The sequence below is a fragment of the Gorilla gorilla genome, chromosome 5 (genome assembly GCF_029281585.2).
Source record: "Gorilla gorilla gorilla isolate KB3781 chromosome 5, NHGRI_mGorGor1-v2.1_pri, whole genome shotgun sequence".
Taxonomy (NCBI): domain Eukaryota; kingdom Metazoa; phylum Chordata; class Mammalia; order Primates; family Hominidae; genus Gorilla; species Gorilla gorilla.
In genome coordinates, this window is record NC_073229.2 from 65,556,210 (window position 1) to 65,617,157 (window position 60,948).

The window sequence follows — 60,948 nt, forward strand, 5'->3', positions numbered from 1 at the left end:
CTACTTTTTCTGATTTTAATATAGTCACTCTAGCTTTCTTTTGATCAGTGTTAGCATGATATATCTCTTTTTTAGCCTTTATTTTTAATACTTTTTATGTCTTTATATTTAAAGTGCAATTCTTGTAGGCAGCATGTAGTTAGCTCTTTTTTTTTCACAATATACTCTGAGCATTTATTACCAATTTATTATTATTGGAGTCACAGGAATATCTCCAAAGGGTAAGAACTTTTTTTTTTTATTATTATACTTTAAGTTCTAGGGTACATGTGCACAACGTGCAGGTATGTTACATATGTATACATGCGCCACGTTGGTGTGCTGCACCCATTAACTCGTCATTTACATTAGGTATTTTTTAATCTAATCTGTCAGTATCTGCCTTTTAGTTTTGGTGTTTGGACCATTTACATTTAATGTAATTATTTGAATGGTTAAATTTAAGTATCTCATCTTGCTATTTGTTTTCTACTTATCCCATCCATGGTGGTTAATTTTATGTGTCAAATTCACTGGGCTATGGTATATCCAGATATTTGGCCAAACATTATTCTGGGTGTATGAAGGTGTTTCTGGATGAAATTAACATTTGTACCAGTAGACTGAGTAAAGCAAATTGCTCTCCTTAATGTGAATGGATTCCACCCAATCAGGTGAATGTCTGAATAGAACAAAAAAGCCCTCCTGTGAGTAGAGGAAGATTCTTTGTCTGATTGTCTTTGAGCTTGGACATCAGTCTTCTCCTGCCTTTAGATTTGCTCTTGGACTGGAACTTAAACCATTGGCTTTTCTGGGTGTCCAGCTTGCTGACTACAGATTTTGGAACTACTAAGTCTTTGTAAATGCATTAGCCATTTCCTTGTAATAAACTGATCTCTCTGTCTTTCTTGCTCACTGTATAAGTAACACACACATTATAACACATTATATAAAAAATATATAAAATATATAAAATATATATATCAGGGTTCTCCAGAGAACCCTGACCAATACAGCATTTATTCTTTGTTCTTCATTTCTTCTTTTATGATGTCATCTTATTTCCTTTGTTGGCTTATTAGCTACAACTCTTTGTTTTGTTAATTTGGTTGTTGCTTTAGGGATTAATATATATCTTTAACTGATCACAGTCTACATAGATACTACACATATGGCATAAGAACCTTACAATATTACACTTGCATTTCTTCATTTCACTCCTTTGTGTTCTTTATGTTCACTTTAGTGAACACATATATATATGCACACACACACACTATTAATCTCATACTATATTTTTATTATTTTTGCCTGAACAATTATACTTCTGGGAGATTTAAATAATAGTTACCTATATAATTACATTTCTGTTGCTCTTCATTTGTTTGTGATTTATGTTTCCAGGTTTCTTTCCCTTTATCTTTACTTTCTTAAAAATAAATTTATTAAAAGTTTTTTAATTGACAAAACTTTGTATATTTATTGTGTACATGATGTCATTTTGAAATATGCACACATTGTGGGCTGGCTAAATCTAGCTAATCAACATATGTACTACCCTCATTTTTTTTTTTTGTCGTGAGAACACTTAAAATCTATTCATTAGCAATTTTCAAGAACACAAAGCATTGTTATTAAATATAGTTTCCATGATATTCAATATGTATCTTGAACTTATTCCTCCTAATTGAAAGTTTAAATTTTTTGACTAACATCTGCCCAACTCCCCTGCTCCTAACCTCTGAAAACCAACATTCTACCCTCTACTTCTATGAGATCAACTGTTTTAGATTCCACATATAAGTGAGATCATTCTGTATTTTTCTTTCTACGTCTGTCTTATTTCACTTAATATAATGTCCTCTAGGTTTATCCATGTTGTCTCAAATGACAGAATTTACCTGTTTTTTAAGCCTGAGGAGTATTCCCTTGTGTATATGGACTACATTTTCTTTTCCCATTTATTCACTGATATATGTTCCCCTTTCTATGTTCCCACATAATCTTGAATTCTCCCTTGTAAAACTTGCAACTGCTTTTTTAAAATGTGTCTCTTCTGCCTGACAGAAAAATTAATTAGGATGTAGGCCATATCTTTTGCTCAACAATTGTGTTCTCCGGGCCAAGCATAGTATTGGAAGCATACTCAGAAGGTACTCAGTAAATATTTGTTGAATGAAGGAAGGAGAAGAGTTCCATGCTAACGTTGTAACCAGTAGGCAAAGTCTTGATGAAGGCTGACATTGCTGAGGTACAGTGAGACTTGATAGCGTGTCACTCCCTCATGGAAAAAAAGAAAAGAGTAGGAATTAGTTACTTTTATCTCTTTTCTCTTGCTTCTAAATTCTTCAGATCGTTAGTCATGGTACTTTTTGTCTGATCTTTCAATATAACTTTTTGATATAAGATCTTTCTTAATCCTTGGGCTCCCGATTTGATAAAGAAAGATTTTCTTGTCCATTCATTTTTTCTTAATCTTCTCTGTTACTCTGATTTACCACCAGGGACACCTGGGCAGATGATTGTAAGTCAACGCTACTTCCCCGGGCCTTCGCATATAAACGTGAGTATCAGAAAAGATAAAGAATTGCCCGTTCTTTTAGATAAGGAAAGAATCATTGCAAAAAGTCATTTCAATGAATTTCTTTCCACACAGGAAGCAAACATACTGTGCATCAACTAAACTGAAATATTGGACATGTCACTTGAGCTGCAACTAATAATATATCTAGTTGTTTTTTAACCCCCAGGATGTTAGCCTGTATCTATACTCCCTCAGTCCACAGTTTCAAAGGACTGCTCTGTGTTAGCTAGGCACAAACTTGAACTTATCTAAATCATTTTAAGCTCTATATAAGAATTACGCTGAACCTTACTGCCCCATAACAAATTATTTGATAAATAAATTAGTGCAAACTTTAAGTTTTATTATAGCTAACTATTTTGAAATTTTTACTATTTTTGCTCCTTTCTCTGCCTGGAAATTTTATATCCCAAATGTCTTTCAGGCTTGCCCTCTCACTTTCTTCATATTCTGCTCCAATGTCACTTTTATAGTGAGTCTTCCCTGGCCACTTTTAATAAAACAATGACTCTCTACCATCACCCCAGCCCCTGGCATTTTCTATTCTCTTCTTTGTGCTCTATTTTTCTCCATTATACTATGACCATTTGACTTTCTATATATTTATTTGTCCATTTGTTCATTTTCTGAGTGCCAGGTACATTGCAGGTACTACTATGGTTTGAATGTTGAACTCCATCCTCATGTTGAAATGGAATTGCCATTGTGACGGTATTAACAGGTGGGGCCTTAAAGAGGTGATTAGGCCATGAGAGCTCCACTCTCATGAATGGATTAATGCTATCATCATGGAAGTGGGTTAGTTATCATGAAAGTTCGGTTCTCTCTTTTTCTCTGTCTTGCATGCTCTTGCCCTCTTTTGCCCTTCCTTACTGTGTGATACCTTCTGCCATGTAATGACACAACAAGAAGGTCCTTTCCAGATGTGACTTTTTGATCTTTGACTTACTCGCTTCCAGAACTGTGAGCCAAATATGCTGCTATTGTTCAAAAATCACTCAGTCTGTGGTATTCTGTCATAGCAGCAGAAAGGGACTAAGAAAAGTGCTTGATAAGTATTGTTGAATGAATGTGTGCAGTAATAAATGGTTAACTTGATATACATTTACTAACATGACTCAGTAATCATTAACATCTTGCATTGTATTTGGACATAAATGATAAGTAGTTGCAAAAAAGTACAACAATTAGTATTACTTCTAAGTAGATGAACAAAACATCATGGGAGAGAGGTTAATGGAGGAGAGGGAGGCTGAATTTAGTGAAGCAACAACTGGCTTTGAAGCCTTTATAAAGATACTTGATCCTTAACAAAGAGGTTTCCTCATTCCCTGGGTTTGGGCAGTCAGAGTAAGCACCCAGGACTAGAGTCTGGGGCTGGTGTGACTCAGTGCAGGCAGTTTTGCACAGTTGGGTGACATGTATTTCTCTTTTACTAACGATGAAAAATGGAACACCTAGCTCAGCCTCTGCAAGGAAAGCTGATGTGCAAAATAAATTAGGAGAATGATAAATCCTTTCCTCTTGCAGAAGAGATAACTGAGGGCCTTGGCCTGTTTGTCCATCTTTAAAATAGGGATTTGCTGACACTACATTTGGAGACAGTTTTATCTTCTGTGAGTGGCTTATTGGTAGGTACTTTCCTTAATTGTAGTTAAATAAATTTTATGTTTGTCTTTTTACTGTTGTATCTTCAGCACCCAGCAGATTTTCTGGCTCATAGTGGATACACTGATTTCTTTCCTTTTTTTCTTTTTTTTTTTTTTGAGACAGAATCTTGGTCTGTCACCCAGGCTGGAATACAGTGGCAGGTGAACAGGGCTCACTGCAGACTTGACCTCCCAGGCTCAAGCAATCCTCCCCTCAGCTTCCCAAGTAGCCAAGATTATAGGTGTGTGCCACCACACCAAGCTAATTTATATATATATATAATTTGGTAGAGATGAGGTTTTGCCATGTTGCCCAGGCTAGTCTTGAATTCCTGGGCTCAAGCCATCCACCTGTCTTGGCCTTCCAAAGTGCTGGGATTACAGGCATGAGCCACCATGCCCGGCCTACTGATTTCTTTTAGGTAGACAATATAACCCTCTCAGTCATATGGCCACTACTAAATTGCATTGAAGATGCCATATCTTCCAAACTGTTAGAGTCTCCCTTCTCAGAATCCCAGTGCTTGGGCCCCTGCTTGGATGCAACCCTGACTTTCTATGGTCATTAGTTTTCTTTTCATATAGATTACAAGTGCCATGAAAGCAAAAATTTCCAGCACTTAAGATAATGTCCAGTTCAAGCTGAGGGCTCAAAAATGTTTGTTGAGAAAGGGCCGTATTAATTTGAATTGACAATTGGTAACATCTATAAACTCTCTTTTCCCTTCCCACATCAAAGCTACCTTAGAGATCTTGTTTCAGAACTGGATATTTCAGAAAAATATGTTTGGGATAGCCTGACAGTATTGTTGTCTAAATTTATGACAAACCTATTTTGTAGAGACTCTGCTCCATACAGTGTACTCTGAAATGTTGTAGGAGAGACATTGAATGGCTGAATTCTTGATATGGCTTGGATTTGTGTCCCTGCCCAAATCTTATGTTGAATTATAATCCCCAGTGTTTTAAGAGGGTCCTGGTGGGAGGCGATTGAATCATGCGGCAGACTTCCCCCTTGCTGTTCTCATGATAGTGAGTGAGTTCTCATGAGATCTGGTTGTTTAAAAGTGTGTAACACTTCCGCCTTTGCTCTCTCTCTCATGCTCTGCCATATGAAGATGTGCCTGCTTCCCCTTTGCCTTCTGCCATGTGTGTAAATTTCCTGAGGCCTTCCCAGCCATGCTTCCTGCACAACTTTCAGAACTGTGAGTCAATTAAACTTCTTTTCTTTATAAATTACTCAGTCTCAGGTAGTTCTTTATAGCAATGTGAGAACAGACTAATACAATTCTCAAGCTGGGTTTTGTAGGGCAGATCTAGCAAGAAATTAAGGATATCAGAAATTTGTGAAGCTTATTGAGTGACTAATGCAATAGACCTTGAGGTTCTAAGATATTAATATATAAAGAGGGAAAGCAAATTGAAGACAAAAGGAGGTGATCAATTAAGATACAACAGAGATTCAGGCATGAGAGCACTTGGGTGTCATGGAAGAATAGGACATTGTGGCCAGTGGGTGTGATAATTAGAATTTATTGTTTCATAGGTGGAGCAGTACAAGGTTATGTACAAGACTAGGGCATGACCATAGAAGTGAATTGTTGAAATAAAGTTCACTGGAGTTGAAAAGGTCAATGACCTCGGGATAAAATTATTTACTTAGTAAGTAGTATAATTAATCCCGGCGCTTGGGTCTGCTAAATCCACAGTCAGAGACAAAATTTTATGGCAAGCACACATTCATACACAGGCCTGGCTGGACATTAGTAGAGAATCCACATGCAAATTAAGGAAGGCAATGTTCTTTGCTCTATTTCCTCCTGACTCCATTCACTACCCCAATTATTTAAGCATCTTTTACTTTTCTTATTTAAGTATCTTTTTTTGGAGAACAATAATTTTTGATCTTTTTTAAAAAAAGAAATCACATAACTTTCAAGAAAGATAAATCTGTTCTCCAGATTGAGGCTTTTGAAAGCACATTATCTTATTTCTATTATAGTTGGAGGGTAAGTGAATGAATGGGAGAAGAGCTGAGGTATGACTTATAGGGAGATTTTAAAAAACTGTGGGATCACGTGATTTGAAAACACAATTCTACCATTGGTGGGATAAGATATTTAAAACTGAGATCATAATGGAAAAGCTAGGAATGTTTCTTGTGAGGGCTGTTCTGAAATAATCTTATCTTTTAGGAGGCTTTCCTAAAGTGATTGTGTTTATTGACACATTACATTTTTTCTCTAACATAAATATAATGTCTCCTCTTTTCTCCATGAAAAACATTATTTGAAGAAATGCTATGTGTTGGTTAAAGTCTTGTTCATTGATACAGTCAACAAATATATAATGAAATAGTACTAGGAGCTAAGTAGCATGACCTTGTGCAAGCTAACTTAACCTCTCTAAATCTAATAAAAGTGTATATGCATTTCTGCTTGACAGTCAACTTCACCTGATCACTAGTTTTCTTTATGGCTGCAAACATTCATAACACAAAGAAATAATACATGTTTGAGATGATGGATATGCTAATTACCCTGATCTGATCTCTCCACATTATATGTATTGAAACATCACTAAGCACCCCATGAAATGTACAATTATTAGGCGTCAGTTAAAAAACTGGCAATAATAACAGTAACTTTCTTCACAGCATTATTTTTGTGAAGCTAAAATGAAACAATGCATGTAAAACGCTAAGCACAGTGCCAGTGACGAGGATTCGGTGTCATTCACTGCTAGACATGACAGCGTGTGGCTTTGACTTAATGCCAAAGAACAAAAACTGCATTTTCAATCCTGACAAACCTTTAGGGTCGTAAACCAGGCTAGGACAAGTGTTAACTTTTATGTTTAAAAAATGATGTGTGAGTTTTCCTTTTTGTATTTTAGTTGTATTTCTTAAGCAGTTATATATCAAGGTAAGTAAAGATAGTATGTCTTGATTAAAAAATAGCCTAAGACCAGAAATAAATAATAAAGGCTTTAGGATTTAATTATAAATTATTTAATGATTAATCTGAGACTTTTAAATCTGAAAAGAAAAAAAATCAAGCATATGGTATCTTAAAGTACAGTCAGCAGACAACATTATTCTTGTTTCTGATCAATATAAGGGCCAAATAGCTGCTGGTGGTTTTTTAATCACCGATAAGTGAAGCTTCCAAAAATTGCATCTCTCCTCATAATTCAATAAGATGAGATTGCTTTTTCCAAAGATATGATTGGTCCTTTTGCCAAAGGGGTGGAGAGAGCAGGGAAGTCTAGAAAATGAATACCTTTCACTTATAATGTTCAAAATCAGCTGAAGCACAAAGTAACTAGAGTATTGCTCTGGAAGGAACCAATAGGAAGAAGTCGCAAGACCTGAGCAAACCCAGCCAGAAGCCCAGGGAAAGAAACTTCCCCTGGCAGCCTCTTAAATCGGTGAGTTTTAACAAGGGGCTAAACCAGCTAAGAAACAAGAATTTCTAAGATTTCCTGTCTGGAAAATAGGACTTTGAATTGAATGGTCAATTACAAGGAATTATGAGGATAGCCTATGCATGATACACGAGGCAAAGAAACAATGACTCTTAATTCATTTTCAGGGAATTTTTTTCCTTTCTTTTTCTTTGCAGCTGTGAGAACTAGGAGCATGTTAAAGCTGTTCTGTCTGAGCCTTTATTCTGAAAACCACTGTAATTAATGAAGTTAATTGGATTTTTTTCCTACTGTTGGGTTTAGGCCCAATCTGTCAACTAACGCATATAAAAGACATCTCAGAAGCAGAGTTTCACATCAGGAATAAAATAAAGAATGCACCCAGCAGTAAAATAGTGAGAATCTGTAAAATTGCAATTTCTGATCTTTTCTGAAGCAATCTGAGTTTCTTTGCCCAGGTGTTTAGCCACTTTGTTCCTCACAGTTTTTTTTGTAAACTTGTATATTTCCTTTTGATGAGGAATAAACAGATCCTATTGTTGAAAATTCTGCATGTTTCATGTTGATTATTATTATTACTGAGGGCAACTTAATAATTATAAATCATCGCTAACATGATCTGTATGGATATAGGAGCTCAGAGCTGGAGTATTTGAATTTGAGATGTAAATTAGGGGATTTATTGCCCTTTTCTCAAACATTATTATTATTATTGTCCAAGTTTCTTTTTATATTCTTGAGGGCTGAGGAGGAAATAAATTGCCTACAATAAATACAATGTCCAAAGATGCTTCCAACTTGAGAAGGATTTGCAGGTCTGTTATTCCTGGGTGATGCTGTGGGGAATTCTGTGGTTCCGGTTTCATTTCTGGGGTTTATGGTTTCCCGCATGTTCCTAGGCCAGTGTTTAGATCAGGTGGCCCCTTTCATGATCAGCAGAGGGTTGGGTTACTTGATTGCTTTGCTAAGAAGGTCTTTTGGATGTAGGCAAGGTCCCCTGGGAGATAAATAGAAGAATGGACACCATACCAGGAGGTGGGCAACCTTGTCTAGTACTTGAGTAGGAAGCGCCTCTTATTCTGAGAAAGAGAAATATTGAGGCCCGGAAATTACAATAGTAATTGTTATATAAAAATTTACACCTCATCCCTTTTGCTTGAGAGACTTGGGTTGGAGAGAGTGTGGGCATAAACTAATTTGAAACTTACTATTCAGAAGCTGGATAAAATAGTAGTCATTACATGACAGTTGACACTTTAAATATTATCAATCTAAGAAAATATTAGAGCAGGTCTGTCTATTTCTCATAATTCTCCTATTACCTTAGATTTGTCAATTGGTTTCAAGCTGAACCGGTTAGGAATAAATTGGCATGGAGGTTGTTATTTTCAACAGACAACTCTGCCCGCTCTTTACAAGGCTTACAAAATATTGAATTGAATTGATTGCTCTTTTGCTGGCTTGGTTCTGTGGAGAAAAAGATTCTTGGCTTCCTACTTCCCTTCCTTTCTCCTGCCCTTCTTTTCCATGTTTTCTGCCATATTTTTAGTTAAGTGTGTTGAAAAAAATACTACTCTTTTATTTTCTTCTCTAGCATCGTATTGAACCATGGCAGAAAAAGCCCGAAAAGTGTATGTGCATTTCTGTTTGACAGAAAACCTTAGCTAATTACTAGTTTTCTTTGTGGCTGTGAACATTTCCCCTGTAGAGAAGGCAAGGATCTCATTAGCACTAGCTAATAGGTAAAGGTTACCCCTCTGGACACCTGGATTGGGGTATTTGAGACTCCAATCTATTGATTTTATTTCTTGATTGCTACTTTGCATGTCAAGGTGCTTTCAGGTTTTTCTTTTCATGTATAAAAGAAAAACACTATATTCTTATATAATAGGTACAAAAATAATCCAAATCTTTTCACTGGAATACAGAATTGATCTATGACATATCACTATTGGTATCATTATGGCTTATTGAATGTTAAGCACATATAGATGCTGACACAGAAAAAAATAATTATGAAGAGCACAACTTAAATTTATTGAATTTATAGAACACTTCATGAGCAAGAAGAGACACAATTACTAGGAAGAAAATCCTTAAGGTGTGACCTCTGGCTGACACACATCCAAGGCAGTGCTGGCACATGCTTAGAGCACAGATGTGAGCTGCTTACCTATGTGGGGAGACTTCAGGGCTGTGAGTAGGTCTTTCGCAGAAAAACCTTCAATTTCAGCTTCTGTAAGGCATCTCATTAATGGCAAATTTCCAAGGGAAGTAATTTATAGACTGAGTAGGCGCCTGCACATAATCCGTGGTAAATAAATATATGAATGAATAAATGGATGGGTGTAGCAATTTCACTAATGTTATAATTTGTAACAAATTCTTTATTAAAAATATAGACAATATTGCAAAATTAATATGCCATTTTTAAACAATTAAAAAAGTGCCTATATTACCAAGTATCCTCACTCTCCAAATAAAAAGTAAAGAAAGAATTACTCCTAACATCATTATACATCATAACCATGCTAACACTATACATAATAAAAACATATTTTAACACTTTGGCATATATATTTCTAGGTATCTTTCTCTATAGTTTTCTCTCGCTTAAAAATGCTTCATAACTCTTTGATAATTAGTGTTTTTCCATAAAATGTATTATAAATGTCATACCATGTCAACAAGATTTATCAATTCCATTTTTTTAGAGAAGATTTTGATAGGAAAGGAAAGGGGAGATGCTTGAAACCACTGTGGTGCTCATATGGGGAGGTCAAATCCGAAGGTCAATAGAGACAGGAGAGAGGCTAGCATGCAGAAGGAGTAACAGAGGAAAACTGACTGGTCTCCAGTGTGGTCGTCCCTGGACGACTGGGAAAACTTGCTGGTCTTCATTGTGGTCATCCCTGCACACAATCATGGCCCATGCCAGCTGGCTTGCTGGGGTTGAGTGAAAGAAGCTTAGTCCTGAATTGTTGGTCCCTTATCATAAGACACCAGCCTAGGGGCTGGCACAAATTTCTGAAGTTGGTATAAAAATGAATCTGACCACAAATCCTTTTTCCTGTAGGCTTATTGTGGGTAATCCTTTTGAACAGTAGTGGAAATGGGCAATCACCCACTTGTTAAAGACCCGTGTAAACCAGCTAAAGGATTTCTGAATTTTTAATAAACTATGTTTCCTTACTTACATTTTATCAGGCTTAACACTGAGCACATTTTACCTCGAGATATTGAATATTATCTGCTTACCTTTCTTGGACATCTTCTCTCTAGTTAGTGGGTGTTTCTTTGTTAACTTCCTGGACATTTCCTGGCCTTCGATGTTTGTTTCCAGCTTACTCCTCTGCACCATCTTACACCTATTTTGAGGTCTGCTGGCTTCTACTAGGTTTCAAGTAACTAATGTCAGAAACTACTTTATGTTGAAGTTTTCATGGATTCCGGTAGATTCAAATTTCATGTTCTCAGATAGTATATCCCTAGAAAGAAATTTCGTGGTGATGATGCTTCAGGCAAAAAATGGCAAAAGTTTCAGAAGCCAGAGCAGGCCAGTGGGGAAGACCATTTTGGGCAGGTCACTTTCACTTTGCATAAGTGGCTCTCCACACTGCCCATGCTTTTTGGTATTTCCTGCATTAAACCAGGGAAAATTTAGCAGGTCAAGGGGAAATTTATTGCCAAATATTTTTTGAAGATAATTTTAAGACTAGATAGAGTCTAACAGAGTTGGACTCTGTTCCTTGATACGAACTTGTATTTATTTCCTGTTAGGAGGGGAACCTGTGCCAGTCTCTTTTCCGTATTTGCTTATACCTATTTGTAAGTCCATTCAACTTGGACATGAGGACTTCTGGCTACATCTAAAGATATTCTTTAATTTTTCATTGTGGAATAATACAGGATTTTAAATGGCTAATTCTAGTAACTCAAAAGATATTTAAAACTTTTATGGGTGATGAAGAGTGGAGATGTTTTCAGCTTTTTCCGTAATAAGCTGTTATGAGAACAGTCTTAGGAAGATTTATTCATGGTCCAAAAGACCATTGATTAGCAGATGTGAGAGCAGTGGAGTATATTTTATGGCTTAAAGGATTATGCTAACATGAATAATCACATACAACTTACTCCAAGAAGTTTCATTTATATCTTTCACTGAATCATAAATTCAGCAGAAATTTTGACAAGTCATTTAGTTTCTCCTCCACTTTTAAACAGGATACTTTCCTCCAACCCCCATATGTTGTTTCCCAAGCAATAGTGCCATGAAATATTGTGCAAGAAAGGCAAGCTTCCATGGTTACAAAATTCGACAAACTGATCCTCTTGGAAATAATATCATAGACCCTGGAAGTTGTACCCAGACTACAGTACCTAAAGAATAGGTACAATACAAAATACAACAATAACAATATACAAAAAATAAAAAATAAGTACATAAGAGATTCAGATATGCAGCTGATTGGGAACCATTGGTTTGATCATAGGATGCCATCCCAGGGAACTGGGGGATGTGGTGTTGAGGGCCCTGACCACCTGGGAAGGTAGATAGGACAGCATCTATCTACTATGGGCGGTAGGCAATCTTCAAATACAGGAGGTAAAAGAGGGAAGGAATCGACAAATGACTATTTTATTTACACAATGAGGTAATTCAGGCACATTCAATACTGAAAAAGAAACTCTCTAAAACATATCTCTGAACAAATACAGTCATGACTGTGTGTTGCATTTATTATTTTAAGTAGTACAGTTAGTGTTCTGCAAAAATATTTATGATGGTTGCATTGCTATAGCCTGTTTTCAGCAAAAAGTATAATTCTGTATCAATGATGAAATTGCACCTCAACAAAATAATGATAATGATCCCATACTATGCACTGGTACCTCTAATTTCTTTATGAACTGAAAGTTATTTTACTCATGTGTAGGTAAACCAGAGGAAGAATTAAGTAAATTAAATGGATTAATTTCTCCTAGCAGTATTTTAGTAGTGACTGAAGGAGCCAGTTTTATATTCTGAAGGATGTAGACTTTGGATAAAAGCTTGAAGGTCAAGTGGAATTTGGATAGACTGAGAAGAAATGGAACACAAATTACATATGGGGAAAATATGTGTAAAGTGTGAAGTTTAAAAATGAGTTTGTAATGTATAAAGAAGAGTGGAAAAAAAAAAAGAATTCCCAAATAACCATGTATTTAGGATTCTCTGCCTCTTTCTCACAGTGTTCCTCAGGAAGAGTTGTGTCTAAGTTGTGTCTTTGAAAAGAACTAGAAACACTCTCAAACACTGTATTTCCAAACTTAAACAATAGCATTAATTTAGATCAGTGTCAGAAAAAAAATAAGTCCACATATGATATGTCAAAAGCAACTCTTCTGCCAGGCAGGCAAGGCTCTACAGGACAAGATCCCATTTTACCAAGCCAAGAAGGCTACCACTTCTCTCCATGATGAACTCTGTTCCCATGGAACAACTCTTTTTTCATCCCTTATACACTTTATGTTCATTTTTTCCTCCAAATCTTAGCTCATGTCATTTTCTTACTGAAAATATTCTCTACTGTTTTCGTTGCTTATTAAAGCCCCTTGAGGGCTCAAGTGAAGTTTTATGTTATCATTTTCATTATTAACATATCGAGTCTTAGGCTGTGCAAGGCCGGGGTACTTCTCGATATAGGAAGGACAATTCTTGATATTACACACAGAATCTAGTTAATTCCTCAGAAAATAGTATTATTTCCTTGCTTTAAAAATTATTGTCTAGGCCAGGTTCAGTGGTTCACACTTGTAATCCCAGGACTTTGGGAGGCTAAAGTGGGAGGAGCCCTTGAGCCCAGGACGGGAGTTTGAGATCAGCCTGGGCACCATAGAGAGATACTGTCTCTACAAATAATAATAATAAAAAAAATTAGCTAGGTGTTGTGGCGTGCGCCATGGTCCCAGCTAGTCGGGAGGCTAAGTTGGGAGGATCACCTGAGCCTAGGAGGTCGAGGATGTAGTGAGCACTGATCACATCGCTGCACTCCAGCCTGGGCAACAGAGTGAGACCCTATCTCAAAAAAAATTGTCTAAAACCAAGTAAAGCAGCATTTTATTGTTTTATATTCTTGTATTATTATTATATTTTCTGACCATTAGTTGCATCTTTTCTCTGTCCAGAAAATGATAGATACCCTCCCTAAGTCTAGATAACATGGTAAACCTCTGTTGTCCTACCTCATAATGCTGGGTTTATAGTAGATGTTCAGTGAATACTCGAGTTAACACACAAGCATCCATTGATTCAGCATGGGACCCTGAGGAAATCTCTTACACAATAGCTATATCTTGATGGATAGGCAAGTTAGGGAAAAGTAAGCATCTCAGCATATAATAAATAAACAGGACCCCCCATTCATAATATGCTTTCGAGTCCAATATCCTATTGCTCCTACAACAAGCATGAGTGACGGGTAAGAAGGAGACGGCCCATTTTACAGATGAAGTGGTTGCAGTTCAGAAAGTTTAAATGATTTGCTCAAGATCAGAGGGTGGGTATCACAGCTGGACTCCAACCCTCATCTTATGATTCTGAAGCTAAGGTGGAGGACAGGACTGGACAGCCAGTTGGGCGGGGGCAATCTTTGGGGAGGAGAGAGTTTACCAGAACAAGAGGCAGTCAAAGGGGAATCAGGAGTTTGAAAGGTAAAGATAAACTTTCACTTGGGGTAGGTCTTGGGATGTGGTGCATCTGGCAGCCAAAGATTTCTCCTACAGCTTTCTAACCATCTCAGGGAGAAGGATTTGGAATGAACATTAGCGCATGACTGTCCTCAAACTGTGTGTAGGAGACTGTAGTTTCAGCCAACTGGCCACTGAAAGGGTCACTAGCCTTCCTCTGTAAGCTGTAAGTTGGCAGTTAGAAAGGGGTTAAATTCATCTCTTTTGCGAAGGTGAATTACATGGTTAGATATGTGCCGATCACCCTGTCACCGCCTGTGGGGCACACAACTCTGTGTTCCGCTTGCTGTCTCATATAATGCCCGAAATTGTTGCCTAGAGAGCTGAACAGTGACATCTATTGGTTCGATTTGAAATAGGCAAGTTCAAAAGAGAAACAGCCACATTAGTATTTCTTCCCCTTTCAAAACAAATAGGAACAATCATGCCAAAGGAATGACCCTTCCAAAGGAAGTTTTAACATCAGCAGCATACTTTATCTGAAGAACAACACACGACTCCAAGTTTCAGGATGAGGGATATCATGTGACTTTTATTTTTGCAGAAAGCCCATCAAAGACTTTGTGTAAACCTTTTAAAACTCCAATTCAAAAGAAACAGTACTAAGACCTGTGTATTTGAGCAATTCCTTAATGCTCAAGATTTCATCCAGAAGCATAAAGGAGCAAATAGAAAGTATGGATTTGGGGCAGTGGTGAGAAATGATGAAATTGCTTTCTGCTCTAGGAAACTTGAGAAACAAACCTTCCTGTGGATGTGCCTGTGAGTTACAACCCAGCTTGAATCCTTTCTAAATAGCTCCAAATTTCAAGATCACTTTGACAATCACCTAGCTCTTAGCTTCAATTAATTAAGTGTCCATGTTCCTTTGTACTGAATGCTCTATTTCTTTCCTTACAAAACTCTAAACCTCATTGAATGTACAATGGAAATGATTTTCTGGGAAATCTGGATAATCAAAAAATACTATATTCTGACAAATTATATATACACATATGTAAATTTTTTATATATTATATATAATTTATACATGCATATATAAATTATATATATGCATATATATTATATATGCATATATATTATATATATAAACTATATATATATATTGTGTGTGTGTGTATGTGTGCACACTCCATACAATATCATTTCCTGCTCAGACCTTTACAAAAATTGCTAAGAAACAGTAAATTGCACAGTTTGGCCTTCAACCTTTTAACCACCCCAGGGAGAAAGGAAGTGGCTCAAAGAGGGTAGCATGAGAAAACAGAGGAGAAAATGAAGGCTTGGATAATCTGCCAACCGAATAACTGAGTAATGACATAATTGGATCATTGAAAAAAATGTTAAAATTTTTACCAGTTATTAATTAGAGAATCATGCATGACCCTGGGAACTTGCTTTTTATTTTAAAACAGGAGCCACGATTATGAAATGGTTCAAGCTGGCTTATTCAGGTGTGCTGAGATCTCTACTGGTTTGCTTTTCAGATCCCTCGTGGTTCGAGAACAGAATGGCGTTAAATCACACTGCCCTGCCTCAGGACGAGCGCCTGCCCCATTACCTTCGAGATGGGGATCCTTTTGCTTCCAAACTTTCTTGGGAAGCGGATTTAGTGGCTGGCTTTTACCTAACAATAATTGGTAAGCTTCCTTAATTCTTCTGTGCAAAGGCTGCATTTAGACAATTCATGGGCTGATATGTTAATTTTGTGAAAGGATTCTGATACTTAAGTGGATAGTTTAGTGGAGGCGAAGAGTGGGGAAAGGCAGAAGATGGAATGGCATTATGGCATTCAATAAATGTTTCCTAGAAATGACTCTTTATTATCATTATTATTAGGAATAAAATTCAATTGATAATCCAAGAACTCACAGCAAAATTATTTATCCATTTCATTTTGGTTACTTTGGGAGTAGATTTACTTTCTGAATACCAAAATTAATGATAATGATATTTTATTTAAACAGAGTGCTTTTTAAATAATGTTTTTGACATAATCATAAGATTTTAGGTTGAGAATGGGCCTTAAAAATAATCTAGGTCAGTCTCCTGTTCTCACAACTGTGCAAAACTCAATTGTGCTATTGTGATATAGTGCTATAGTAATGGCAGAAACACTGAGTTTACTTCACCTAAAAGTAAAGTTGCATCAAAATAGCTAAGCCATTTTGGTGAGAGTTGAAAAATGTGTTGGTGATAAACAGAAGAAAGTCCGGGGTCAAAAGATTTTTGTGCATAATTGACGAAAGGGTGCACCTGCTTCTAGACTGCATGATCTCATTCATTCAGTAGCCACATGTGGCTTTTTCAAATTGAAAGTTGCTGTAGTGTAAATACTCACCAGATACTGAAGGCTCAGTACAAGAAAAAGTGGTATAAAATATCTCATTAATAATTTTAAAAAATTAAATATATGTTGAACATACAACATTTTAGGTATGTTAAGCTAAATAAAATATATTATTAAAATTAATTTACTGTAAATTTTAAATTTATAAAGTAAATTTTTACTTTGTAAATTTTTACTTTGTTTAATGTGGCTACCAGAGAATTTTAGAATCCATATGTGGCTCGCATTTCTGGCTTACATTACATTTATATTGGATAGCACTAATCTAGACAGTTAGGATTTAATTTAACCACCTATTTAAATTTAAGAAAAGAAACCATACTTTTCTTAAATTTAAAATTGTTGTTTTAAATTTGGGTGACCAGTGTGAAGGTGGGTTATGTCTTTAGGTTTGTTTGCCTTTAATTTTTTCAGATGTTGGGTCAAACTTGCTCTCTCTCTCTTTTCTCTTTGTTTCTATCTTTCTCTTCCACCCTTCTTCCCTCCCTCCCTTTCTCTCTTTTTCTCCCTCTCTCATCTATTTATTACTGGCTAAGAATTTCATTTAACCTCCTGAAAGTAGCAAAACTCATTAGAAAATACTTGATATCCCTCTATGGTCAGTACTTGAGGCAAAAGGAACTCATGTGATTCAACCAAATTCTGCTGTAAAGTGATTCCCTGGGTCTTTGTCTTTATTGTTGTTAGTGTTTTACTAGTTTAAATTCTGTTTCTTATAAATGAGTCCCTATCTCTTTTCAACATAAATATATATTGAGCGCCCACTCTTTGCCACTGTTTTAAGTTGCTGGGAATAGAGCAGAGAATAAAATGGGCAAACATTCTGCTGGAACAGAGACTATCTTATCTCTGTAAAATCCACATTGCATTTTTATTAAACTTAAGTACTTTCAATTAACAGAAAAGGCAGAAAAATAAGCAACTTGATCAATTGAATTTAGCATAGCTCCATCACTTTCAAGGAATGAATTAAAAAGTAACATCAACAACCTGACAAATCTCTCCAGACAACACAAAATAGAGAGGCCTATCAGTCCATTCCCAATCTTAAGCAGGGAGGATTGCAACCAGGGTGAGGAAATCAGGAGAATTTCCCACCTGATACACATGGAGTTGGAAGGAAAGTCCACAATCATATTCCAGTGGGTTTGCTGAGATGGAGCCAGAAAAACAGGTTCAAAAAGAGTCCCTGGACAGGGGGAGCTTCAGGAGGATCAGGGCACTGGGAGGTGGAGCCAATGGTATGTTAGAGAACAGTCACGCAGGGTGAGGAGAGGGGTCGACTGGAGGGGTTTGGACTCACCCTAGATGCACTTCTTGGACTTGGCCGTGTGTCTGGTTTTCACTCTCCTAGAATAGGCTAGTGTAGATGTTGCAAGATTCCTTTTTTTTTTGGACATAGAGTCTCACTCTGTCACCCAGGTTGGAGTGCAGTGGTGCGATCTCGGCTCACTGCAACCTCCACCTCCCAAGTTCAAGTGATTCTCGTGCCTCAACCTCCTGAGTAGCGGGGGCTACAGGTGTGCACCACCATGCTTGGCTAATTTTTGTGTTTTTTAGTAGAGACGGGGTTTCGCCCTGTTGGCCAGGCTGGTATTGAACTCCTGGCCTCAATTGATTTGCCCACCTCAGCCTCCCAAAGTGTTGGGATTACAGGCATGAGCCACCGCGCCTGGCCAAGATGTGTGTGTCCAGATTGCTTTTAAGGAGCCAGAGTGGAATAAACATTCTTGGTGGGCTTTGTTAAATACTAGAAGTCTTAAGAGACAATGGAAAGATAACAATTTAAATCTGAGTTTGAAATACAGGAGACATAAATTACAAACCCATTTTCTACCTTCCACACTTTTACTATCATTGTAAATACTAAGTTTATTAACAGTTAATATATATGATATTTTTGTATCCATAAATGATATAGGATTTGAGAATCTAAAAGTGTCCCCACTTTGGTCTTTATCTTCTTAATCTGGTTGTCTTTTCACTAATATTAAGAATAAATTTGCTTTTTCCTGACACTCATCTATAACATATATATATTGCTTATTAGAATAATTTACATGCAATGAATAGAGAGGTGACTATTTTTTGATAATGCTTTGGGCACTGGGTGAAACCTCATGAAGCAGGGTCAGTAAAGAAAATTTAAGGAAGGAAAAGTAAGAAAACAAATATTTTCAAAAGAGATGTAGACAGATGAAAGGTGTTTCAATGAGCCTTGTGTATCAAATGAAAATGGATACTTGTTTTTACTCTTTTTGGATACAAAGTAGGTGGCATTAAGTTTATACTTTTTCAAGCCACGTTTTCACATTTTGCTTTCCTAGCTGGTTTCCTTGAGTGAGACCTGTTTCATTTTAGTTGGTTTGCTCTGGAACTCCGTAATCTCTTTTATTTTTCTCTTCTTCTGCTTTATGAAAGCTAAAGAGGTTTTAATGGACCATTAAGCAGCACTGACTCCAGGGAGTCAGAATTTCCTAAGAGCACAATGCAGTTAGTTCCTGGTGGTTTCATACCATCAGCTGAATCACACATTTCTTTCTTTGCCCCCAAAATGAATTGTGGTGGAGAAGTAGAAATTAAAATAGAAAACTCTGGGTTTCTCCTGTTAATACTCTCCTTATTCCTTACTACTAAAGGCAGCTGTACCAGATTCTCATTTATACACAGCTACACTATGAAGCAAGAATTCCTGAAGAAATCTACTCTACATGTTAAGCTATGGAAGTAGGTGTATTCTTTTCTTAAATAAAGTCAGTAGGGATTGGGTCTTTTTGGATTTAAACTGGGTTTGTAAGAACTTTCGAACAGTTTCATTGTAATGCCAAAGGCAACTAGTCATTAATAAAAGGATATGAAAAAGTGGGAACACACTTATGGCATTGTTGGTAGGTTCGGTGGGTTGAGGGTCACTTTCTCTCCCCTTGGTGGGAGGGACAGTGCCCAGGTTCTCGATTGTCACCCACTTACCCTTGATATCTAGTCCAGTAGCAGCTGAAGGCTGTCCTATCTGCCAGACACTCAGTGTCCATGTCTCCCAAAGAGGCAAAAGTCCTGGGGCGTCTCTGGGAGATGTCCATTTTCTTGAAGGGAGTTATGCCAGTCATACCTGGCCTCTGCCTCTCCTGAACACTGGTGCTCCCTTAGGAGTTGACAGTGATACTGAAGGCACCTTCTTTGGTTGGCTTCATCTTCAGAATTTATCAAGAGCTAAGGGTTTAACCCTACTGATCAGAGGGAGGGAGTTCTATAAAGCCAATAATCTATAAAAATGGCTGAGGAAAGTACTCCACCCTGGGGGCCAGGACAAGAACTGACCATTGGGATTCCCACACTTTCCTGAGCCTCGCGGGGAAGTTAGCGATGCCTTTTTCTGGGTAAGTTCAGTCTTATAATCCCTGACTCCTGCCCCATTGGCCTGTCACTCACAACTCATGCTTTTTATTTCATCTTCTTAATTTAGATTTTTTTATTTAGAGTCCTCTCACTACCCTCTAAATCTATGGTGACCATTTTTGAAGTTGAGAAGTGTTTCATATCTGAGTGAACTCGAAATCTTAGTTTTAACGATGGGAATTTTTATTTTTCCTTGTAGGGATTCTGTCCACATTTGGAAATGGATATGTCCTTTACATGTCTTCTAGACGAAAGAAGAAGCTGAGACCCGCTGAAATAATGACTATCAATTTAGCAGTCTGTGATCTGGGGATTTCAGGTAACACAACCATGCTGTGTTTTCTTTGTGGGTTTAAACTACTCCCCATTCTAAAGTACTCACTGTCTCAAATGTCACCCCCTGACATCTCTTCCCTTCACATCTCCTTCCACTCTTTGCTTCACAAATCACCTTTCAGAGTTTTGTGGTAAGTCAATGGGGTGCTGTCCGGCTGACAAGATTATTCATTTAATATTTATTGAGTCTTTTCTGTGTGTCAGGCATGTTAGATGCTGAAGGCACAATTTGAAATAATATGTGATATCTCAGATGTCTCAAAGTGTAGTGGGCTAAATGATTCAGAAATCAGAAATCAGGAGGCAAATCCCAGGTCAATATTTTAAGCTTCTTTACACCTCTTCAACCCTTATGGAAGTCTGATTAAAATAAACATCAACAAAGGAATCTTGAAGGGTAAAGGACAGTTGAAGACAGTTGAAGGCAGTTGAGAGGTGAATGTAGGAAGAGGAAAGAGGTGCCCTGCTGATGATATATGTAATCATGACTTAGTGACATATCACAAGCATAGGAAGCTTCTGGTTCAGTGGTCCTCAAATGCAACTCACAAAATATCATCTGGGGAAGTTCTGTCAATTAAGTGGTTGAGAGTGTTACCTGGGCATCAGGATATTTAAAATGAGAATCTACAGGTATGTTAATGTGTGGCCAAAATTGAGAACCGCTGGCTTCTTTTTCACTTCTCTAATAACATGGCAAGGAGTTGGAAAAAAATTTCTCCTTCACTATAATTCAATTTAAAAAATATGAACCATTTTAAGTAAATCATTCTTCACTTTCTTCTATACAACTTCAGAGTTGCTTAGATGGACTCTAATCTGTCTTTGAATCCCAACATCTGCTATTTAGCTTATGGTTTTAGGCCATTAGAGTAGGGTAATTTGTTTGAACAGTACACAGCAGCTCCTCTTACCATTAGAAACTTGTTAGTAGTTTCCCGTCAAAAGCCTCCTTTAAAAAATGTTTTGTGTCTGGGCACAGTGGCTTGCACCTGTAATCCCAAAGCTTTGGGAGGCTGAGATGGGTATAAAGTTTGAGGCCAGGAGTTCAAGATCAGCCTGGGCAATGTAATGGGACTTCATCTCTACAAAACAAATTTATCCTTGAAGTCTGGGTATTGGGTAAAACTAAGCAAAACAAATAAAAAATAGCTGGGCACTTGATCAAGTTCAGGAGTTCAAGGCTGCAGTGAGCTATGGTACTAGCACTGCACTCCAGCCTGGGTGAAAAAGCAAGACCTTAATTTAAAAAAAAAGAGTTTTCCGATATTTGTTTCTCTCTTCATAAGTGGATTTTTCTGCCGATCTCTGAAAATAAGGCTCAATAATAATCCTCCGCATTCTGAGTCACTCTTGAGCACACAGCAGATGTGTGCTTACTCCGAGTTTGGATGGTCTTGGTTATCTGGGAAGGCTTTATTCAGTATGGACCTGCATAAACATTATGAACGCTTATGGTGAATTCACATGCACATTAAGAAGAGCATGACATGCCTGGTTTTGTGAAAATAAACAGGACGAACCCCAGGGGATTTGTGAGGCTGCAAAATGGCTGCCATTTTTACCTGTTGCCACGCGATGGCGGTGTCGCAACAGGAACGGTAGCTTTCCCGGCCAGCTCGCCTCGCGGGCCCCTAAGGTGCTCTACCTGGTATTGAGCGTAACATGCCTGAATGAAACATGTCATTCCAGCTACATCCTTCATCGGTGAATAATAGCAGGCTCATTGCTGAACTAGACTAGGCTTGAATAAAAATGTCTTTAATTGGCCTGGTGCGTTGAAATATGCTCTCAGCCAAGCAAGTCGGCTCTAGAATGGTGCAAACCACCTCATCACTCTGCTTATGTCTTCAGAGTAATTCACCAGAAACCACTTTCTTTCATACAACAGCTTTCACTAACCCAGATCGTTTTTTTCAACTTTGGAGCATCTATAATACATTTTCCCTTCCAATAAACGTTAAAACTTTGCCTGCTTTATTTTTTTCTTGCTCAGCTATATTCCATTATAAGCACCTCCTGGAGGCCAGATGTATGGCATCTATGCAACCAATACTTGTTGACTAAATATGAAGGGCTCCCAGTCGTGTGTATTATATACACGTGTTATATTAGGATAACCTCTTAGGATAAAGTCGTGTTATATTAGGATAACCTGGGGGGGGGTGGTGTTAAAAATATGTATAATGCCTGAACTCACTCCAGATAAATAACAATATTGGGAGGTTTGTGGGGAGGGATGGAACCCTGGATGTTGATATTTCAAAGCAAAGCAAAACGATCCGTCCAGCGATTCTAACGTGCAGCCGGGTTCTGGAAACATTCTACAAAGTGGAAGAGAGAGAGACATTCTAGATGACACCCCAAAGTTTAATCCAAAGCTCTACTGAAGAAGGAAGCCTGAAATCGCTTTTGCTTATCAGGATCCCAGGCACAACAGATGTAATCTTACTCCATCCTGTCACTTTCACTTGTCTTTTTGCTGCCTTTAGCACCCACCTGGCTGACACCTACCTCAAGCCTTTTAGTTTGCTGTTTCCTCTGCCTCTAATCCTTTCCCTCCAGAAGTTTATTTGACTTCTTTCCCACTGATTTAGGTATCTACCTAAATGTCACATCTCAGAGAAGTCTTCCTTAATGTCTTTATGTAAAACAACAGTTTCCGTCTACCTGCTTTCTCTGCTTTATTTTCCTTCATTGTACTAATCACTACCTTTCTGTCATACCACATCTTATATTACAAATTTAGGTGTTTTTTTTTTGTCTGCTTTACCTGTTAGAAAATAAACTTGTCAGTCTTGATCTCCACTTTGTCCTCTAGCACCTAGCTCTGTGTTTCTTACATACCAGGCATTGAAAAATTTGTTGTTGAATGGAAAAAACCCCCACAAACCTAAATAGCTATTTTACACTCCATTTCCTTGTGGACTCATTGGAATTACGAGGCTGTCATATGAGGGCACCTAGTCCAGCAAGCTGAAAGATGGCACTAACCATCTAGACAACTAGAGGAGATGTGTGTCTAGATTGCAGAAGGCATTCAGTAAATATGTGTTGATTCACCGAACTAACAGGAACTCCTGAATACTTTTGTATACCATAGAGGAACACACCTGGGAGAGCTGGGAGCTAGCACCTGCAGGCTGTGAATGTCAGTTACTTGGCTTTCCTAAAACATTAAGGTTAGGGAACCTTCTTTTGTGATGTAGATCAGTTAGAGGTTTGAAGAGCTTCCTCAGTACTTTTTTTTTTTTTTGTGGGGGGTGTGGTGAGGACTGAATAGGGAGGGCTACAGGTTATGATGTAAAAGTAGAAGAATGCTTTCTAGAAAGTGAAAAAAAAATTCTAATGGAGGGCCAAGGAATAAATAGTTTAAATCCCAGAAATCTGGATCTGGTTGTAAACAGCTTGGACCTCACATTTACTGAAATAGCTGTACCGTATTTGAATAAGATATAACTTAACAGAAGAAGAAAAAAAGAAACAACTGAAACAGAAGGAAATGTGGAAATCTGGTTCTAACCTTAACAAAAAGGATTTTAAAATAAAATTCCTGAACAATTTTTTTAAAACAGTGAATTTTTTTCTTTGAAAAAGAGCATGACTTAGAAGCTGAATATATAAAACAGGTGAAAAAATTATCTTTCCTGATTGACAGAAGGTGGAGCATGGAACCTTGGTTGCTTAATATTTCTTTCCCTAAATGACCTACCTACTTCCCCTTCAGGGGACACTCTCTCTCTCTTTCTCTCTCTCTGTGTCTCTCTCTCATAGAGGAGCTCCATGAATCCTCTCTGGTCTAGGCATGAACACATGAAAATTGCTGGGCTATGTAATTATCCTCCCTCCTTCACCTCCCCCATCCTATTGCTTTCCTGTGAATACTCAACTTTCTGGGGTTTCTTAAGGACTTTTTATTCATTGATAGTAACAAGGAAATAGTAAAAGACTAAATATGTTCTATTTTTTAAATAAATAAAAGGACAAATTCACATTTCAGAGAAAGTTGTCTACATCATTCTTTAAAATGTGTTTGAAACTCACACTTTCTTTCTCTAGTGCTCTTTATAATCTTTATTCTCCAGGGTGCTATTAAACCTCCTCCTTTCCTATATTCACAGTAGCTAGTTCACTGCTTCTCTAATTAAGGCTTTCTCTGATATATAACCTCTCTCTTTCCCCTCCCAAACTCTTTCATAGACACTTAACTCCTAAAGTACAAGGTTATCTTGGGGTGTTAGAAACCATATTCCTCCTAGAAGGATGCAGCTTCCAAAAGAAAGAAAAAAAACAAATTCCCCTTTTCATTATAAGGAATCTCATGCCTTATACAGGTTCTAAAAGGCCCCACTTGGAGGAGGATGAGGTGGAAGGAAATCACTGTTTTGCATATTATTTTTGTCTTTTTCCTCTTTTTCTTCATTTTCTCTTTCTCCATCTCTTCTTTCCTCTATTCATTGAGACAATTTTCTGGAAGTTTTATTATTAAGAAAAGTTGCATTGGTCCCAGGAACGTAAGTATGTTTCAAAAACAAATCTATTAATAACCAGCATTAACTGATTCAATGAGAAAAAATGTTATGATCATCTCAGTAGATGCTGAAAAAGCATTTAATAAAACTTAACATCTATTTCTGGTAAAAAAAAAAAATCTTAACAGACTAGTGTGAGAAAGAGCTTCTCTAGAATAGAAAAGTTGTGCTTGAAGAGGGTATTTTCTCTCAGAGATTTTATTCATTTCCCCTTTCTCTAAGCCTTCGAATGAAAGACTGCAACAAAATGTTAAAAGTGACCAGATCGTTGTCACTGGCTACTAGTATCATGTCTGTAATTCCTGAAGCCAGGTCTCTTTGAGACAGTTTTTTCAAAAGTAATAATTACTTTAAAGTTTTCCTTCTATATCCTTTCACTGTCTTTAGCTATTGGGATGACTGAAAGTCCTCTCTGGGTAGCTTCAAACTGAGTTTATTCATAGATAACTGCTGAACTTTTATTAATCTAGGAAATCTGTGTAATCAAGGGTGTGTGTGTGCATTCACATGTGTCCCCGTGCTTTAGGGGAGGAGGTTCAGGTGAGTTGAGGTAGGTGGGGAAATAGTAACCAGAGGAACCTCTGTTGACAAGTCACTTGGTGCTCTAGTTGTAGGCAAGCCGTTCACCATCATCTCTTGCTTTTGTCACCGCTGGGTGTTTGGCTGGATCGGCTGCCGCTGGTATGGATGGGCTGGATTTTTCTTTGGCTGTGGAAGCCTTATCACCATGACTGCTGTCAGCCTGGATCGATATTTGAAAATCTGCTATTTATCTTATGGTAAGTTGGCAGGTTTCTCATTCCCTGACAGTTAAAGCTAGGTGGATTGAGTGTTAGAACTGTACATATTTTATGCAGGTAATAAACAAAGATTATGAATAACCTCAGAGATCAAGAATATTTCTATTTATAGCCTATCGTCTTGTTCTGACATGTTTAAGGATTTTAACCTATGTCAAAGTAGATTTCTTTTAATACATATTTTATAGCAATGTCTGGTGTTTGGTTATAATGCTTTAAAAATATCATTTTCTTGTATAGTGTGTAAGCTTCCATCATGTTTCCCATGCAAACAAAAGAAATAAAGTGCATCGAAAGGGTGTTAAGTTCAAGATGTTTAGCTCATTCCCCACCTAGTAAGTGTAATTATAAGAAAAGCTGTTTAAGATTCTCCCTTAGGACTCACGCTCCCTGTGATTTCAGAGATAAGGAATTCCAAAAAGTTCACCTCCAAGTTAGAGTCATGTAGCTGTTTCTGCATGAAAGGACACACATGTAGAAATATCACTCAACATATTTTTTTTGTGGTGTTGGTTGGTAGAAAGATGAGTGATTACAAGAATTGGTGAATCAGCAGAAAATAAGTTTCCAGGGCCTAAATATATGTTTTTTAATGATTAGACCATTCTACAGGTTAAAAATAATTTCTACTACTTTTGTTTGTTGGAGCTGTCGGAATTTATCAAACCTGAAAGAATTGCATTTGGGTCTTTAAGTTTAATGTTGAGAACCAGGCACAACCAAGGAACAGTACTGACTTCCTCTGGATAAAGTTGCTTTGATTGTCAATCTGTCAATTAGAGTGGTTGTGATGGACGACAGACTGTGGTGTCAGAGCAGGGCCTGGAGACTGAGGTGGGAAAAATCAAGTTGACCTGACACTGTCAATGTGGTAGAATTTCCCTTTGTATTGTTATAGTTTACATCCCCAAACTCCAAAGAATCCATGCTTGGGTGGGTGGGAGGCGGGGGCTTGTGAGCCATTCTCTTCATCATCCAGCACTACGTTTTTTTTTTTTTTTTTTTTTTTTAAAGTTTACATCTCCTTTTTTAAACATTTAAAACTTCCAATAGAAATAGCTTGAATCAAAATTTCCAGTAAGATATAAAATATACAACTATACATATTCTGTGTGACGTCAACATCTAATTCTTTCTATAGACTTATTTTTGTTCATACCAAAGAGATTTTAAATTTAACTATAGATTTTATAGATAAGAAGGCAAAAAAGTTAAACTTCCTGAGAGTGTTTGAGGAATACTAAACCCTGATACCTCTGTTTTTAAATATTTTCTTGAGTTTAGGCTTTGTCAGTTAAAGAGATGATGCCGCCCACTGCCAGGATCATTGCAGGTCGTAACTCCATATGTGGGAAATGTGTATATTTTCCAGCTTCTTCTAAGGTTGAACCTCAGTAGTGTGGTTTCATCATTTAATCTGATGCACTATTAAACCCTCCACACAGCGTCCCAGAATGTTGGAATTAGAAGGTCGCTTGGGGACGTGTAGACTTTTCTCCCATGTAACGTGGTAAACTGTTTTAAGGCATCCCTGAGAGATGACCACTTGGCCTCTTCTTGAATAATTCCAGTGACCAGTGACGGGGAGCTTACTACTGCACAAGGCAGCCCATTCTCTGATTGGTCTGCTCTCATTGTTACAATGTTATTCCTTATATTAAGACAAAACTGCCTCCCAGTAACCTCCACCCATTGGTCCTAGTTCTGACTTCTGGAGCAACACAGAACCAATCTACTAATCTACTCCCTCCTGTACTTGACAGCCTTTCACCATACTGGAATGTAAGTATAAAACACCTCACAAGTAACCCTAACCATAAATGCTTATACGTATGCCTATGCACATTCCCATGAATATATGTGATTACCTGTGCCAATGTTTTATCAGTTTTAGTGGAGAAACAAGAGCTGACTTATATTGTGGCTACATGATTGCCACCCCTATCTGGTTGGGCATGAAATTTGCATTTCATGACACAAAATGCCATGTATTTGAAAAAAATGGAGACAATAGAGTATAGAAACAATCTGTTATCTTTCTTATTAGCGCTAAATGAGATACACTTACACAGAAGTAAAACATTCATGTTAATATAGCACTTTCTAGTTTGCAAAGCAGGCCCCTTACATTATTTTATTTAACCCATATGCAATATAGTCTTGCATGCACAAGGTCAGTCAAAGACTAGACATAGAAGAATTAGGCCTGACCGACTTTCCAAACCTCACATTGCAGTAAGCAGAGGCAGGCCCTGAGTCTATATTGAAGTAATCATTTAGCTTTTGTTGAATATATTTTGATATTTCTTCTCTGCTAACACAAAACCAAGGCAGTAAAGAGTCACTTTCCTGGCCCTCTTCGTTCGAGGTGATGAGTGAGGTGTGAAGGTAATTTCCTGTGGAGGCTGCTGCACTAAATCAGGCCGACCTGTCTTTGGTGGTTGTGTTGAATTCTGAAAATGATCACTAGTGCTTTACAGCTTTTCTTAGATGACTGCACTATTTCCTCCGCTTGGAATTCTCTTTTGGTTAACAGAAACTAGTGCTGAAAAACGGAGTTCATTTTTTGTCTTCCTGAAAATATCTTCGCAGAATTACTTTGCAGAACATGATGCAACCTACCTAGATTCTCTGCCTCTCCCGCTGTGGCTGTGTGAGCGCGATTGTTGTGTGAATGACGTTTGAAGATTCCAAACCTGCTGCACAAATTACTAAACACAGTCAAGGACTTTAATCTCAAACCATAGTGTCATGATCACGAGCCACCAAGCCCCTTCCACAAGTTCTTAGGAAGCCAGATAAGACTAGCAACACAAAAGCTGTTAGCAGGAAGGGCGTTTTAAAGACGCAAGCCATGTTTTGTGCTTCCTCACCTCCCAGAAGGATTTTCCCTGGATGATCCACTAACACACCCTTTCCGAGATGTTTTCTCAAGGGCCTCCATTGTCTTCAGCATCCTCTCATCTCTTTCCTGTCCCTTTTCCCAGCTGTTGTCACTTCTCCCTCCCAAAGCTCCCAGATGCCTAGAGAAAACCTTCCAATTGTGTTCTCCTGGAGAAAGGCCCAAGCTCTGGAACTTTTTTCCGTTTACTCCACTCTCCCTCAGGCTTCAGTTATCTGCCCAGGTCTCCCAGAAATCAATGGAATAAATCTTTGGAGGTGGAATTTGACATATCGAGGGGAGGTATCTGGGTGTAGGGCAGATTACATCCGGGTAATGCTTTTCTTCCGCCTCCAGGGGTTTGGCTGAAAAGAAAGCACGCCTACATCTGCCTGGCAGCCATCTGGGCCTATGCTTCCTTCTGGACCACCATGCCCTTGGTAGGTCTGGGGGACTACGTACCTGAGCCCTTCGGAACCTCGTGCACCCTGGACTGGTGGCTGGCCCAGGCCTCGGTAGGGGGCCAGGTTTTCATCCTGAACATCCTCTTCTTCTGCCTCTTGCTCCCAACGGCTGTGATCGTGTTCTCCTACGTAAAGATCATTGCCAAGGTTAAGTCCTCTTCCAAAGAAGTAGCTCATTTCGACAGTCGGATCCATAGCAGCCATGTGCTGGAAATGAAACTGACAAAGGTAAGTGCACTAATATTTTACACGTGTTTTCTGACTACTTACAACTTCATAGGGTACAAAGGATAGGGAACGTTGGAGACTGAGAGAACTTAGAATCTCTATTCTTTACGTAATTCTGAACTTCGTTGATGATTGACTAAGCCTTTCTTTGTGGTATCTCTCTCCTCTTTCTGTCTCTGTTCCCCCACTTCTCTCTTCTCTCTCTCTCTCTCTCTCTCTCACACACACACACACACACACACACACACACACATTTTTAATATCTACCAAATTTGTATAACCCATCAATTTGGGGCTTATCTGCTCTGCTGAATAGGGTACTATTGATTCATATTCATTATTTCAGTAATAAGAATAACTTTTATGAATCATACAATGCCTCACAGTATTTTCTGTGTTGCGTGGACTTTGGGACATCATTAGGGACATTCTACCACTTGAATTATTTATAGAGTAAGACTTTACCATGTGTGCTTTCCCATGGGAAGCTTCTGTTATGAACACGAGCAGTTTCTGCAGGCTTGAGTACCTTGGTAAACGGTAGTTTCAGAGGTGACAGTTCTTTAGGTATTGTGGAGTAAGGAAAAGAACAAGACTAGAGTTTAATCCCATCACCAGTACCTGCCAAGTTTGTGACCTAGAACTAGATATTTAGCTTTCTTGAATACCTATTTCCTCACTTGCATAACAGGAATAGTGATATCTGTCTCATTGGGTTACGGTGGGGATTCAAAGAGATAAAGTATATTATTCTGTCATCTGGTGCATAGAAGGTGTTAGAGCAACCATGGTTTCTCCTTTTTCCTTATGCCTGTTAGGAATTACTGGTAAAGTCTAAAGCAGTGGTCTTCACATGTTCGTGATTTTTTTGCCCTTGTACTGAAAAAATATTTTCCAACACATGCCCTCAATATAAATGACATACAGGTAATACCATCAAGCTTTGTATTAAATATTATCACCCCCTAATTTAACCCCCCAATTTTTGTCTTCTATTTTAAAGATAAAAATAAAGGTAGATTGAAGTTATAATTATTTCTTCCTGTATCCCAATCAATCATGTTGATTGGTATCCTACCCTCAAGTATTCTCATGTTCACTTTGGAGACCACTAGTCTCAGGGACCCAGAGAAACACAGTTCCCCCCAGATAAGAGATGGCTTTTTAGTAAGTCAGAGACTTGGTTCTGGTAATATGCCTCTCTCCAAATTGCAGAATTTTTGGAGTTATACAAAGATCTCTTGGTTGCATATTGTATTAGTCTGCTGTCACACTGCTAATGAAGATGTACCCAAGATGGGATAATTTATAAAGGAAAGAGATTTAATTGACTCACAATTCCACATGGCTGAGGAGGCCTAGCAATCATGGCAGAAGGCAAACGAAGAGCAAAGTCATGTCTTATATGGTGGCAGGCAAGAGAGCATGTGCAGGGGAACTCCCTTTTATAGAACCATCAGATCTTGTGAGACTTATTCACTATCATGAGAACAGTATGGGAAAGTCCTGCCCCCATGATTCGATTACCTCTCACTGGGTCCCTGCCATGACACATGAGCATTATGGGAGCTACAATTCAAGATGAGATCTGGGTGGGGGGACAGCCAAACCATATCACATACTGTGAGCTAGATTCCTGACGGCTCCAGTTGACTGTTATGCTCCAACTCTACATGCCAAGTAGAGGAAGCTTTGAGGGATATATTCATCACTCTAAATCTATACTGATAGCTTAATAATAGAACAGTTCTTGGACAAAAATGCAGACCCAGGAAGCATGAACTTCTTCTGTCTTATAATTGGCTATAAAGTAGGAAAATATTTTCATAAAATGAAGCATTATGAGTTAGGTTCTTCATTTCTAGCTCTCCCTTTAGCTCTTACCTGCATCTTTCAAAAAAGAAATTTAACTAAATCAATCCTAGTTAAAGTTGAATTATATTTAATCCAAATCCTACTTTGTACCAGGTACTATTTTAGAAACTGGGCAAAGGTACCGATGATGAAAAATTTGCTTTTCAATAGTTTATGGAAGTGTGCCCAAGAAATGATGTGCAGACATTCATCACACTGGTATGTGACGTCGAAGTTTACTTTGCATACAGTTGCTGCAATGTCTCAAAATGTGCTTTCTTCTTGCCATCCCCCTCACTTCTCCGTTTTCCATCCCCTATTATGTCATTGGCCTTGACACTTTGTTGGCCTTGCTCAATAAATCTGGGTCCTGATTGCCATGAGGCTCTTCTTCAGTTTCTCCCAGTTTGTTACCCATCATCTTCTCTCCTATCAGTTGAACTGCTCAACTTGACCCCCTCACATTCTAGCATCTTGTCCTCTTGTGTATTCTTGAGGAGTGAGAAGCTTGTCTAGTCAATGCTTCTGGAACTCATTATACATATGAGGTGTAGCTCAGCATATACCATTTAATTTGATTTGTTATTATTCTGCTTGACTTGGACTGGGTAGATCAAATAGGCTCGCCCTAGACCAGGTTAAATGAAATGTTAAACAAAGTGTAGGAATACATATGTGTAATTTTGTTATGTATATTCTTTTAATTTATATACTAAATGATATTATAGCACATAATATGTAATATTATATTAAGAACATGTCTATATTTTATTTGTTTATATAAACCTGTATTAAAATAACCTAAATACAAACATCTCTAATTATTAATATTTGTGCAGAAAATTTAAGCCAAAATCCAACCCATATTGAAAAATGAACCTAGTCAATGTTTAGACCAGTCAGTGCTTCTAGAACTTATTATACATATGAGTCAATGCTTTTGAAGGTCATTATACATATGAGGTATAGCTCAGCACATATACCATTTAATTTGATTTGTTGTATTATTCCGCTTGGCTTGGACTGGGTAGATCAAATAGTTAGGCTCACTCTAGACCAGATTAACCAAAGAAATGTTAAATGAAGTGCAGGAATACATATATATAATTTTGTTACATATATATGTATATTCTTTTAATTTATATACTTAATGACATCACATAATATGTAATATTATATTAATATGTCTATATTTCATTTATTTATATAAACCTATATTAAAATAACATAAACACAAGTGTTTCTAATTATTATTTGTGCAGAAAATGTAAGACAAAATTTAACTGATACTGAGAAACAAACATAACTACTGTGACATCTTCAGTACTAAATTGAAACTATTTTTAACTACTACTCAATTTTGACCTTGATTTTTCTACTGAGTAAAAATAAGTAGAAACCGCCTTATACTGGGCCCTTCCACAGCCTTAGAAACCTTTTTGCTCATTTAGCTACTGCTCAGGATTGTCAAATTGCTTGCTCTCTTGGTGCTTCTGATTTTCAGAACAGCCTGGTCTAAAAGCTGATTACTTAAAGTTTACCTTCCAGGATTCTGAGATCAAAATCACTTAGTTTTCTGTGGACTTTAATTATTTCTAGCTGGGTTATGACTGGGGCCAGTATTCTGCTGGTCTGATCTCGTGAAGCTAAAAGTTGGCATTCTGTCTGCAAACCTTTCTCTACTTTGTAGCTTTTTTCTAATTAATTTTAAAAAATGATGGTTTTGCTAGACTTTTGTAGCAGCCTGAAATTTCACAGGCGATAAACAGAGGTGTGATATATATATATTCACACACACATACACATGATATTCATGATATACATGATATACATATACATATGATTATATTTCTATGACTCAGCATAATCTCATTTCTATGCTTGCATTTGACCTTGTAAAACTGATTTCTTATTGGACAGTCAAGATAAATTCAGTGAAATCAGTAATTTCTCTCTTCTTCCCAGGATTACCTAAAAGTTTCAGGAAGGTTTTCACAATGCCAGTGCTAATGGGTTGGGGACTCTTGGTCTGGGTGTTGTCATTCATTGACCCTGGCATTGCTGAGATATTTAGGGTTCCTTGTGGTCTTAGTTATAGTTTTCACGGGTCACTTTGCATCTTTGTTGTTCCAACTATAAGGCATCTTTAGGCTCATCAGCACTGTAAGCCACTTCCGCACCCTTCCGCTGCAACCCTTCCGGTGCATCTTGGGTCTTGGCTGGGGCCCTGGGAAGTGAGGCACATGTTTTCTGCTTTAACATCCCTGAGAGTTCTGTTGTTCTTCCACCCTGACCCCGGGCCTTTGGTGTTCAGCTCAGTGGGGTAGGTTCAGGACACCTTCTCAGGGTAGGTTACCAACTCCTCTGATGTCCCCACTTGCCTTCAGGGTGTAGGTCCTGTACCTATTTGGGAGTGGGAAAACTGGCTCTTATTTCCATGTACCTCCTCTAAATTTTTCACACAGTAATCTTAATGCCCTGAGTCCTTTAAGCCTCTGATTGTGGATATTCAAAGTCACTTTTTTTCCCCACACTCAAAACCCTTTTTCTCAATTATTTTCTCTCCTGGGAGTTTCAAATTTCTGTTTTAAAACTTAGAAGCTGGGAAATGAAAGTTTTACTTCTTTAGGTACTTTTGCTTCTAAAAATCTTCACACAATGCAGTGAATACTCTTGCTGCTGATTAAATAAGGGGAATGGTAGAGTCACTGCCTGAAGGGTCCTTCCTGCCTGCTGCACAAAGAAAGACCATGGCATTGCAATAAAGAGTTTAATAGCCATGAGGCCAGCCATGCCAGATGGGAAATGGAGTTAGTACCCAAATCAATTTCATCCAAAGTTTGTAAGTGAGGGGTATCTCAAAGGCTGTTTGGGTGAAGGGGTGGGGATTGCTATGCAATGCGTGCTTGCTACTGACTGGTTGGGTTGGGAATGAAATCATAGGGGGTGGAAGCTCTCCTCTTGAGCTGAGTCTGCCCAGGTGGGGCCACAGGAGCCTTGGGGTCCAGGTGGAGCTATGAGTGTCAGACATGCAAAAAACTTGAAAAGATATCTCAAAAGGCCAATCTTAGGTTCTACAATACTGATGTTATTTGCAGGAGTAATTGGGGAAGTTGCATATCTTGTAACCTCCAGAATAATGGCTGACAATCATTTAGGTCTGCACCTTAGCAGAACTCAGTGTCCTCTCATTCCCCCAGTTTGACAGCTTCCCATTAGCTTTTCAAAAGTGCTTGAATTTGGGGAAAGGCCTATTATCATTTAAACTTGAGCCTAAATGTCTCTCAAAGTCAGCCTGGCACCCAATCCCAGGAATAATTAAAGGAAGGTCAAGATGGGGGTGTTAGAACAGCTCAGTTCACTGTTGTAATTTTTCTTACGGATACAATCTTTGCAAAGGCAGTTTCAGTACAATGACAGGAAGACAATCCCAGAAGCATGAATTAGTTTTTCTAAATATTATTATGCCATACATGTTGGTACTTCATAGTAATTCATTTAATACACATCAGTCATTTACAATGTTCCAGGTCTACAGTTATGATACAGATCCCCTGGGCACCTGAATTTCTCTTAGTGTCCCTTATTTATACCAGAAAGCCCTCCTGATTCTCCCTGGTTAAAGTCCACCTGCTATGTATGAGCCATCAGAGCACTTGGCAGGTTATCTTTAGTGACACTGGTCATATTTTACTGAATCACATGTTTATAGCTCTCTTTTGTAAGACAGTAAGTGAGGCAAAGGAAAATGCTGTGGGTCCTGTTTGCCACTGGACCCTACAGCGTGGCACCTGCTAGCTGTTTAATCAAGATTGCTTGAATAAATACATAATTGAATAAACTAAGTTAATCTAATTACCTTGATGAATGTTAAGAGGTCCCTTGAACTCTGGCTCTAGTGCCTCTGTTTCTTTTATACCTGACAGGGCATTTTGCTTCACTTTGCTCTTTTACATTGACTGTGAAATCTTTCTAAAACTCTTAAACATAAAGCTCCATTTCCCTTAAATGACTCCTCCCTTTTATAGCTCATCAAATGTTATTTATCATTGAAGGATCAGATTCAGAAGACCCCCTGTGTGGACTCTAAGGGCAGTTCATGGGAAAGTTGAACTGTATTGCTTTAAAAAAACCCCAAAACCAATTAATTAATTACATCCCTCTGTTCTTAGCTTAAATGTCACTTCCCAGAGAAGCATTTCCAAAAATTGAATTCAGATCCTCCTATTACAATGTTTCATTGCAGCCTTTACATTATCTTCCTGGAACATGTCACAATTTTTAATTAATTTACGATTTCATACCTATTTTGGGGATTATTTGTTCATTTCCCTTTTTTTCTTTGTTACCACTACTTGATGAGACCTGAGCGGGTAACAACCATGTTTTTTTTTTTCTCTCTGTGTCCCCAGGACCTAATACAATGATTCATACATGGTAAGTGCTTAATATATATTTGTTGAAGGAAGGAAGGATTACTTCAGAGCAATTTAATCATGAAAAAGTTTTAAACTAGGGGTCAGTCCCAATTTTGCCACTAGCTGCTTGAGAGGTGTTACATAGTCAATGTGTGTTTTTTATTTTGCCTGCCATAGGCTGAAAGCCTTCTGTATCTGAGGAATTTCCAACGTTTTGTGCCCTGCTTAGAGTGAGAGGAGAAGCATTGTGCCTCTTAATTTAAAAGACGCTGAAAACATCAGCCACTCATTTCCCAGAATTCCCCTACAGCTATGGACTTGGGCACCAGCCCTCAATGTGTCCCAGAAACTAATGATATGGCATCTAGGGGCAGGGAATTCTTTCCTGAGGCCGTGGCTACAGCAGCAGGAGTTTCTGCATCAGAACCAGTTCTCAGTCACAGTTTTGGGTAGCATTTCTCTCTGCTTGATCTCAGTGTAAACTGCAGCTTCCCAGTGTTGCTTTGTGTTAACCAGTATCCTTTAAATAAATGTATTTTCTATCTCACTCACCCATAGTCAACTTCTGTTGCTTGTAACTCAGCATCTTGATGAATTCACCTAAAGCAAACCATTTAATCCTGCTGGGCCTTAGTTTTCTCATCTGTGAAAGTGGAGGAAGAGGATGAAATGATATCTCAGTTACCTTCTAAACTCTGCATGTCTATGAAAATGACTAGATTTGTTCAATTGTTTAAAGGTCTCTGGCAATGGCTATTGTTACTAGAACCACATGGCCTTCCAACCTGAGTATTTGTTCCTCTCCAAGCCGCACATCCCCACTTCAAGGGCTTTGGGCCATCTATAACTAACAGTGAAGTCTCTCCTGTTTTGTTGAACCAGATACTTGTAAGTTATTTTCTGTTCTTTAAGCCAGCCACTGCCTAGTCAGGAAATATTGTATTCAGTTTTGGACCAAAACCCCAAAACACAGATGCATAGAGTGACATGACCTAATTTACTGCCTCTCTTTTCAGTTGCAGCTTTTGCTTGTTTATAGAGTAGTGGTATTTTAAGATTCAAGAAAATTGCAATTGGGAAGTGTGAAATTCTTTTTTCTTTACTTGTTTTTTTTTTTGAAGTATGAATTCATGTTTATTGCTTAGATCACAATGAGGGTTAACAGATGGAAGGTACACCAAAGATGTCAGAAATTTTTTCTTTACAAGTTTATGGAGGAAGGTTTAGGATAGTTGACCTTAATTAACATTCTGTGGATAAAATAGAAGGAAGGAAGAAATTCCAACTAGACACACTCAAAGCTGTCAAATTACTTAATTTCTTAAAAGGTAATGTGAAAGCTAAGTAAGTGTCACCACTCTTATTTGTATGTGTATGTGAAGGAACCAAAGAAGGTAGGTCACAGTTGTCAAGTTCCCTCCCTTCCTGCTTGCCACTGGTAGAATCACTCAATGACAGATGGCTCTATACGTGGAAGGTAGTAGTCTCATAACTGGAATTACTGTCTTTTAATATTATTTTCTTGCTGGCTGGAATCAAACCTAGCTGGACCCAAGCTAGAAAAACAAAATCTTGTCACCCGCATGCTCCTGTCAATTGTGCTGTCTCCTGAAAGAGGCAGAACATGCATTCTTCCTGTTCCTTAATGCATAGAGGTGATCTCTCCTGGGAACATTTTCTCACCCTAGCCACTGAAATATCTTTGTTATCCCCAGTCTAATTGGTTCTGTAATGTGATTCAATCTTGTTATTGATGGGGAACTTATTTCATCTCTTTGGCCCTCTTTTTCAACCTTACTTTCACATCAATTCTGTGTCTTCTAATCTATTTTATTATTCAAGGTAGCATGCAGCTTCAAGTGTTAGCTGAAGTCTTATTTGCATCTGGGCAAAGGAGCCTGGAGAGAGGAGCTCGGCACCCCCTCTGAAATAGTTGTTCCTAGAAAATCAGCGATTCTGCCCCACTCACACTGGTCGGTCGAGCTGAACCGTGACTGGTATCATGGAGTTACTCAGAGTATCTCCATGCCAATGACTTTTCTCACTATTCCACACTGCCTCAGCACATTGAAAGGAGGGAAACTCCTTCTTAGAAACATTACCTGCTGGAATGCTTCAGATGTATTAGACCCAGAGGCATAGCCTTGGAGGATTTACTTTCAACCATATTATTCGATTATTGCTTTAATTGGTTAATTAATTGGAATTGAGCAATTATGGACAACACTGCTTTTGTGACACAATGCCAGCTTGAACTGGCACTGGAAACTGGCTATATCCCTTGGTCCTCTGTAGCATGATGTACTTAAAATGAACTGGGTTGCAGATGTGTGATTCTTTTGTAGAAGCTAAACATGTACCCTGTGAATTTCCGCCCACAAAAATTGTCTAATTTAGGATTTGAAGTCTTACTGCTTCTTCAGTGACCCAAAAAGGCAGTGATAAAAGTGAAGTAATTAAAAAAAATAAACAACTTAGAAAAAGTTGATGGGTACAGGAGCCTGTGTTAGAACTGGCTTAAGGATATCTGGAATAGAGATTTTAGAAAATAAAAATTAAGACACATTTAGAATTGAGGAAAGTCAAAAACAGACTGATGAAAAGATTAAATATATTCCAAGCTGGGTAGAAAGTGCTGACAAAAACGGAGTGGAACGTGAAAGTTTTGAAAACTTTCGTGGCCTATATCTTAAAATAGTTTTTACATTTAAATGTTTAATATTTTGTGGAGTATATTTTAAAATGGAAAGGTTATAGAAAGTGAATGTGCCTTATATTAACTTTGTATTCACTTCAGAAACATAAATAACATTGTGTAGTACTTTTTAGATCTAGCCTTTTATCCCTCTTTCTGCTTTAAATTCAATTTCTAAGTCTTTCAATTTAAAGTATTTAGATTTATTCTAATCCCAGAAAAACCACAGTGATTCATTTGCTATGTGTTTGTAAAACTGAAGTATATTTAATTCTTCTATGTCCTTTTAAGAAGGATAACATAATGCAAATGTTTTAAGTCTTTCCTGTTCCCCAATTGCACACTCCTCTAAAAGTAGAAAACACGTAAAATGTAGAAAATATTATGGACTAAGTGCTAATCTATTTTTTGTCAATGACTTTGGCAGCAACACAGAAAACAGCTTTTGGGATACTGTGAACTCATCATATGACTCACTAAAGAAGGAAAGATGGAGCTATGTTAAGTCCCTAGACATCTGCTAAAGCAAGCTTTATTTCTATAGTTAGTGTTTATTTGGGGATTTAGAAAAAGAAGGCCCTCACTGTGAGCCTTGAGGCATCCATTCCATTTACAAGCAAAAGTCACACAGACATAACCAAATAAAAATTTCTCCTGGGTAAGCTTCATAGAAAGATAGGAAAGCAAGTCCAACGGGAGAGCTGCGTGTGTACATTGGGACTTGACAGTTTAACTGCTAAGCATAGGTGAGAGTTTTGGCCAAGGACCGAAAGCAAGGTTGCAGGTCATGCAGGAGATCTGGGCTCACTTGACTGATTTCCTGGGGATTCAGATTCTCTATTTGTAAAATGGAAAAAAATTGATATTATTAATTGTGTGTGTGTGTGTGTGCTGCAGCTAATGTTCAGAGATGAGTTCTGAAATTCTTGGGTGGAATTTTAGAACCTGAGACTTTAGGTTAGACTTTAGATTTTCCATGTTTCATTCTTATACACACCACAGAGGCAGGTTCCTAGGGCAAACACACCCCATAGACAGGCTGTTCCACAGGTCAAGTAGACCGAAGGCTGTGGACCATTTCCTGCCTACCGCTAAAGTGTACTGAAATGCACGTGCACATATATGTCCTCGTTATGGGAAAAACACATCCAATTAACTGTCTAAAACAAAAAAGGCATTCGCAAATAGTGTTGCTTTAATTATTACCAATAAAACATTGTATGTCTCACTCCTTATCATTGATTCTCTAGAACTTGTCATGATCCTGATGTTGGGAATTGTTATTTTGCTTCTTAAAGTTGGGGATGGGAATAAAAGGAAGTGATACCTGGCATAGCTCCATCCTTACTCAGAGATTATAGGAAAGTCCAATTTTCCTGGAACTCCTTTATAAAATCCCCAAGGTGGGTCTTATCAACATCTTTTGAGTCATACACTGCTCTCTATTCCTATTATTGTAGCCAGGAATGTGTAGTCCTCTGCTTGGTCAGACTTGGGTCATGTGATGCCCATGATGTCAACTTCATAAAGCAGCCTAACAGATTGAGGGGTGCTGGTGATGCTAAGGTAGAAGACATACACTGGGAAGGTGGAAACAAAGGCAAACAAACGAACAAACAAACTACCCCCCCAAAAAACAAATAGGTGTCTTACTACGCAGAAGACAGATTTGAATACAGTTTTCAAATTTATTTTACAGAAGGAATATCCTAGTAGATAACATTGTGTAAGGATACTTTGAAGTTAGTGTACGCTTTCTCAATTAGGGCCTGAAATAGCACAAGTTTTAAATAAAAACCAAAGTTTTGATTACATTTGTCAGTCTCAATACTCTAATTTCTTATTTCTTCTTTAGACTCTTGCCTAACCAAACGTGCTAAGAGTAGAAATTGTACATGGGCAGGGATATGTCTGCTTTGTTTATTGCTTTATCCTTCACACAAAACATGTGGAAGATGCTCGGTAATACTTGTTGATTGAATAAATAAACAATGATCTTTCTACCTTCTATTTTTTTCTACGCCATTTCACTCTATAGGCTAATCCTCCTAAGCAGAGCTCTCATCATATTTCCTGCTCAAAAACCTACTAGTGTCTCAAAGAATATAGAATTAAGTGCAAGCTCAATAATGCCATACAAAACCCTGAATCTTTCTTTCCTGCCTCATTTCCCTTTGTTGCTTTCTCCTACCACAGTGAATTGCTCACTGGTTCCTATACAGACCTCTCACATTCCTGTCTATGCCTTTACTTTGTTTCACCACTATTTCTTTATTTCTACTTGCCAAGGTGCACGTCCTCTTTGAAACTCTCCTCAATAGGCCAGGCGCGATGGCTCATGCCTGTAATCCCAGCACTTTGGGAAGCCGAGGTGGGTGGATCACCTAAGGTCGGGAGTTCGAGACCAGCCTGGCCAACATGGTGAAACCCTGTCTCTACAAAAATACAAAAATTAGCCAGGCATGGTGGTGTGCACCTGTAATCCCAGCTACCTGGGAGACTGAGGCAGGAGAATCGCTTGAACCTGGCAGGCAGAGGTTGCAGTGAACCAAGATTGCGCCACTGCATTCCAGCCTGGGCAACAAGAGCGAAACTTCATCTCAAAAAAGAAACGCCCCAATTTGCCCCATAGGATGTATATGTGTCCTCCTCTGAGCTTCCACTTAAATAATATTCAGCCTTGTACTGTAGTTATTTGTATTCTAGAGGGATACAACTCAGGCTCTAGGTTTTACTGGTATTCCCCACAGCACTAGGCATAGGGTCTTACACAAAGCACTTGCTAAAAAGAGTTTGTTGAATTGAAGTGAGATGATGCATAGGGGTCAGGCAGGTAGTTACACAGCACTAATTAGGACTACATTATTAAAGGGACTGAATTGCAGATGGCGAGAGACTTCTGAGGGTATTTAAAACCCTATCGCTAATTATTCTTTGGTCTGAAAATAAAGAGGCCCCGAAGGTGATTATAATTTTGTGAGAGTGAAAAGTGTTTTCTGAAAAAGGCTTGTTCCATACAACTATGCCACTTTGGCTGAATCTCAATGACTTATTTTACATTACGTACCTAGTGAATTTCCACTACCTGAGTCTCACACCTGACAAAAATTTGAGTCAAAAGAAATAACATTTAATAGAAATTTCTGAAAATGCAAATTAGAATTTCAAACTAGGGCAGAATTTCTGTTTCCTGAGGCGAATATGGATGATTTAAAATGTCATCAAGGTGAATATATTTTCCATCGAGTTTTTAAGTGAATGTGGGTTGAGAAGTCCAGAAATATTATGATTTCCTGCTCCGTGGAGGCATAATCTGACAGCTATTTGAGGGTTATATTTTGGGTCTTTGGGTACATTCAAATTCTAGAGTGGAGACTAGATAGGATGTGGTAAATGGGATAAAAAATTGTAATCACTTCTTTTGGCTGAACTTCTCAGAAGTCCGTATGAAATGATTCCTATGTACAAAGTAAATGAAAACAATGACAGACTTTCTTGGCTGTGAGAGGTGACCTGATCCTTCTCCATACCCATCATTTCAGACTCATGTCCTTTACCAGTCATCTTGATTCTTTTCTCTGTTGCTTTCCCTCATCAGGTAGCGATGTTGATTTGTGCTGGATTCCTGATTGCCTGGATTCCTTATGCAGTGGTGTCTGTGTGGTCAGCTTTTGGAAAGCCAGACTCCATTCCCATACAGCTCTCTGTGGTGCCAACCCTACTTGCAAAATCTGCAGCGATGTACAATCCCATCATTTACCAAGTTATTGATTACAAATTTGCCTGTTGCCAAACTGGTGGTTTGAAAGCAACCAAGAAGAAGTCTCTGGAAGGCTTCAGGTAAAACTTCAGAAGCTGGAAATGAATTACACTCTCTTTGTTTCAAAATCCGGCAGGGTTCAAGGTACTCAGATGTGCTGTCTTCTTAGGGTTAAAGCTCATCGCCTAGGAGTAGTGTAGGAAGGACTTTATTTTCTGTTTATCAAAATTCCTGAAATCAAGTAATCAGCTATGTAGAGGTTGTATGACATGGATAGATAGTGAGAAGTGATTCTTTTTTGATCCTGGAGCAACTAAGATACAGAGATGTGTCCATTTGAGCAACAACCACTATTTATCCATGGCTCGTACATTGCATATCTGGGACCAAATCCATTTTATTCCAAGAGTACTGTTTCACATGGCTTTGATCTCACAATAGAATGATTCTCTTGTTTGGCACATCACTACCACTAGCTAAGGGTATACAAGTTGGGCGGGCAGAGGAAGGAAGGGGAGAAGGGAGATGACATTTCTGTTCTGTGCCAGATTTCTTCTATTTTATTTTCACGAGAGCCTTGGGTTATTCTTTTTCTTTGTCAGAAGAAGAAATTGAGGTTCAAGTAAGGTTAAAGTTAAGTAAGCTGCCCATGTTTAAACAGCCAGAAAGTAGCAGAGGAGAAATTCAAATTCAAGTCTACTGGGTTTCAAAATGTATCCTCCTTGGTTGATACTGTTTGTGCTACACAATGAAAAGAGTTTGGGAATCCAGTACCATTTTTCCTAAAGACCCAAAAGGCTCAGGGTGAGTAAAGACTTGGGGGTTATTGGTGGTCTTCTGTGTCCACTCAGGGTCAGTATTAGTAGTAAAAAGTGGAAGAGGCACCTGAATTCATGGTCTGAGGTGAGGGGTGTTGAGATGGCCCCTGGTCTCAGTGCTTTTTGTTCTTATTTACTTGATTTTCTAGATATTTGTTAATACTTCTTCCCTTGAGTAAGTAAGGGACAGTAGACAAAAAAGTAGAACTAGCTATGAGAAGATGTGGGTTTTGTCTTGTTCTTTCATTGTGCATGAGCAAGTGACAAATATTTTGGACTTTAGGTTCCTCACCACGGGTCAAATGAAAAGATGACAAAAAGGCACAAATAAAAGGTGGTATTATCATTATTGCTGTGGTACAGGGGAAGAGACACACAATTTGAAGATAGAAGACCAGTATTTAATGTTCAGTTGTTTACAATATGTTTACAATAGCTCTATATCTTTGAACAAATTAACTACGTAGAGCCTAGAATTGGAATAAACAGTAACAATACCCATCTCCTAAAGTTGTAAGAATTAAGCAAAATTGATGTGTGAAAAGATCTAAGGGACAATTGTTAGTAGTGCTTTCATATTTTTTGGTGGTTACTGCCTTTGCCGTTGAATTGAACAGTTAAATCCAAATGCTAAAACGCATCTCTTTCTGAAGTAATAACACTATGTCCTCACTGGCTATTGATATTTTGTTATAAATACAGATACAGAGAATAATTTTAATAGAGCAGTTGTGGGAGAAAGTAACGGCGCACTTCTTCATCTGAAGGAGATGGGAGTTTGACAGGAATGACTGCAAGCAAATTTCACGTACCTCATAATTTTGCCTCAGACTGCCTCTGTGTTCTGTACATTCACTCACAACTGCGAGCAGCCCATAAATATTGAATACTCAACAATGGGAAGAGGGAAATTTATGTAGGAGAAAGTGACTTAGGGCCACAGACCCTTGGGAAAATCAGTCAGGCAAGAGACAGCTCGGTTCACTTGTTCCTATTAGCCGTTTATACGAAATATAGCAATTGCTCTGCTGGAGGAGGACAGGGCTATTTCTTTTCTCTAGAGGGTCAGCTTTCGGGGAAAAAGCAGGCGGTAGAGCTGAAGCAGTGAGGAGCCCTTAGGTGCTAGAAGTTGAAGCCTCTTTGTGGAAGGAATGCTGAAGAGATATTGAGTCGTAGATTTTAGAAGGGGCTGCTTCAGAGAAGAGCAGATGGGTGGATGGTAGCCACCAGAGGTTTCTTTTTATCTCTACAAAGAAGCCAAAAAGAAACCTCATTTCTCTTTGTTGTTATTAAGAAGCTATGCAAGTGAGTAATATGCAGGTCTGCAGAGCAAGGTTAAGTGATGTGAAGCTAGTTTAGAATTAGTGCACAAACCAGAACAAGTGAATTAAACTGGATTAATCAATATCCTTATTCTTTTCTTTTCTGAGTCCTGAAATGTTTTTGCTTATAAGGGGACAACCTTTTGGGAAATATTTTGAAATCAAATAATAAAGCTGATGTATTGAATATGGGATTGTGGAAATAAATTTTGGGTAATTTTAACAGTCTATTAAAAGTTAAACTCGTTTTTTCCTCCTGAATTGAATCCCCTGAGATTTTGGTAGAAGTTGGTGAACCAAAGGAAACAAATGTGGCCAAGAGCTCTTTCTGGAATGTTATTCTTTCCTACACCTGGGTATCCAGATGTAGTCTCCCATATTTTGTAAACAGCACTGCTCCACCCTGGCTGTGTAATGGAGACACCTGGGGAATTTTGAAAAATGACTGCTGCCTGGGCCCCATCTGTAGAGATTTGGCTTTGTCTGGATTGGTCCTGAGCTTCCGTTGTTTAATTGTTTACCTCTCCCAGATGACTCTCTTGTACATTGTTGAAAGCTAATGAACCAGAGGCTGAGAAAGGAAGACAATGGCAGTACAGCTCATGGAGTCATAGGCCTTTGCCTACACAGAGACCAGTGAGGCCACCTATGGGCAGTGACAGGGAAAAGAGGCTGCAGATGCTAGGCCTATCTCAAATGGAGAAGAAATGTTCAAAAGGCACTGGGGGTTCAAATATTTGATTGGGGGTATGCAGTGAAGGATGGAGTCATTTGCATTCCTGGTACTGAGTGAAGATAACAAGGGAGAACAAAGCTGCAAACTCTGGCATTGCTATCATAATCAAACCTCCCCTGACCACCTTGGCTTGCAATGCTGTCTTCATAAAGAACATTCCTTCAGTAGGTGAATCACAAGGCCTACATATATAGTGCAGGTAGGTGTGCAATTAATTTTGTTCTAGAAAACAGGAAACTCATGATGGCATACGAAATGTGCTGTAAATGAGTGGCTTGTTTTTGGAAAACTCTGCCCAAATAATTCCTTGACTTTGAATATTTCAAATTGAATTATTATTTTCTGTCTGTAGCTGATTCAAGATTTGTGCACATAATCCTCATAGTAGTCAAGTTTGACATATACATATGTATGTATATGTACATATGTATTTATGTGTGTGTATATGTAGATATTAAATTGCATTTTTCTTCTCCTATATCTAGGCTGCACACCGTAACCACAGTCAGGAAGTCTTCTGCTGTGCTGGAAATTCATGAAGAGGTATGAAGATGGATACAGCATCACTATGGACACACGTATTCACTTATTTGCCTCTTCACTGCTGTAAACATTTGATTGTGGCCACACTTTTGTCTTTATATTATATTTTTATATTTTGTACAGTTTTCCTCAAGCCAGGGGTTACTGGGAAATTCCAATGGCTAAATGGAAACTAGATTACAGGATACTAATTTAAGGAATATTATCAGGATGAGCGTCCCTGGAACTTTCTTTTCTCGTACTTTAAAACCTATTGTCATGCCAAACAGAATTGAGTGTGAGATAGTGAGAAAAATGTTGAGAAGTTTTATATTAGGGGGTTATTTAATTTTATTACATTATTGTCATTATTGTTTCTTAATGTCGGGTTAGGGAGGCAGTTTCTGGGGCTCATTCAGGTGGACAATCAAGTATGTTGGGCCATGGCTCTTTGGTAGGTACTTTGGTTCTCACAGCCATTTTTCATGCTGGGGGAGGTTCATAATCTGATGGCAGTGATTCCACAAAGGAGTCCTCTGGGGAAATCAGTTTTGCCTTAAATCACTCAATGGAAAACTCTCCTGTATCTCCAAATTTGAAGACAACAGTAATTTCTGCTGATGATAATTTTACCCACGTGGATTTTCTCATTAAGTTCTACTTACTAAAACAGTGGATGTAACAGGGCATTATGAGTTGTAATTGCTTAAGAAGTGAATTTAGTGAAGATAGCTATTCGTAAGTGTTGTTTCCTCTCTTTGTTAGCTTGTTATTTCTTTTGTTCATTCTTTTTTTAAACAAACACCTTTTGAGGCAGACAGGTAAAGAGATGTAGATATGAATGAGATGGAGTGATTTCAAAGACAGATTCCTGCCCTTTAAAAGCTTCTGAAAGGAGAAGGCATGTAGATACTATGTCCAAATAGGTTTTCTACTCATTGTCTATTATCTTTTCTCCTAATCTGATAAGCAGGGCCATCTACATTGCAGTTCTTTTAATTCAATGACTAGACAGGTGTTCTCTATGCTTCTCTATTCCATCTACCTCCCCTTCTGCTATGAACTTAAGCCTTGCTCATCAATTGTGATTCTGTCTTTCTGGTAACTGCCAACAAGAACAGCAAATAGGGGAAGAGGGTGGCCCCTCTCACAGTGGCTCCTCTCACACCACTGATAATCTCTCCACTCCTTCAACTTGAAGGTTTGTAGAGAATCATACCCTCCTCCAAGGCTCAACCTCAGTACATGGAACCTTCAGTTCCTTTGTCTTTGTTCTTTGTCAGTCAGGGGTGTGGGATGAGGAATGACTTGATGTGTGTCATTGGTTTAAGATAAATGCCAAATAGATGTTGGAAAACATGCTCTATGATTAAAACAACAACAACAACAACAACAACAACAACAACAACAACAACAACAACAAGAAGCAACAACTCTGCTTGGGGCTTATGGCTGCATATCAAAGTCTGGAGAAAAGAAGAGGCAGAATTGTCATTAGAATAGAGAGGCAAGGAACTTTTTAGCAGACTTGTACATTATAGAGGTGTGAGAGCATGTGGCACGTCAGATAGAGGTGGACACAACTGTAAAGCACAGTCAGGTTTGCACCCCTCCTCTGCGCCCTTTGGCAAGTTTGAAACATGAGGATAATAACAATAGTATCACAGGGTCATTGTGAGACTTATGAAATAATATCCACATAAGTCACTTAGCAATATGCCGATGTTAGAGAAGCACCCCTGTGTACCAACAACTGCTCTTACTATTATTAAGGTGAGTGGTGGTGGTCAGAAGTGGAGCTGAGAGTGGTAGTCTGGCAAGAGCCAAATCAGACTCCAAAGGCTTTGTTGTTTATGCTGTTATATGGATTTTACCACGACGGTGATAGGGAGACCATTCATGATTTTAGGCTGGGGAAGAAAGACCAGTCTGGTGGCAGTGTGGAAGGTGGATTGTCTGCATGAGAGTGGGGAATCAAGATTAGAGGTTGGCAGACCAGTTAAGAGGCTTTATAACAAAATTACAACTTATGAGAACCTGAATTAAAAAATGGCATTAAAAATGAAGATGAAAATTTAGGTTTAAAATATTTTAAAAAGTGACAAAAAAGTGGTAATTGATTACATGGATGAAGAAGAGTTGAGGATAACTTGGGGCCATCTGCTTAGGAAATAATGTAGATAACGATATCTACCAAGGGGAAAAATACAGGAAAGTGAATGGGATGGGGGAGAGAGTGAATTATATTTAGAATATGTTGAATGCGGAGCATTTGCAACATAGGTAAAGATATTCAAAACAGGTAGTTAAAAATAATCTAAAGTCATACTGAATGATATATAGATTATATCATTGTGTCATTATAACGATATAATTATAGATTATTGAGTTGCAGAGTGAAGCAGGTAGGACAAAAATGCTAAAAGAGAAATTGCTGGTTTTAAATGACCTGAAGAAAGTGAAGTGAAGGAGGTTTTTTTTTCCTTCTTCTTCTTTTCTGTGGGGGGATGATTGTGGAAGTGGATGACGGATGGCGGTGGAGGTAAGAAAAGGAGAAAAGAACACTCAGGTTGGTGCAGATTTGTCTAGAAGGTGGAATTTAACATTGTACAAACGTCCCTGAAGACAGATAGTTTAACTGTTTAAAAATAGACTCATTTAACTGTTTAACTAGTGGTCTTTAACATGGCTTTATAAATGCGTGTATAAGAAAAATTAGCATAGTGAAAAGGAAAAAAAGAGTTTAAATTGTCGGAGCTTTGGAGGAGATCCTAGAGTTAATATCTGTTATCAATTTGAAAAATATGATTTAAGTCCTCCATGCTTTGGTTCTACATTGTTTTGGGTAATAATCTGAGAGCTGGGAGGCACCAGAATTGATAGAGATGTGGTCCTTGGGGTAGAATGGAGGAAGAAAAAACAAGGAGTCATTGAAGTTTGGCTCATGTACACCAGACTGTCAGTGGATAACTTCCTGAGTGGGTTTTGCTTCCCCAGTGGCTTCCAATGATTTGAGAAAACTCTATACAGACCTCAAACACATCTACAAATTCAATTTTAGCTTAGAAAAGATATATTGCATTTTATGTCTGGGAGGGTTATGAGAAAGACTGCAAAATCTTTGAGCTTGTAGCTATGCCTGTTCTCCTTTGGGTTCTCATAACTGGCCCAGTGCCTGATGCATAAAGGACACTTGGAAAGTTAATGGTTGAAATCAAACAAGTAATGACTTGGGGGAGATATGGAAACATGAGCTAGAGTATTAAACCAAGAATATAAAATCCTAGATCCCTGGACTTTCATTTAAACATGGCCTATCTTGTTAACAAATAAATGAGTAAATAAATTTGTAAAATGGAAATTGAGAGTAGAAATGCCCTACTAACTTGAAAAGTTGGATTTCAAGAATTATCATAAAATCTAAATATATTTTAAGTTTTTCTAAGTAGAATGAAGCAATAAGAATATATTTCACAGTAAAATGCAAGTTTTTGACTTTTAGAAATGTAATTTCAGGTTTGCACCCCTGAAAGAATCAAGCATTATGCTTATTTAGAACTGAAATGGTAACTACAAAAATCTATCTCATTTAATTTCCCACCACTGCCTTTAATGACCTTTAGCAACCTGAGCCACAAATCTGGGAATAAAAATGCTTCTCCGTCAAGTTAGTGCAAATGAGGGAGAAAAGACAAAGGAAAGGAGAGGGAAAGAGGAAGAGTCAGAGCTAGCTGATGAGTAGGCTGTTGCAGGGATCAATGATGCTGGCATAATGAAATGTCTTAAAGACTGCCAAAACATCGGAGAACATTATATATAGAATGAAGATATATGTCATTAAAGTAAAAAGGTTAGCAGAGATAGCATCAGTCTTTGATTCAATAACTAATTTTATAGAGAGGGAACCAGACCTCATTGTCCAGGAGGTCAAAGCATTGACCATTCTGTTAAAATGGGGCAAAAGGCAAGAAATATAAGACCCACAGGGAATTTGCTAAGAAAACACATTTAAGGGCATGCCCTCAGTCAGTACAGACTTTGCTCAAAGCCTCATGCTATTAGTGGATGCCATATTGCAAAAATTCCTGGTCACCACTGTGACACTCTATGATTTTTAAATGATTTAACCTTCAGCATATTTGTTCACCAGGTTATGGGACTACATGGGATATATTCTAAAAATACTTTAAGAAATTTGAATCAAACCATTATCATTGAAACTGCTTTTCTCAATTACTTTGAACCCTCTTTCCTTAGCCTGACAAATATACCCTCACATGCACCACGAGGTCTCAAATAGACAGGCAACTATTACTTAAAACATATGTGAGAGAAAAAATTCTTTCAGGTATACACGTGCTTTGTTGGTTTTGTTTTATTTTGGTTTTAACATTGGCCAAATCTACATAGGCAAATACTGCATTCACTCATTCAGCTTTGCATTCAGGCAATTTTAAGCACCTGCCATATACACTGTCCTGAATGTTTGGAAGATACAAAAGAAGGGGAGGATGTGTTTTTAGTTCCTTAGGGATTTGAGGGTTTTGGCAAAGTTTTGACCTTTCTGTATATTGTAAATACTTTAATTGTAATAGTTTTTAGATGAAGACCTATAGGTTTACTTTGATGAGAGAAACTGCAAAATATCAGGAGAGGTCCTGGGAATTGATTTGCATATGTCTCTGTTCCCCTGATGAGGAGAGAAACATGGGGCTTTTGCAAGGTCTTCTAGAGCAGAATTCAATCATTGCCAGGCCAATGTTCTCCTGTTATCTTTGGGTGTTTGAATGTTTGGTTTGAGAAAAGGAAAATTTCTTGAGTCAGTTTTCTTCCTCAGGATATAGCAAAATGGAGCTGGCCAGGTGATTTGGGGCAGTGTGGATTACAACATTTTCTTCCAAACAATACCTAGAGCATTGGAGACACAGCATAGAAGTTCAGAGTACAGTTTCAGAATTAGCAGACTTGATCTCAAACTCAGGTGCCGTCATTTACCAGCTGTGAAGGCAAATTACTTGATCTCTCAGTGTCGCTGGTTGTCCTCATTGTGGAATAGGGACAGTCTCATCTCATTAGGATTTGTTGTGATTCATGTATCATCTCTAAGATTCTCAGGACAGTTCTGGCCCATTGAAAATATAAATTAAAAGGAAACTATTGTTATCATCACTATTAGAGGAAATAGGTGATTATTCCAAGCGGGTTTTGTAGTGATAGGTGTGAATCTTGTTCTTGAGGAGGTAGGAGGACATTTCTCAATATATCTGGTCACCATAGATCTGGGAGCTGTTCAAGCTGTTTGAGAAAGTGAGAAACACACTAAGATTCTGTGGAAATAGCAACTGGTAGCTCTGCCACAGGAAACTTGTAGTGTGAGGAACTGATGCTATGAGAGATATTTGCCCTTTTGAGCCATGATTGGAGGTGGCATGAGACCAAGGAGAATAGAGATTTACTCCACTCCGGTGGGAGTCATCATGGAGACATACTGGAGATGGAGAAGGGGGTCAGAGCACGTTGCCTATTTAGCTTTCATGAAAGGGTTGAGATATTCAGCCTTCCACTAGAGAGTTTGCTGAGATGGGAACACAACTTCTTACTGTAGATTTTTTCTGGAATACAGGCAGAAACAGAAATTCTCATTGAGGTTCATGCCAGTTACAGAAATTTTCAGTTATCAAGACCTCTAGTTCTGACTTTAAATACATAAAAGTGTATTTAAAGTAGAAAATATTCAATTTTGGAGGCTTACCTAGGAGTTTAAACTCGTTAATGTCTGTGTATGATGTTGTTGCATATAGGGTGGTTTAAATCCTTGTTACCCAAAATGTAGTCTGCAGACCCAGAGCTTGGGTATCTCCTGAGAGCTGGTTAGAAAAAAAGAACTTCAGCCCCATGCCTGACCTACTACTGAATCAGAATCTGTAATTTAACAAGATGACTTTCCTGCCCATTGAATTTGATTAAGTCAATGATTCTGTTAAGACTAATGTGTTTTTAAGTCTTTTCCCATAGGATGTGGTCACAGTCAGAGGTGTCCTGAGAAATAGTACCCTAATCAATGGGCAGCTGTGTAAGAGCAAGGACTTGGAATCTTGAAAGTATCCCTGGATACTGGGGATCTGTGAGCGGGACACTCTCTAAGGTATGTTTCACCCTCAGGACAAAGGGAGATTATGGCATCAGCTATCTTGTGGGGAGAATTCTGAGATGACAGCCTCCAGTGAAACACTAGGGACAAAGGCCCATTCACCTCTTCAAGAAACCAGGGAAGGGGAAAATGAAGCTGTTGGGTGAGTCAGCATTTCTTCGCATACAGCTATATTAGGGTTGACTACTTAGAGCTAATTTGTTCAGAAAGAAGGGTATTTTCCTTAATACCAAGAGTTACACTTATCTAAGTATTTTCTACTTTGAAAGTGGTATTCACTTCCAATAGCCGCCGGATCCACATATATACACACCCAAATGAATAAAATGAACAAAATCTAATTAGAGGGGGAAAAAAGCACCTAATCCATTTGAAAAATGAGCTAAATTTGTCAGCAAGCATGTAGGATTTATTCAAACTGCTCAGAATAGATCTGAATCTACACGTTTTGACATTCCATCCATGTAGAAGCAAAGCCATGTGTGAGACCAGGCTGATAAAATGACTTAAATGATTGGAAGTCAAGAAGAATAATAGCATTGAAGCAGCAAGTTACTCACGACATTTCCAGAAAGTGGAGAATCAGGCACTCTTCTCTAAATATAGGACTGGGCCTGAACATTGTACAAACACATCCAAGCTAGTGTTTTGCAGAAACTCACTGCCAGTGGGGATTTGGCAGGGCATTCATCCATAGGATAATCTCAATCTGCAGTTGAGCCTGCGTATGGGGCACAGATGAGGCTCTTAGCTCAGGATGGTGATGAAACCACACACTCCACAGAGATGATATCTCTCTAAAGCATGGGAAGGTGTTCCAAGGTGAGAGATGACCCTATCCACCTATTTTGAGCTATTTTCAGTATTGTTAGATGAGGTACCTCGGCAGGCTTGGAAAATCAGCAGTCAGGTCAGCTGGGAGCTGGGAAATTATGTAGACTTCACTGTAAGAAATGACTGGCTCAAAGGTGTTCATGACAAGGGTTAGAGCAACTGGAGTGTATTGAGGCTGAGCAAATATGGTGGAAGGGAGAGGGAGAGTGGAGGCAATGTGAGTGTCTGAGACCATCAATAAGCAAGAGAATTTCCTGTCTCATTCTGGGTTGCAGCAGCTGCTGCTGGTCCAAGCCCTGCAAATGAAGACAGACATTTATAAGATCTAATAAGCTGAGGACTGTGTGGGCAGAGGAGAGCAACAACTTCTAGACAAACCCTGCCAAAAAAATATGCTTGCAAAAGTTCACACAAAAAGGAGGCAGGTATGGCTTCTTTAAATTTGTTTTTCAAAAAAATTTATTTTTAGCTCCTGGAGCAAATATCAGAAGTGGTTAAGTAACTGTACTTGTAATTTAGCAGCGCAATAAGAATCACAAGAATATGTGGCTGTTGAACTCACCCCAGGACACCCTAAATTTACTGGGTAGTGGCATCAATGCCATGACTTGCTGGTCAGAGATCTCTAAGTAATTCTGAAAATTAGGAATATATATATATATTATATATATATACATAAAATATATATATATTATATATACTATATATATATAAAATATATATAAAAATATATAAAATATATATATAAAATATATATATAATATATTACCATATAAGTAGAAATATATATATATATAAAACAGTATAAGTAAAAATGTGATACTAGAGAGGAGAAAGGGAGTAATTTATTCCACATTCAGTAGTTTAGTGCCTCGGTTTCGTTCGGTGTTCTCAGAATTTAATTTAATTTAATACAAGTATTAACAGTTCATCATTCAATATAAATTATTTTCAAATGAACAAAACCATTCACATTAGTCAGGCTGCTGCTGTTATTGGCGTGTTTCCCATTATAGTGTCTTACAGGTTTTTCAAATTAAGTTCTGCACTTCGGAATGGTTGAAATTATAGGGGAAGCGATATTCCAGAAAATACCCTGCTGGTTTTATTTCTAATGCAAACATAAATGAGGAATGGGAGGAAATCTTCTGAGGTAGTGAGTCTTAGATATCAGCTCATTCTGTATTGATTGCAATTAATACAAATAGGCAAAATGTGTTCTCATTACAGTGAGAATATGACTAAAGTTTGTATAAAAGGTTGAAACTTGAGTTATTTGCTGGGAAGCAAATTCCTCCAAGTAAAATAATAAAAGCTACAATATTATTAAGTTTAACATATACCAAGGATTGGTTTTATGTAAAAGTCAGTATACTACAGCCCTCTGGCCAAATCTGGCCCACTGCCTGTTTTTGTAAATAAAGTTTTAATGGAACACAACCATGCCCACTTGTTTACATATTGTCTATAGCTGCTTCTCCTTTTGAATAGAGAGAGAGAGAGAGAGAGAGACTGTCAGTTTTGCAAATCCTAAAATAGGAACTTTCTGGCCCTTTATGGAAAAACTTTGCTGAAGTCTGCTCTACTTTTTTACTTGTTTTAACAGCCTTAGGGGTTATTCTTTGTCCCCTATTAGGAAACTGAGGCACAGAGAATTTATAGAGCCTGCTCAAAATCACACAGCCTGTCAATGGAAGAGCTGGAATTCCAGCTTTCTCAGGCTGCCTCTAAAGCCTGTGACTCTTAGTACTTTACTATATGGTTGACCGATTTATTCTGTATGTAGATTTCTTCTTTCATCCTGCTTGATTTAAAATCCCACTCTAGGTCTCTTACAATAATTCTATTCCCTTGCTTGATTTACACTTGAGATGAGAAATTAGAACTGATTTCTATTCCTTTTAAGGGAGTTGGGAGGTCCTAGACCAGGTGCATCAAATCCTAACTTGGTTTATCGGATAAGGGAACCAGTTGTATGGGGCTGTGATAGCATCTGAGGATAAATTCCAATAGACGTTATTTATTGAGTTTTTCCTATATAGGAAGCTAGGCAAAAAATAAGGCATGCTCCTTATATGAAAATAGGTCACGGTATAGTGGAAAAACAAATAAGAAAGTACAGTCGACCCTTGAACAATGTAGGGGTTAAGGGCACTGATCAGCCATGTAGTTGAAAACCTGCCTATAACTTTGGACTCTCCCAAAACTTAACTATTAATGGCCTACTGTTGACTGGAAGCCTTACCAAGAACAGAAACAGTCAATAAACACATATTTTGTATGTTATATGTATTATATACCATATTCTTATAATAAAGTAAGCTAGAGAAAACATTAAGAAAATCATAGGAAAGAGAAAATATATTTACGGTTCATTAAGTGGAAGTGGATCATCATAAAGCTTTTATCCTTATTGTCTTCACGTTGAGTAGGATGAGGAGGTAGAGGAGGAGCTGGTCTTGCTGCATCAGGGGTGGCAGAGGCAGAAGTGATGGAGGAAGTGGAAGGGGAGGCAGGTGAGGCAGGCACACTTGGTGTAACTTTTGTTTCTTTAAAAATTCACATATATAAGTGAATCTGCAAACCTGTGTTGTTCAAGGGTCACTGTAGATAGTCTCACTACCTTGTGGGGAATGCTATGATAGAAACTGCACAGGGAGGGCTCTCCTAAGCCACATGGGTGTGGGAGGGGATGGAACCCAGGGACATTGCTGGAAGAGGCAATCCCCGGTGGAAGTTGGTCAGAAAAAAATTCTAACAGGGTCTTCAAAACCAGAGAGAGCTTTGTGAGGAAGAGCACACTGAATGTCTTGGCACAGTATTATTCTGGAGGCTCAGAAGTTGGGCAAGAGACGGAAAGGAGTCAATTCGCTAAGGTCTTTGAACATTTATGTCATCATGGTCAATAATTTTCACTGTTTCCAGCTGACTGTGGGAAGAATATGTGAGCAATTTTAGCATATGTAAATTGTTTTAAGATTTTTATTTTAAATCCTATAGTTTCAGGCCAATGTTGTCCTTGTTCTCATCAAAATGCAGCATTTGAAGTACCTGTATTAGAGTTTCATGGGATGCTTGGTTAAAATGTAAATCACTGGGCCCCACTCACACCTCATACATCCGACTGTCTGTGGAAGAGTGGCTACAAATCTGCATTTAAGAAATGCAGGTGAGGCCAGGCATGGCGGCTCATACCTGTAATCCCAGCACTTTGGGAGGCCAAGGTGGGCAGATCATGTGGTCAGGAGTTCAAGAGCAGCCTGGCCAATATGGCAAAACCCCTCTCTACTAAAAATATAAAAATTAGCCGGGCGCGGTGGCACGTGCCTGTAGTCCCACCTACTTGGGAGGCTGAGGCAGGAGAATCGCTTGAACCCAGAAGGTGGAGGTTGCAGCAAGCTGAGATGGCGCTGCTGCCCTCCAGCCTGGGTGACAGTGAGATTCTGTCTCAAAAAAAAAAAAAAAAAAAAGCAGGTCTTTCTTATTCCAGGTGACTCTTATACACTCCACAGTTTGAGAAGCATTGAAGGATAGTTTTAAGAAGAAATCGGGGGAAAATACATCCATATGAGGGCTGTTAAGGGTCTGAATGCTGGTACCTGGGCTGCAGAGAGAGGGTAATTAGATTTTGGAAGTAGTTTGGAAATAAACATGGACAAGAGTTTGTTATTCACCGAATGTGGATGGTGGCTAGCAGGAAGAAAGGAAATGCCTTTCCTTATTGAAAAAAATATGACTTAGGCTATTGACATGAAATAGAGAATATTTTCCTCACACCCAAAACTGTACTCTTCCTATCTTTTGTCCTAGATTAATTCATATTCTTGCTCAATAAATTTCCCAATTTTTACTCTGAAATGAAACATGACAGCCACTTTGGAAATGGGTGCCCGGTTTAGTTCCATAGAAAGTCAAAGGCACATCCAGAGTAGTTGGTTGGAATTTGTATTTCTTGAGATGAAGAGGCTGATATTTAACAGGGTGTATTTGAAATTGTCTTGCCAAATGAGAGTGCTGTGGAGCCTGGCAAGAAGGGCAGTGTAGTTCCATGATGGAGTCTGTTCTGTAGGCAGATTGGCCATGAGAGCTAATAAAAATTTGTTCATGAATTAACATCGTTACAGTTCTTTTTATACTGTGAAAAAATGTTATTTGGTTGATTGTTTTTATCCTCCCACACTTCTGTTGTTCAAATCCTCCAAACGACATCTTCAGTCTTCACAACTCCACAAGCTAATCTGTTCTAGATAATCCAAAAGTGGGATAAGACTTTCCTCTCCTGTTTTCGGAGGACACACCTTTGAGGATACAGTTTGCCTTGGTTGCTCTGAATAACATAAGAAAATAGCATAAAATCCTGCTGTGATCTCAGCAAAGACCCAAGCCACATACTAGTTGAAAAGAGCATAGCTAAGAGAGTCATCAGAACTGAATTCTGACTCTGGTTAGTTATGTGGCCATGGCCCAGTATGTGATTGCATATTGATGTTGAATGAGACACAAATTTAACCCTCAAGGAGCTTATACTTAAACAGAAAAGGCAGAGTCAGGGGTTGGAGAGATAGTTTGGCTTCAAGGAGGAAGCACTATTTGAGCAAAACTTAAAGAACAGATTAAGTTTTCAGGCATAGAAGGAGGTGGAGGGACATAACCAGAAGCCCCAGCTGAGTCATACCTGGAAGACAGACAAAAGTTTATATCAGACGGATTGAAGGGTATGTAGGAGAAGATACGTACCTGGCAGGGAGATGCCACAAATTCTAAGATTGTTTTCCCATGGCAAGCCTTATCTATTTCAGGACAGATGTACTGATCCCTGAGATACCTTCAAATATGAGAAACTCTACTGCACAATTTGTGGTAGTGCGGGACTGTGTTCACGCTCTCTTCTGGTAAAAAAAAAATCTTAAAAAACGAAAAGGAAGGGTATATGGGAGAAAATTAGGCAGTACAGGTGAGTAGGGAGAAGATCCTGCAAGGCCTTACAGGTTAGTCTTTGGAGGTTGCATTTCATTCTAGGCAATGCTTAAGAGTGGAAGACCAGGATATGTATTGGCAGACTTTGGAGATTCTATAGGTAAGAAAGGAGCCTGAACTAGAATTGTGGCCTTTAGAACATCCAGGAAGGGAACAGGGTGGGATGCACCTGCAAAGAGGACTCTGTGGGTTCTGGGAGAAGCCATCTCAGTGACAATGTCCATCGCAATCCTGGTTCTTTTGGTGTGTGTGTGGTATGTTTAGGCTCTGAATTTAGATTTGGACTTTCTCCACTTACTGGCTGTGTCCCTTACCCTAAAACTCAATTTTTTCTTCTCTACAGTGGGAATAACAAATGTTCTGGTTGTGAAGAGTGCATCTGAAGTGCTTACACAGCGTCTGGCATATGCAGAGAAATTAGCTTACAAATGTTATTTTTCTGACTTCTCGCCTCCACTCCACTTACCCTTTCAGGAAAAAATAATTCACAAGGAATATCAAAACAATGATGCACCCTAGGAGTATCCAAGTATCTTAGCTGAGTTATCTCATTCTAGTATAGTGGCAGAGTTACAACTAAAGAGTGCTAGAAACCCACGCTTTAAACATCCTGCAGTGCACACCTCGGTCTTGTCAGTAAGGACTTCACTTTCTTCTGAACTGGGGCTTGTGAAAGCTGGCCTGAAAAGCCTGATTCAAGGAGATCAGGCTGTGTCTCTGACTGGAGCAGCTACACTCCACATCTATAATTTGATTTGTTCTATTGCAGATGATGTACTGGGCAGAGGTGATTGTGGATTGGTGAAAATCTGTTTTTATGACTGGCAAAGCAGTGCAGGGGGGTCTTTCACTGATAAGAAGCATCATCAGTAGGGGTTGTCCCTGATGCCTTTACAACAGCATCTGAGCACCTCTCAAGTTTTTCCAGGCCAGCTCCAGTTTCAGTGAGGAGAGTGTGGGCTTTCTATTCCCCAAATATTCTTACTACAGTTGATGTGTAGGTTACTGCCCCAGCCCAACTGCAGGTTCCCAGATGTGAGTTCCATGTAGGCAGAAACTGTCCAGTTCTTGAAATTGAATTACTTCCTTGTGTATGTGTTTTTTTCCTACTTAAAGCTCCTTGGGATGCTTCCTCTCAAAAGTCTTTGAAGAATAAGAGGTTAAGCTAAGACAACCTGAATCAATTTTTTTTTTTTTGGAAAATGTGATTGAAATTATCCCCATAATTCAATAAAATAGCTTTTTCCCTTCTTTCTTTTTACTTTGTTGGAAATTATGCAACAGAAAAAAAGTAAGAAGGCTCTACCTTAATTTTAAAGGTAACTGTTACATAAAGAAGAAAGTCATTATGCCAGGCCAGGGGGAGAGTGGAAAGGGGAAATTTAGAGAATAGAAACAAACTTAAGCATCTTGTAAATTTTGAGTGAATTGTAAACACATAATGAATGAATGAGAAGGGCCAGCCAGGAGTCTGTGAAATGGTCCAGTTGGGAAATGCCTAATGCATAAACACAAATCTTGGTGACAGGTAGGTTAGCTATCTGTGAACTTTCTAAAGATTAAATAAACAATAATAGGATTTTGTTAATGTGCCAAAGTGAGTTTAAACCATGAAAGACACGATGCAAATATGCAAGTAGCTTTAACTGGGCATAATAAAAAGTAATGAGGTATGGTTAAAATAATAACATTTAGAACAAGAGAGAAGTTAGGGAGAATTTTTGTCTAAAAAGCCAAAAAGTGATAGTTGATTGGTGATTTTGTTGTTATCAGGAGAGAGAATTTTCTTAATATAATAAATTAGGTACTTTGGCAAGTGAAATGGGTTCTAGGCCAATTGCAAGTCCTTAGGATTCCCTGGCAGCTAGAAACCTTGGCACTCCCAAAAGACAGCTTCAGTTAAAATGACAGATGAACACGAGTCTTCAAGTCAAAACTGCTGTTGTACCACGTCCGTTGAATGTTTGGTGATTCAAGTCTCTGTTATTCAGGAACTGATTCTGTTTTTCCTCCTGTCAAAACCTTGGTTGATTTTGACTGTAGTAGCACATCTGGCAGGAATATGACAGAAAAAAATTAAGTTAAAAATATAATTTCTATTCCCCTATTTTTTTCTGTAGAAGGCTTTATGGGGAAGAAGGGAAGAAGGTTGACATGAGTAGAGATGATACTTGCCTCTGGATGACCCAGTTGGGTTCTCCTTTGACTGCCATTCACCACAGTTGACCTCATTAGGCTCCGAAGTATGAGAAGAGCTTCATTGCCAAGTTAGTGAAAGAAGCAGATGATTTGCTTTTGCTTGAGTGGTTCTGTAGACCTCGGGAGATTAGCCATTTCTCTTAGAGTTTGGTGTATGTATTAAGATACAGCATGTATGTAGGTATATATAATACATATATGTGTGTATACATATATACATATTTCTTGTTTGTTTAATATCTTTTATAAAATTTTAATGGAATTTTTTGAACATGTACAAAAGAGAAAGAATCCTATGATGAACTCCCATGTATCCATCATCCAGCCTCAACAGTGATCAACCCATAGCATATTGTGGTTCATGTTGACACTCATCCACCTCTTTCATTCCCCATCTCTCCCCATTATTTTGAGACAAATGAGATCCTGGGATTTCATGAAAATATTATGAATATCTTATGTGTGAGAACAAGATTTCCCAAAGCATGATCCCCAGAAACCTAGTCCTGCAAAACTACTGCAAAAATAAAGTGTTCTAATCTCCAAACGTTTTAGGCAAGTGTTAGATATCATCTCTCTTTTTTGAAGAATTGTCCCATACGGGAATACATTAATGGTTCTTCACTTAAGAACTAATTTAAAGCAGTATCTTCCAAACTTAATTGAGTCTGGAATTCTTTATTTCCCGGAGAGTCTATTTACATTGTGAGGAAGAAATGTTAAGAGACAGTATTCACCACATTTGCCAGGCACTCACTATGTGTCAGGTTTGCTGTTAAATGCTTTTTATGGGCATTACTTCATTTAATCCTTATAACAATCCTATGAGGTGAGATTGACAGATGAACATATTACCCCGTTTTCAGATGAAGAAATTGAAGCTCAGAAATAGAAAATAACTTGGTAAAGGTCATAGCAGGTGCAAGATTTTCTCCCAGGCCTGAATGACCCTTGAACCTGAGTTCCCAACCCTCATGCTATGCAGTTGGAGAAGGGGTATTAACAATATCTGATGACATGAGCATCCTCTGGTGGCTTTAATATATTCCACTTTTTGATTTGAAAGGCACTGGGAAGTTTATCTAAGACAATAGAGGCGAGAATAATCTAAAAGGTACAAAAGTTGTTTTGTACCTTCTATCATCTAAAAGGTACAAAACAATTTTTTTCTACGGAAGTAGAAAATATTATTAATCAATAATGTTGTACTCCTATTTTCTTATGCTAACAAGTGAAACAAAAATACAACAGAACATACACGATCAGAGTCATTAGGCTAAGAATTTTGTTTAGTAATATTTTCTATTT

At 38.2% G+C, this 60,948-nt stretch overlaps 1 protein-coding gene and 1 non-coding gene across 3 annotated transcripts; both read left to right on the forward strand.

The window, feature by feature from the left end:
- Window positions 1-15,842: 15,842 nt before the first annotated feature.
- OPN5 (opsin 5) lies at window positions 15,843-60,187 on the forward strand. Of its 2 annotated transcripts, none has more exons than XM_063707653.1 (7): window positions 15,843-16,007; window positions 20,313-20,432; window positions 25,590-25,760; window positions 29,020-29,354; window positions 41,920-42,161; window positions 45,443-45,500; window positions 57,785-60,187. In XM_063707653.1, exons 1-7 carry the CDS (start codon window positions 15,878-15,880, stop codon window positions 57,791-57,793), a joined length of 1,065 nt encoding a protein of 354 aa, XP_063563723.1. In that variant the 5' UTR covers window positions 15,843-15,877; the 3' UTR covers window positions 57,794-60,187. The 2 variants fall into 2 exon arrangements, with proteins under 2 accessions (XP_063563723.1, XP_063563722.1); XM_063707652.1 differs by lacking the exon at window positions 57,785-60,187 and adding an exon at window positions 51,642-51,972 and having other exon boundaries at window positions 15,878-16,007.
- On the forward strand, window positions 57,194-57,354 carry LOC115935211 (U1 spliceosomal RNA). Its single transcript, XR_004070900.1, has one exon. It is a non-coding gene; the product is annotated as a U1 spliceosomal RNA (small nuclear RNA).
- Window positions 60,188-60,948: the final 761 nt, after the last annotated feature.

What these genes read in the sequence shown, in the direction of transcription:
- OPN5 (XM_063707652.1), top strand. Translation starts at nt 15,878, where the DNA reads ATGGCGTTAAATCACACTGCCCTGCCTCAGGACGAGCGCCTGCCCCAT. An exon ending in AATCTGCTATTTATCTTATG is followed by an intron (nt 25,761 to 29,019) that starts GTAAGTTGGCAG and finishes TTCCGCCTCCAG; the next exon opens with GGGTTTGGCTGAAAAGAAAG. An exon ending in TGCTGGAAATTCATGAAGAG is followed by an intron (nt 45,501 to 51,641) that starts GTATGAAGATGG and finishes TTTCACCCTCAG; the next exon opens with GACAAAGGGAGATTATGGCA.